General features: G+C 45.5%; 2 protein-coding genes across 6 annotated transcripts; one reads left to right on the top strand and one right to left on the bottom strand.

Annotated features, from left to right (window-relative positions):
- The first annotated feature begins 11,934 nt into the window (after window positions 1-11,934).
- On the top strand, window positions 11,935-35,256 carry LOC135108545 (mucin-2-like). 2 transcript variants are annotated; one of them, XM_064019675.1, is made up of 6 exons: window positions 11,935-12,135; window positions 28,332-28,544; window positions 28,943-29,078; window positions 29,212-29,474; window positions 29,667-29,768; window positions 31,237-35,256. In XM_064019675.1, the coding sequence occupies exons 2-6, from the start codon at window positions 28,368-28,370 to the stop codon at window positions 34,624-34,626; spliced, it is 4,068 nt and encodes a 1,355-aa protein (XP_063875745.1). In that variant the 5' UTR covers window positions 11,935-12,135; window positions 28,332-28,367; the 3' UTR covers window positions 34,627-35,256. The 2 variants fall into 2 exon arrangements, with proteins under 2 accessions (XP_063875745.1, XP_063875736.1); XM_064019666.1 differs by lacking the exon at window positions 11,935-12,135 and adding an exon at window positions 20,706-20,786.
- Window positions 30,501-51,758, bottom strand: LOC135108555 (uncharacterized). Of its 4 annotated transcripts, none has more exons than XR_010272346.1 (5): window positions 47,984-48,249; window positions 36,141-36,215; window positions 35,828-36,056; window positions 35,283-35,437; window positions 30,501-31,103 (listed from the first exon to the last, which is right to left on the bottom strand). XR_010272346.1 is itself a non-coding variant. In XM_064019685.1 (5 exons), exons 1-4 carry the CDS (start codon window positions 42,093-42,095, stop codon window positions 35,342-35,344), a joined length of 453 nt encoding a protein of 150 aa, XP_063875755.1. In that variant the 5' UTR covers window positions 42,096-42,269; the 3' UTR covers window positions 30,501-31,103; window positions 35,283-35,341. The 4 variants fall into 4 exon arrangements, 1 of the variants encoding a protein (XP_063875755.1); XM_064019685.1 differs by lacking the exon at window positions 47,984-48,249 and adding an exon at window positions 42,043-42,269; XR_010272345.1 differs by lacking the exon at window positions 47,984-48,249 and adding an exon at window positions 51,556-51,758 and having other exon boundaries at window positions 35,828-36,215.
- Between the last annotated feature and the right edge of the window lie 10,742 nt (window positions 51,759-62,500).

The raw sequence follows: 62,500 nt of genomic DNA, 5'->3' as shown, positions 1-62,500 counted from the left end.
TAAATAAATAATCGCCGCATCTCCAAACAACAGTAACATTTAGAATGATAGTAGTAACTGTGGTCGGCTCAGTGCATGAAGTACCTTTATACACTCGTAAACTATTTTCTTCGAAAAGGGAAAATGGCTGCCCAATAATGTCAGTGGAAAGGAAAAAGGATTGATGGTGGTATTTAATCTTCATGTTAGTAAGGCAGCAAGAATAGTGAAGACGTGTAACGAGGGTAAAGGGGAAAGGTGTAGAGGAAAAACTTATATATGAATTATTTCAGAAGAGCAGTAATCATTAAAACAACGAGAGACATCGTGGGCTGGTATTGAGGTCGTCGGGCAATGCTGTTTTACAAGTATTGAAAGTGGTGCAAATTAATGATATACGAAAAAGTTGCTATTTAGGAAGTGGTGTAGTATAATATTCGCATCTTGTTAATGCCAACCAGACCACAGTGGTCGTCGTTTTTTTATTTTTTTTTTAATCTCCGGTTACACAGCAGGTTCCTTACCTCGGAACACGAGGAAGAGAACCACAGCATCTCCGGTTACTCTCTACACACCCAGTCATTATGGCCAGTGTGCCGTACGCTCGGCAAAGTGCGCTACTGCATCACCCCCAACGCTAACCATTTCCACACCGGCTGCCGATAAGAAAGCTTTCACTGATCTATAACAGCGTCACATTATCTTCAAACCACAGCATGATTATGATTACTATACGCGAAAAAAAAAAAATATGAATATGATTATCTTAATTAATTAATTTTTTTTTTCGGGGGTGGTTAATGATAATAGGATTAGTAATAATTGTAATGCTCAATTTTAATAATGATAATTTGCTACATATAAATTTTATTAAGCATGAAATATTACAGGTATTATGAGTAGATTGTTCGCAGAATGCACCAATATAATAAACAAATAAAAAATCGGGGCCACAAAAGTCTATACATACAGAGCGCGCAGCCGAGCACATGTGGATGTGCGCGAGAGCGGGTTTGCGGTGTAGCGTACTGATGCTGAGGTGAGTTTTCTGTCTGAGGCTCTCAATAAGAGAAAGAGACAATACATAACGCAATACTGTATTATATTATGAAAATCAAGACCAGTTTCCTAATGCCGAGCAGTAACGACAGTGATAAGTGTGTCGCAGAAGTAAAAGAGACGCTCGGCGTGGCTGGCGGACACCCGATCAGCCTCTAGATGTGCCGGGCAGGCGAATGAGGCGCCCTCTGTGCCCTCCTGCTACTGTTGCTCCGCCCCCTTTGACCTGCCCATTAGGCGCGACTGGACCTCATGATGTCACAGCCCGCGCGGTAATTAGCCAATCAGGAGAGGGACGGTACCGCCTGGGCCGCTGACTGGGCGGAGCGAGGAGGGCGGGAGTAGTGGGTCAGTGGCGGTCCTCCAACACCCCCTTTGCCCGTCCGCGCTACCCCCGCCCGACCGCTGGTCACTGCCGTAACCCGTCCTACACATCAGAAAATTGTAATTACGGGAAAATAAGTCAGTATGAGAGCATAAGTAAAGGAGGGACAACCAATCATGGTAGAAACTTGAGAAGTGAAGTATCTCTTGAAGAAATATTGCATAATCTGTGTGCAGTCTTCCTTCAGTCAAGCATTAATGTAGCAATTATCAAACAATAATTTACAGCGATCCAAATGGTAGATTGACATAATCACATGAATACTGTGTGTGTGTGTGTGTGTGTGTGTGTGTGTGTTACAAAGAAGCCTTGTATATATTTTTGAAATATAAATAAACAAATAAGTGACAGCACTTAATTTCACTCACGATCATTATACATACATGATTGCTTGTTTGTATTCCAGTCTCGTATCTAATGAGATTCGTAGTTTCATGAGCGGTGTGTCAAGTTACAATGGTCTGTTCATGCTAAGTTTCTGTGTTATAATGATAAAACCCTATGCTTCACAATAATGGCCTCTCTCTCTCTCTCTCTCTCTCTCTCTCTCTCTCTCTCTCTCTCTCTCTCTCTCTCAGTGTAATTGCGAGTAGTGGAATCACGTAAACAATACAAATCTTTCGCACATTATGTCTATGTAGCCCATGTGTTGTTAACTATTTCAGTACGAAATGAGTAGCACAAATGTGCAAAGGTAGGTCGGGATGCATGACCTCTGTGCCCGTGTGATGTGTGGTAGGATAAGCGAGTCCGCCATGCTCGGTGGCATTCGGCGGAGTGGCGATGATTTTCCCGCCAATAGATGGCGCGCCTAGTCTCATAACCCACCTCGTTGCCACCGCACTCGCTCTCCTGCCCACCGTGTACCGTCGGCCACCGCCGCTCCTGTCTCGCCCCGCCCCGCCCCGCCACTTTCCATCACCACCTTCTTACATCCAATACGACCGCCTCATTCACGCCATCCACCACCACCCCACCTGTCAGGACATACGCCGCCGGCATCCCGCCCTCACCACGGGCCACCGCCGTCGACCCGCTGCCCCGCCGCCACCTTCGCTCCTCCTGCTACAAATTACGTTCCCGTGGCGAAAATCAGTGACTATATCCCAAACATCACTCACAGTTGGACATAATAGGATAGACTGTCAACAGACTCTTCAATTTATCGACGTCTGTTTTAAATATAACAAAGCCACTAATATGCCTACACTGCAAGATAACAAAACGATTCACTCCACTTTAATTAAAAGTAGCTCGTGAAAAAAAGTCTCCTTGTTTCTGTTTGGGTTCCCGATAAGAAACGGATCACGAAGAATCATGCATAGAGACACAGATCTGCCTGTCACAAGGTCCTTCTAAAGAATGAACGCCCTGGCCGGCTTGTTTCACACATCATATCAAACCTATCGCTTACGTCACTAAATAATTCAGTCAAAAGAATATATGAAGATAAGAAAGGGTAACATCCATTATATATATATATATATATATATATATATATATATATATATATATATATATATATATATATATATATATATATATATATAAATAGATGTTACTCATCCTCATCTTCAGCCAGGTTAAATCTACCAAAAAAAAAGTACTTGTAACCACAGTCAGTCTTTCTAAATAGTCAGCGGGTGGGCTCACTATTGTCCAAAGGACATCACTCTCCGTCTCGTGTGCTGATGATGTGCTTACGGTTGAGGGAAACAGCCACACCAGTCTATTTTTACTATTATTTACCAGTTATTGTTATTGACATTTCTTTTTTATAATGGCAGTGCGCCGTGCACGCATGCGTTACATTGTGTGCTAATGAGTAATTTATACAATACATCTTATCCGGATTGCTCACAAGCAACTGCAGGTGCACGTGCGACCGCACACACACACACACACACACACACACACACACACACACACACACACACACACACACACACACACACATACACACACACACACACACACACGACACGTACGCACGCACGCACGCACACGCGCACACGCGCGCACTCATGCAAATCACAAAGCAGCACTGTAAACTTTCCGAGTTGGCAGTGCATGGGTCTGCGTAATGAAGAGGACACAGGAATAGGGAGCAAGAAAGTGTGACGTCACGCTGGGCTGTAAACATTCATCACACTTGTAGTTTTTTGTCGTGCAAGTTATGATAAAATTTATTTGTAATTTAATATGTATACTTTGTTACATATTGCAGTTTATTTATTTGCTTATTTATTTTATATTTTATTTATGTCTTACTAACGTTACAAGTTTTAAGTTCTTTATGGTTTAGATATATATACGTATTATTCATATCTAAGTTATACTGATATTATATGGACGGTGTATTTTCTTCGTCACTAAAAGAAGATCCACAGGGTCAGTTTCGGAAAATCTACGCAATAGGGTCGCGCGCAATTAAAGAATAGTTTTCACATCAATGCACAAAGCTATTAATATATGTAAATAAGAGAAAAAATTGCCAAAAGCAACAGCAAAATTTAAAAAAAATGAAAAGATCTCATCACATCTGCACGACCGCTCAGAAGCTGTCCACTAGCCAGTAGCTGTCACGTTCCTGAGGTTCCTGAGGTTGTATGATTTCGTCAGCAGTAAAAGTGTTTCAGTCGAAAGGCAGCATTTTGTTTAAGAGCGACACAGTCCTATTATCTATGATTAACCCACTTCCTTTTAATGCCAAGATGAATCACTAGTGTGGCTCCTAAAATCATGCAGTATTGCCGATATCCTCGTCGACATTATCGGTGTTGTTTTCTCCTTCTGTCCTCCATTTCTTTTCATCCTCAGCTTTACTGGCGGTAACATTCTTCTTTCAGGATTGAAGAATGAAAAAAAAAATCATAGGGTCATACTCACTGATGTAAACGCAATTGTGATTTTCAAAAGTTTATATACTCGCATCGCATCGTTCATTCTTTGTTGTCTTTCCTTTTTTATTTTGAATATAAAACAGCTACGTCTATAAACAAAGAGCATTAGGTCTCTCTGTCTATCTGTCTGCCTGTCTCAAGTTATCACAACAATGAGAATCAATGTTCGAATCCATCCATCTCCAATTAGGGTGGAATGATTGATAGTCTAACCATTTTTTTTTTCGCTCTAACAATATATATATATATATATATATATATATATATATATATATATATATATATATATATATATATATATATATATATATATATATATATATATATATATATATATATATATACACACACACACACACGCACACACACACACACACACACACACACACACACACACACACACACACACACACACATTCGCGTTGGGCGTAGCTGTACAGGTATTTTGGGACAGTGCTCGTGTTATTCTGAACTATACGTTTTCTGTGAGCAGCGCAATCTCTTACTTTGCTGCTGCTACAACACACCTTATGAAGCATTTTTGCAAAGTATTTCCTAGTATTGATTTACGTTAATTGAGATGAAGCAATGAGTCGGTGGTACTGGTTCAATTTTCTCCCGAATTATGGTGTCAGACATTGGAAAAAAGTACTCGAGAAACCGAGGTCTGCCGACGGCGACCCCTCCCGTGCCAAGGGACATGCATGTGAAACATCATCAAGATACTCCTGTGAATCCGGGGAAAATCCATGAAACGTGGCTGTTTGCTTTTAAAGATTTTGCTTGGCAAGAAGACCGTCAGAATTCAAGAATTGCTTAGTAAATATTTGAAGATTAAAGGTATGTTATCATTAACTCTGTCAAATTTAAGAAATATTCACACTCTTTTCCAGTTTATTATATATTTAGGATAGTCGAGCTACTTTACCTTCTCTTACTTACATGCGTGAGATTTTTTGCTTCTGTTCGTAACAAATGTGTGTTCGTAACTTTATTACCGGCCGTCAATGTGCATGAGAGAGAGATGAGCGGAGAAAAGCCTACCTGCTCGTTGTATTGTACCTTTCTTTTCTTTTCTCATGCTAGTGTTATAGTGAATTTGATCAGAGCATTGTATTACAGCAGTGAACATCGGTATGTATAGGTTCCTTTCTCTTTCTCTTCCTCCTCCTCCTCCTCTTCTTCTTGCTCCCTTTAGTTTTACTTTAGAATTAGTTCCCAAACTGCCATTCAAGGACCTCATGGTTGTCTTATGTAATCTTCTTCTTCTTCTTCTTCTTCTTCTTCTTCTTCTTCTTCTTCTTTTGTTTCTTCTTTTTTTCCTCCTTCTCCTTCTCCTCCTCCTCCTCCTCCTCCTTTTCTTTTTGTTCTTGTTCTTGTTCTTCTTGTTCCTCCTCTTTCTTCTTGTTCTTCTTGTTCTTCCTCTTTCTTCTTGTTCTTCTTGTTCTTCTTCTTGTTCTTCTCTCATACTCTTCCTTCTCTTCCTCTTCTTTCTCCTTCTCCTCCTTCCAGAAACCTTTATTAGTAAAGTAAAAGCTCACGGTATGGGCGGCAACAGGCTGAAATGGTTGGGAGACCGAAGACAAAAAAAAAAGCGTCTTGCAATGGAAGAGAGTCAAGTCGGCATAATATAAATAGCGGCGTTCCTCGAGGCTCTGTACTAGGACCAGTACTTTTTATAATATACATTAATGATGTCGAGATTGAAATAAGTTGTGAAATACTTAAATTCGCAGACGACACCAAAATAACAACAAACAAAATAAAGTCAACGTTACAATGGCAGAAATTACAGAGTGGCCTGAAGTACATAAGAAGCTGAACAAAAAAGAAAAAAGAAGAGAGAGAGAGAGAGAGAGAGAGAGAGAGAGAGAGAGAGAGAGAGAGAGAGAGAGAGAGAGAGAGAGAGAGAGAGATGAAATTCAATATATAAGTGTAAAGTTCTCCATATAGGAAACAACAATGTTCACGCATGATAGAAACTTACTGATATTCCACTGTCAAGCACAGACATAGGACATAATAAAAAAATTATATTGTGACACCATTATCTTGGTGTCACAATATCTAAGGATTTAAAAGCGAGTGAACACTGTACAGAAACAGTAAAGACAGCAAATAAATTAGTTAGGTCCATCGAAAGAACTTTTGAGTAATATATATATATATATATATATATATATATATATATATATATATATATATATATATATATATATATATATATATATATATATATATATATATATATATATATATACACACACACACACACTTGCTTCGTACAGCTCATTCGTGCAGCCTCATCCTGAATACCGTGTGGAGTTCTGGTCACTGTATTACAAAAAACGATATTGAAAAGATACAGCGTAGAATTATTTCAAGATTACGCAATAAACCGTGTGAAGAACGACTGTAAGAATTTAACCTATTTAGCCTAATAAAACGCAGGATAAGAGGAGCCCTTATTGAAGTATTCATTATTTTAAAGGATAACATAACAACCTTGAAGCTAATAAATACTTTACCGTTGATCACTCCAATCTGAAAAAAAAAGTAAGCGTTATATAAACCACTCGAGGCGAAACACTTCTTTCTAACCGCGTCGTTGATATCTGAAATAAACTTCACTCTGAAATCGTGAACAATAATTCAGTTGAATCCTTGGAAAATGGAATAGGCAAGTACTTACAAGCTAATCCCCAATAAGCTCTTCTTGTCCGAATAACATGTGAAATTACTACACCTACATGTATTAAACTTGAATATTTCTATTTTATAGACAGCGTTATATTACATGCACCCAAAATGGGAGTGTGGGTGCACTCATTACTATTATTAGTGTGTCCATTTTCAGATAGGCACATAGAATTCACCATAATAGAACTTCTTCTCATGCTTTCCTATGAAAATTATCAGTTTTTTTTTTTTTTTCATACTGCTTGGTACTTTTCCCAACCATTCTCATGCTAGCGCAAGATAGAGGGAGTGGTGGGTGGGGAGGAGCCTTTCGCTTTACTGTCCTGTCTCTACCCTGTCGCTAGTTAAAAGTAGTTACCAAACAGTCTTGCAAAGACCTAAAAATCTGTTGTTGTTTGGCTTTCCTTTGTATTCCTTTGTATTATTCCTCCTCCTTCTGCTCCTCCTCTTCCTAGCTCTTTTTCTTTATTGTCGTCATCGTCGTTGTCGCCGGCGACGCAGCCACGTCGTCGTCATCTTTGTTTTTATCCTGAGTCTCTTAGTTTAGATTAGATCAGTGGTTCTTAACCAGGGGGGAGCACCCAAAGAGGGGGGCGCCAGCCCTTGGGAAAAAAAACAAATTTCTCTAATCATATTTGCTACTCTCTTAACGAGAGCATGATCTGATATTGAAAAGTTTATGAAAAAATGCAAAAGTATCGCTTTATGACTTTAGTTTTTCATAGTCTATACTCTGCGTAGTCTTATGGTCGCTTACCATTAGCTGTACTTACGAGTATTGACGCCTCTCCATATCCCTCGATAGTCGATACCTACGGGAGGGAGGGTTGTAACTTGTCTTGAACCTGTGTGCTTACTGCTCGTCGGTGACTGGTGAACACCTTTCTCTTCCAGTCTTTTGTACACACCCGTAACAATCTCACATTTATTGGGTTAAGGTTCTTGACGTTTGCTTTATCTCAGCTGTTATTTTTACCTAGAAACAGTAAACAGCCAAAAAATTATTGTTGTATTGTAAACACCCATGTATTGCTCTGTTTGTTATTCCCAAGTTTTAATGCTATTTTGCTGTGAAGTAGCTGATGTTTGAGATCAGTGTAGGTTCTCAAAAAATTGGATCTTGCCACTTTCTGAGTTAAGCACTTCCTGTTTACCTTCTGATCTCACATCGGGGTCCTCGACTTCTATGTTCGGATCCGCATATCTTTGTGAAGCTGCCTTGGCCACGATCGTTGCTGTCAGGACCAAATAGATGAAAAGGAAGATCACTCACGCTGTGCACTCTGGCATGCATTCAACCACGCAATCAAGATATACATAGTGACTGAGCAGTGTCAGTCATCTTACCAGTGCTTAATTTATACACCTTAAAAAATTAAAAACACATTTTCTTTATTTTTTTTCTAAAAAAAAAAAAAAAAAATGGAAAAGTGACGGACGATCCCTCACGTGCGGATATTTTTTTTTTTCATGGCCGGCAAATAGAAAGTGGTTTGCGTGTGGGATTAAAACACACACACACACACACACACACACACACACACACACACGTTTATTTTCTTGGGGTGACTGGTGCATGGCTGGCTGCTTTTGAAAATGGTGTGCGCGAGGGCCCAAGTCTACGGCAGTGAAATTATACAACACGTACTATATTACGTGACAGCTACTCTCATCATCATTTGTCAAACAATACATTATATATACTTCTTTTGGAACTAGGCGTCATGACACACCGACCATTGATTTAGAAAAGAAATAAAATAAAATAAAATAAATGTCTGACATCCGTGAATTTTTATGCCAAACACTCAGTACATAGATCTGAAGTGCTATCTGGCGTCACGCAGACATGTTTGTCATAAGCAGGCAGAAGGTGAGCTGTGCACTTCATTCGTCATTTTGAAGCAGACAGGCAGAACGTGTTGATGATGTGAACGATTGCGGCTAATGACTATCAATAATAACTAGTTTAATTTTATACTTGTAGGAGGAAGGTATTTGTAGTATTAAAGGAAAAAAAAGAGAAAAATATATATATCTGGACAAAATTAAATTGAAACGTATGAAAATCTACTGAAACAACAAAAGAAGAAGAGGAGGAGGAGGAAAAGGAAGGAAAGAAGGAAGGAAAGAAGAAGAAGAAGAAGAAGAAGAAGGCTTGGCTAGCATATTTCAAAATCTACACAAAAGTTCAGATTTAGAATTCGTGAGATGACAAATTTCACTGACGCTTCTCACATCCACACTTGCCACAATCTTTCCTTTGTCTTGGGCAGTGACACATGTAACACAGAATGGAGTCTCGCAACTACATTGGTACAGCAGCAACACAGCAACGCGCACGATGAGCAAGTATTTCCTTATCTGACGTGTGTGAAATGAAAGAGAGGAGTGAAGGAGTGAAGAGGTCATATAAGAAATGGCCGTCCATCATTGTAGCCTTGTGTCAGCACCAGCACTACTTGTCTATCTGAGAACCCGCAGCATACTAATGACAATACTGGCCGGAGTCCGATCACAGTAAAGAGTTCTCTGTGATTGATAGTTAGATCACTTTTTGCTGTTATGTGTGACGGTATAATGCAGGTATCAAATATAAAACTGTATATTCTCTCAGAAGCACAAGAGATAAAAGCTTCAGTCATCCGCATAAGTTCATTGTACACTGTTCAGGTTTTCTTCGGGATGTGAAGCGTATTGATATTTTTTTTCTTCATTCTTCTTTTATAATGTGATATCATCCTCGCGTTCTACACTGACGCTGCTCTTAAGCCAGTCATAGACGTCTGCATCCACTGATTTGCCAGGCAGACGGTCTCAGTAGAGTTACATAGTTTAAGGCTGTACGTGTATAGGCTGGAAATTCAAACTACCATTGGATTGAGCTAGAAAAGCCAAAACGCCAAACACACACACAAAAAAAAGATATATGCCAAAAAAGAAAGAGAGAGAGGAAAAAAAAAAAAAAGGATCCACTTCAACCACATCAGTTTTTCCTCGGCATTGTTCCCGCGCCGCGTGACTCAGGCAGGCGGCGCCCCCACCGAGGCCAGTAGGTCGCACAGGGTTGCCGCCCCCTCCTCCTCTTAGCTCTCCCTCCGCTCCATCAGCATTAGGCGGGACGGGGTGTTCAATGTGTGTGTGTGTGTGTGTGTGTGTGTGTTACAGCTCAGAACCACGTAAAGGAAACCAGCCGCCAGCCGGTGAGTGTGCTACGCTACCAGTGTCTCCCGCCGCTCGTCAAGCCAGCTCAGCACCCCGGGGTCCAAACAGTCCCCCATATCGGCCGCCCGGGGGTGGGGCTTTCCTAGCGGGACCAGAGAAAGAGGGAAAGGGAGGAGTAGGAGAGAAAGGGGGAGCCGCCCGACCTCCCGTGGATACATCTCCTCTCCTCCCCCCACGCTCACCCCAGGCCAGAGTAATAAATCTTCCCTCGCAGTGAATTTCTCCATAGACTTGAAACCAACGAACCATTATGAAAAGTTCTTCCATCAGGACACACACACACACACACACACACACACACACACACACACACTCTCTCTCTCTCTCTCTCTCTCTCTCTCTCTCTCTCTCTCTCTCAGTTGCCTGTTGTTTAATTTGTAGAATAATAAAGAAAGAATAAGTTTCCATCTCCCATTGTTTGTTTTATCCCACTGTTCATATTACTCATCCCCATGTGCATACATTTGTTTCATTATAATGGATGGAACAATTAAAATACTATAAATGGCAGCAGACCTTCCATCCGCCACTTAACTCTGTCGCTCGGCTGCGAGGTGCCTGCTACCTAATATTTCACTTCTGTTTTACGTCAATACGAAGTCATTTCTTTCATTCCATGCCCATCTACTGCACGATAAGAATATTAAGGCAGAAATAACATCTATAAAACAAGAGCGTATCGTATACAAAAGTTTAGTGTCCACGCAGAAGTATTTTTTTTTTCTTGATTTGGGGAGAAGTTTGCTCATAATTTATTCCCAGGGATGCCAACAAAACTGTCGCATCTGATCTATACAAAAACTTTCAAAATACATCGTGTATGCCATGCGCAAGCTATTATACGATTAATATGTTGTATCAATAATCCAAATTAACGGCAGAACACCTACGGAAATTGGATAATGCAAAATAGTAAAGTTTATTTTTTTACTTAATATCATCCGAGGTTTGCAGCCCTGAGTCTACACAAGAGGAGGGCGCGCTAGCCTCGCACGGGGTCCCGGTAACCTGTGGGAACCAAGCCTATAGTACACCAGCTGAGTTTTAGTTTACGAAATATATAGCACATTAAATATATAAATCCCCCTTCTAAGAAATAAAGGAATTACATCTAGACACATCTCTCAATCCCATAACATTTGTACGATACTCAACAACAATACGCAGTTTGACAATTTGGCGCGTGAAAACTAAGTATTATCGTGCACTACTTGCAAGGTGACCTGGCAACTGTCCCCGTGAAGCCAGTCGTGGGACATGTGAATGCTGAACGTACATTAGATCTATAACTTCACTAGGTCAGTATATTAGAAGACTGGCATGGTGTTACAAGCAAAATCCTAACCATACTAAGTAGGGAGGTGAGCAGCAGCCTGGAGCACAGCGAGGGGGCCAGCACACCCCGCGCTGCTATGGATTTCTCCTGCACCAATACCAGCCGCTCTCCCTGCCTCCCTATCTCCCTTCACCATGAAACTTTGCCTTCGTGTTCCTTAACCAAAGCACTCTCTGTCCGTGTCGTCAATATGGAATACACTTTATTACATGTAGAAACGAGAACCGTAGATCATCTTGAACTGGCAACATATGGTTCTGTGTTATATGTTAGGACTGAACAGCTTTGTCAGGAACTAGATTGCTCAGAGCAGGAAGTTTTCGTATGGAACAGAGAGCTAAAGACGGAAAAGTAGGGAAGGCAATATCGGAAAAGCGGTGCGTAAAAGTCTCCACTTGATATTCGGGAGCAGCGAGCAGGGCTGTCGTGGGCCGCGGCTCGGAGGCTCGGAGCTCGCGCGCCGCTCAGTGTTGCTCGAGCAAGTGGTGGGGGAGATATATCGTGCCTGGATTACGCTTAGGATTACAGTGTGCTCATTCAACTGTCAGGTGAGAACTAACACGGCTAAAGATAAAGGTAATTTTCTTTCAGAGTCCTTACTGTTCGCTGCGGCGCCTCGTGGCTTTACTTTGTATGTAATGTGAAATCTGTCAAAAGTACAGTTCCCACTCATCGTGACCTCTGCAGGAAGAAAATGGCGGACGGCGCTCTGTTGACTTCCTCGGCTTCGACTTGCCATTGATTTTTCGGCTACAGCGTGAGACTGAAGAAGTGTAGCAGTGTTCTGAGCCCAGAACTCTGAGGCGCTGTGCCCCTGCTGCTTGCCCAGGGGGCGGCTAGCCCGGCGGGGAGGTGTGGGAGGGCAGGAAGTGACCAGATATACCGCGGCGGGCCAGGCAGCCGCGGCCACCCGCCGCCACGCCGCACTTTCAGTCCCTTTTGCTGTCTCCTGCCGCCCCTCGCACGCCTTTACAGAGCGTGGGCGCCTTGCTCACACCCAAGCGATGGTGGCTGTGGGTGGGTGAGGGATAAGGCGGCTGTGGCAGACCAGTGGCGAGCGAATCCTGCGTGGCCTGCACGAGCAGCGTGCGAGCAGGAAGGGCATCTACTGCCGCCGGGTGTTGGCGCCCGACCCGGGTGACGGGGAGGGGGAGGCCCGCACTACCCTCACCCCACCTCCCCTACTACCCCCCATATCTCTCTCTCTCTCTCTCTCTCTCTCTCTCTCTCTCTCTCTCTCTCTCTCTCTCTCTCTCTCTCTCTCTCTCTCTCCCCGCTCGGCAACCCGCCTCCTTTCCTTCCCTCCCTGCCCCACCTCCCCGCACCACATGGCATCCCTGCCCCTCCCCGCTCACGCTTCCGCTGAGTTATTGTCCTTCCCTCCCCGCGTGTTATCACCGCCGCCGCGATGAGTCAGCATTTGGGATTAGGACATGCTTGCCGCCCCCTTCCCTCCCCCTCACTGCCTTTCACTCCCCTCCCTATCCTCTCCCCCATCCTCATCTGACTCCCTCCTCCCCATCCTGCCTTCTCGCATATCCACAACCGACACAGCCCCCTCCCCCCTTCCCGTCCTCCTTCCACTGGTCCAGACAACCCCCTCCTATCTTTTTCCGGCTCCTAACCACTTACCCCCGTTACCTCACTCATCCTCCCTCCCCCATTCACCCCACTCCCCCCCCTCTATCTCGCGCTCCATCCTCTCCCTCTCACCTTCGCTCGTCTCCAGCGTACAGCCCGCTCCCTCCTCTCCCCATCTCTACGTCGCTCGCTTCTCCCGCGCTCCTCTGCCCTCCTCCCCTCTCCCAACACCATGAACCGTCCCCCCTCGCGTCTCACATTTATGCCGCTGTGGAAGTCTCTCTCTCTCTCTCTCTCTCTCTCTCTCTCTCTCTCTCTCTCTCTCTCTCTCTCTCTCTCTCTCTCTCTCTCTCTCTCAACCACCAGCCTTCCAACAGGTGTCAGTGGGAACGGTCGGGGAGGAGGCGGAGGAGGTGCTCATGCGTTCATGTGAAGGCTGGTGGTTCATTAGTCTCTCTCTCTCTCTCTCTCTCTCTCTCTCTCTCTCTCTCTCTCTCTCTCTCTCTCTCTCTCTCTCTCTCTCTCTCTCTCTCTCGTCGGTATGGAGCCCACGCCCCTCTAATTCTCATTTCCTGCTTCCTCTTTCCAGCCTTTCGTGTCTTCTTTCCCCTTCCCTTCCCTTCTCCCCCCTTCCCTAACTTTTCGCACCCCATCCTCCCCTCTTCCATCACCTCACCCCAACCTTTATTTATACCAAGGTTCCTCTTCCCTCCCTCTCTTTCTTTTCACCCCCTTTTCTCCCTCCTTCAATTCTTTCATCCTCATATCCAACTTTTTTTTCCCTTCCCTAGCTCCGTCTGTACCCACCCTCTGCTCTTTCTCTCCTCCATCCCCACACTTCCTTTCTCATCCCCTCCCCTTCATTTCACCCCACGCACCCTTTACAACACACCCTTTCCTTTTGCCTTGTGAGGAATGGCGGTTTGGTGACTTGGGTGAGAGAGAGAGAGAGAGAGAGAGAGAGAGAGAGAGAGAGAGAGAGAGAGAGAGAGATTGTGCTATGGTTTGTGAATGAAGCAACGTCTGTATATTTACTCTATAAAGGTTCTTAGACATTTTGCTGTCGTTCTTGTTGTTGTTTTTGTTTTATGTTGTTATCATACCTCTAGTTCTGCTTTACACATTACACTCCTTACTGTATTAATTTATTCCTATTCTTTTACTAAATTTTTCATCCCCTCAGCTCGCGTCATAAGTACATCAGCTTCTCGCAGAAATATAGACTCTTGTTCACTTCGCCCACGGGAGGAATGGCCACACTGCTGCCTTGCCATGGATATCTTGTCAGTTGCCCCATAGTGAACGAGGCAGGAGGCGAGGCTGGCTCCACTCTTTGCTCCTCACCAGATGTAGCGGAAACTGGAGCGAGAAGCATGTGTATGGGGGGATTGAGACGATTGAGGGGCGGGGGGAGAGGGGGAGGGGTGAAAGCATGGTTAAAATTACGACTTGGTAACTCTCTCTCTCTCTCTCTCTCTCTCTCTCTCTCTCTCTCTCTCTCTCTCTCTCTCTCTCTCTCTCTCTCTCTCTCTCTCTCTCTCTGAATTACGGGATGTATTTTTGAATGAAGGATATGAAAGGAATCCTGAGAACTGAACTCGTCTGGGGAAGAAAACCAAGGGGGAAAAGGGGGCGTCTTTTTAAATCCCTGGGAACTATTGTTGTGCTGATCCTGTGAGGTGTTCCCCGACCCCTCGTGTGGGACAGACACTTCCAGCCTCTCCCCAGGTGACAGAGCTGTGCGTCTCGCCCCCATTCCGTCCTTTCCCGTAGTGTAGTACCACCTCCCTCCCTCCCTCCCTTCCTCCCTCCTTCCTTCCGCACCCTTCTTCTGTATAGGAATGCTGTAATGATCGCGCCTCCTCCTCCTCCTCCTCCTCCTCCTCCTCCTTCTTCTTCTTCTTCTTCTTCTTCTCTTCGGAAGTTTAAACTGTTAAATCTCTCTCTCTCTCTCTCTCTCTCTCTCTCTCTCTCTCTCTCTCTCTCTCTCTCTCTCTCTCTCTCTCTCTCTCTCTCTCTCTCTCTCTCTCTCTCCCCCTAAGGAATGTGTGTGTGTGTGTGTGTGTGTGTGTAAAGGCAGAATAGGTGATATTGAAACAGAAGGTGTAGTATGTAGATGACATATGAATGCTTGGAGTCAGTCTACACACACACACACACACACACACACACACACACACACACACACACACACACACACACCTTCCTCCAGCTGGCGGCCATCGTCCAGCATTACAACCCCGCCACGACAACGGTGACTACAAACTGGCCTGCCTCTCCCTTCCCTCTCCCTTCCCTCCCTCCCTCCCTCTCCTCACCACCCTCCCCTTCCTTCCTTTACTGCATCCTCCTCCCATCCTTTGAAGGACCGCTTAACCCCCGCCCCCGTTCTCCCCTTCACTCCCCGCTCCCACCAACACCGTGCTCGCCATACGGTTCCTGCACAGCTACACCCAACACCACACACGCTCCTTCCCTTCTAGAGGTGTATGGAGCATGTCAGCACCCACAGCAGGTTCAGGAAGAGCGTCGTGGTGGCGTGTCACTAATTGTTACCATCTTGAGTGAAGTTTCCTGAGGTCTCTGTACTACCGTCTGCTTGTGTCACGCTGAGTCCTCACGTCGCGGCTCGCCCTTCGTGTCCTTTAGTTCATTGCCGTCTTCCCCGTTTTCTGAGGCAGTGTGGAGATTTGTCTCTCCTCTAGGATGTGATTGAATGGTTGAATGAAGTTGTTAGTCTTTACATATGGGTTTGTCATGTCTGATCATCACGTAACTTCATCCATCACGTGACGCTTCCATTCCCGCATCACATCACGACACGTTCACATCACATCAGTTGTCACATTTAACCACCATCACATCCCACTACATCACAACATGACGTCACCACTACTTCAGCATGCCACACTCCTTCACCACTGACACTTCCACTAACACATCACAACATCACGTCACCACCACAACATCAGCACGTATCATACTCCATCACGTAGGTAAGACTCTCACTTCCTCTTCACGCCACCACGTCACATCAGCACGCGTCACACCCCTGCACCTCCGTCATATCACATTACCGCCTCAGTATTGTATTTTGGTCAGGTCCCTTTCCCCCTTCTGTTTGCAAGAGTTTATATAGAGCCTAAATGAATTATCTTCTTCCCTGTACGGTATTCTGTTAGTCTTGTCATGTAATCTCCTCTCCCCGCTCCCCCTTCCACTGTACCTCTGACCCTTTTTTGTTCTAGTGGGGAAAAAAAATTGACCTTATTGTATTTTTGTGGCTTGTGTTTAGGAAGATGTATAATTTTATCACTATATTTGCTGCTTGTTTGTTTTATTTATTTTTTACTGCTAATGACATTGTTACTTTTGCTTAACAATTCCTTACGATGTTACTGAAAAAAAAGGGAAGAAATGCAGCCACTGAAAGGTATGAAATATTATTATTATTATTATTATTATTATTATTATTATTATTATTATTATTATTATTAAAAGAAAGATTAGTATTGCTTCATATGCTTACATCGAATCCATTGATAATTTATTGATATACTTATCTTTTTAACATTTTATTTATTTGTTTTTGTTTATTTTAATGCGTTTTCACATTGGGTAGGTTTTCAACATCTTCAAAGAACTAGATGGGGAAACAGTTTCATGCATTCCCTTATGTGATTCAGCTGAAGGACCTGCTGTTAGTGCTATTAGTATTTAGTCTACGAAACCTGATTGGTGTTCGTGCTGATACCTGGGGAACGCCACTCAGGGAAAATAGCAAACAGCAGCAGACATGTTGGCGCTTAGGGGGCTGTTTGTGGTAAGCTACACTCATCACACATCCCAGTTTAAACAATTCTTTATACTGCCGTCATTCATTACCCTCTGTTAGTAACTCTTTAATAGTATGACACTGATAGACTTGAGTTAACTTTCCTAAACAACTTCACTAATAAAAAAAAATACAGCCACTAAAAGAAATGAACTACCTAATTACACCTGTTATTAGTGAAATCTTTTTGAAGACACCCAATAGCCACATAGCATATCTAACTCCATAAAGCCATAACACTTGAAAAATTATGACACTTTACCTATGCAATTGAGTCTCTTATTCGCCTTTCTTTCTTTCCTTTTTTTCTAGATTACTTTTATAATATGGCGTACGTGGTTCAAAGGTTCCTGGAGCTGTTGTAGGTTCAGTAGACAGGCAGCAGTCAACCCACTAATCTCGTCATTCTTGTAATAGTGCAAAGGAAGCTCTCGTTAAGACGTGGTAGGTAGGTAGCTAAGTTTTGAACTCCTAATTAACTGGTGTTTTGATGCGAGTATGTTTTTATTTTGAAGTTCAGGATTGTGCGGGTGTGAGCGAGATAAGCCTCTCTCTCTCTCTCTCTCTCTCTCTCTCTCTCTCTCTCTCTCTCTCTCTCTCTCTCTCTCTCTCTCTCTCTCTCTCTCTCTCTCTCTCTCTCTCTCTCTCTCTCTCTCTCTCTCTCTCTCTCTCCCCATTCACCCCGTTTCCTCCTCTCCCTTGTAGTGCCTCTCTGTCCCTCAACCAATCGCCAACAGGGCAAGAATGAAGCCCTCACTGAGCTTTATACAGTAACTCCTCTGTGGGTTGGCTTTTCATGTTCCCTATGTGCCTTTCCCTGCTGCGCCCGCCACTGCAGTAATGTGACTGGCTGTATCGTTGACCTGTGTGTGTTACCTCTTCAGTTGTAGGTAAGTATTGTGGTGGTACAAGTAGTAGTAGTAGTCCTTGTATTTAGTGAATTATGATGTCTTTTTCGTTCACTTCAGATTCTTACTAATTTGCATCGTAAATTTAACAAGAAACGGCTTGGTTGTGCTTGTGCATCAGTTGAAGCTGGGTTAGGCCACGCAGTCATGCAAAGAAAAGAAAGAGTTTATGAAGTATTTAAAGTGTGGGCGTGCTGCGTTTCTCTTGAGTGATTAGTGAGGCATCGAGATTTGTGTGCGTGTGCGGAAGGGGAGGGGGTGGAGGGACGAGGGCTTACTGGGAGGGGGTGCTGTTGACCCCTGGACTGGTAAGGCTTCTCAAGCATAATAAAATAGAATGCTGCAAGTGTTGATAACAATTGAGTGAGACGTTGCCATCAAAGGGAGTGGTTAACTGTTCAAGCCTCTGTGGTTGTAGTGTTTCTGCTCTGTAAAATTGTGCGATGCCACCACTAAATTAAGGAGTCAGTATGAAAGCTACTCGGTATTCACTCAACTAAACTTAATTGTTATCACTACGCCACCTAATTTGTATAGGTATAAACTGATAACACGTACGGTTCTCTATTTACTGTAGTGATTCACCCACCAGGCATCGAAGGGGGCACCGGGAAGCTGTATATGGCAACACCGGCTATGGTAATCACGTTGACTGTAGTAAACGTAGAGAATAGCCTTGGAATCACGTTGTATAGACTATGATGCTGATAACTGATGCTATTTGGGCTCGTCTCCTCCCACGCTGCACTCCACACAGGAACACTTCAAGTCAGCCGCTCTTAGTAGGTTGCCTCGCCCGTCCCTTTCCTGGCCACTCTGGGAGCCTTTTGTCTGGCAGGGTGCTGTATGGTCCTGCTGTTACTGAACACACCTGCAGGAGAAAGTTACGTAGGCAAAGTGTGATGAAGGGAAAGGTGTAATTTACGAAAAGTGTTGTTTGTGGGGCTTTTATTTTGATGTCCTTTAATGGATTGTAGCGATTATGGTTTTCGAGAGCGTTTCCATGATTCTAGTGATAGTTTAATAAATATACTTTATTATAAAGAAAAAAATCAAGATCTGACAAATAAATTCATAATAGGAAAGCAACGAGTCTAGAGTACGAATTGTAAATATCTGCTGGCAAAGTTGTGTTGTACTGACAGTGTGGGTTGTACAGCACGGTGCGGATGTACAGTCGTGGTCACAAGTCAAGTAACCTGCTGCTCTCACTCCTGCAATACTGTGTGCTCCGTCACTCTTACGTCCTCTGATCTGATGAATCTCCTTACAAAACCTAACGCCCAGTACATTGTTGGATCAGGGACATGTAGCTAGCGAACAGTAAGTCACCTGCTGTGCTCACTCCGGCAGTGTGTTTCCCCAGTCTTAAATCCTTTCGTGTGTTGACTGTCTTACAAAACCTGACAGCCGACACATTCTTGGTTCAGGAAACATATGCCTGAGGACTGAACACAGGGCGAGAGTGCGGCATGATAGTGGACATGTATCTAACCACTTGTAACCACGCCTATACCAGCATAGGGGTGTTTGCCGAGAGACACGTGTGCGGAGAAGTACTGGGTCCCAAACGCCCAAACACTAATCCTCAAGGCCGCTGACCAGCATACCCAGAGAAGAATACCCTTACCTGTGATTAACTTAGCGCCAGGTGTCACTCCCCGAGAGGACCACTGGCCGGTTGGGGGACGTAATTACCAATGTGCTGTGCGGCGGAGAGGGATACGGCGAGTGAGCGAGGGGGAAGCCCTTCTAACGGCACCGACTGAGTGAGGACCTGAAGTGAAGGGTCAGGGGGTATAGCAAGGACGCTGACCATTGCTAGGTAACACAGGTAAACCGCCACCTGGGTGTGTGTGTGTGTGTGTGTGTGTGTGTGTGTGTGTGTGTGTGTGTGTGTGTGTGTGTGTGTGTGTGTGTGTGTGTGTGTGTGTGTGTGTGTGTGTGTGTGTTTTATAATTTCTTAGGATAAACTATGTACCATGAATTTCAAAGTTTGCGTGTGTACGAGAGAGAGAGAGAGAGAGAGAGAGAGAGAGAGAGAGAGAGAGAGAGAGAGAGAGAGAGAGAGAGAGAGAGAGAACACACTGAATATTCTTACTGTTGTATCCTTACGTGACAATAATTTAAAAAGGACAAGAAGGGAGCATTTAGTACCTAGGCAATAGCAGTAAATTTACAAGGATCGCCTCGTGGTGGTGCTCCCTCTCTCCCCACTGCCCTGAACGTGTCTGTGTTCATGTCCGTGGTGGCGGCCATCAACACATGCGGCCGGCGCTGTCATGTTCGGTAGAGGCGTTTGCATGTATTGAAAACGAATGTATTGAATTACGTATCGGTGAGGAGTCGTGGTGTGCTGGCTGGCTGGCTGGCTGGCTGGCTGGCTGGGGCGGCGCGGCAGACCCTGTAGTGTTGTGGTGGTGGTGCCCCTCCAGCGTGGAATGATCAAGGCTTGTGGGTCCTGTCGGGTGCGAGTTGCCTGAGAAGTGTGGTGGTGGTGGTGGTGGTGGTGGTATTGTGTAGGTTATTGTTGATTCTTGTACGGCAGTCACTAGTTATCACTGGATTTCGTTAAGTAAAATACGTAACTCTCTCTCTCTCTCTCTCTCTCTCTCTCTCTCTCTCTCTCTCTCTCTCTCTCTCTCTCTCTCTCTCTCTCTCTCTCAGACCAGCAGAATCGTCAGGGTGGAAGTGGAAGTGGAAGTGGTGGTGGTGGTGGTGGTGGTGGTAGCAGCAGCAGCAGCAGGGTATAGGCTCCGTGGCCGGTGGTGAGGGGAGGACTAGGGCTGGGCTGGGCTGGGCTGGGCTGGGGCTGGCTGGCTGGCTGGCTGGCGGTCGCGGAGGCCAGGTGTCGGCAGCGGCTGGTATAGTAATGGTGATTGATGGTTCTTTTTTGTGTATGTGTATGTTGGTGCTCACTCTCGCACGTGCACGCCAGACATTTAACCTTCCATAATGCAGTCTAGCTCTGAGTTATCAAGTTGATTCATTAAGTACCCAACCACTTCTTGTTTCCACCCCTCACCACCCGTTTTTTATTTATTTATTTATTTATTTATTTTTTTTTTATACTCGCGTGTCATTGCTTGTCTTTCTGTCGCCAGTGTCCTCGCCGTACCTGCTCTGGTCTTCCCATCGTCTGCCTTCGTCCTTGTTTGCTTCCGCACCTTTTTTTTTTTTTCGGTGTAATCCTGTTTATTTATGCATGGGGTAATTTCTTCTCGTCATCGCACTCTTCTTACCTCAGTGCTTTTTTCAGGTTTTCTCATCGTCTCCCTCTGTCGTTATTTGCTTCCCCCACTTACCTTTTCCCTTTACTTGTTTTTTTCTTTTATTTATTATGCATGCGGCTATTCCCTCGTCATCATACTCTTAATAGTGTTCCGTATCGTCTGCTTTCGTTTTTATGTTCCTCTTCACTTGAGTTTTTCTTTTCTTGTATTCATTATGTATGGAATAATGCCTTCCTTTTGTCATTACCCTGTTCTTATCAACATTTCCCATCGTCTGCTTCTTTCTGCTTGCCTTTCTACCCGTCTTTGTTTTTTCTTTATTTTTTTCTTTCCTTATTTTTTTCTTTATCAAGCGCTGTAGACTCGGGTAGCTCTCTCAGGCAGGCACGATGTAGACTGTAGATATTCTCCAGACAGTGGTTGCTACTTGATGTCACACAGGGGCCAGTGGTGTAGTAGTGAGGTGTGTGTGTGTGTGTGTGTGTGTGTGTGTGTGTGTGTGTGCTGGCTCTTTTATTCCTCGTCAGTGTCGACATCACCCTGGCAGCACACACACACACACACACACACACACACACACACACACACACACACACACACACACACACACACACACACACACACACACAGCATATTCCACTTAACTTTCTGGTGCACTTTAAATATTTTTTTTTTCATGGTGGTGTTTTATATATTAGTCTTTCCTATGTAAAGAAATAGAAAAAGAACATGAGGATGAAGAGAGAAAAGTCGGAAATCATGGCATTATTATCCTTAGTAAACATTGAATGCCTCGTGTGTAGCTGTAATTCATCACTACCTCTGCTTTTGATCTCCACGTGAATTCCAGGGCTGCACGATGACAGGTAATTATACACACGCAAGCATATCAATATTACCTGGCTATGAGCGGGGCACGTGTATGCATACCTTACCTGTAGGGGTGGTGGGCGGCACGTAAATGGCTGCAGGAGTGGGTGTGTTGGGTTGTATAGGCAGCGTGTGATAACGTGTTGACATGGGCGCCTGTTTTCTACTGGTTATGAAAATTAGCGTAAGATTTTTTCGTGGTTTCATTTATTTATTTATTCATTTTATTTAATCATGTATTTTACGCATGAGTGACTCTCTCTCTCTCTCTCTCTCTCTCTCTCTCTCTCTCTCTCTCTCTCTCTCTCTCTCTCTCTCTCTCTCTCTCTACAGCGTATTTTAATCTTATTCTATTGATTATGACAAATTAGGGATGAATATAGTAATTTCTTTGTCTTTCTTCTCTTTAAATGGTCTATAATGGGGCATGATTTGTGTGTTCTGACAGTTGTTTGTGTTGAGCGGCCGGGGGAGTGTGTTGTGTTGTGTTGTGTTGTGTTGTGTTGAGTGGCTGGGGCAGTGTGTTGTGTTGTGTGGCCGGGGGAGTGTGTTGCGTTGTGTGGCTGGGGAGTGTTGTGTTGTGGTGAGGGGTCAGAGGAGTGTTGTGTTGTGTTGAGGGGCTGGGGGAGTAGTGTGTTGAGAGAGAGAGAGAGAGAGAGAGAGAGAGAGAGAGAGAGAGAGAGAGAGAGAGAGAGAGAGAGAGAGAGAGAGAGCAATTTAATCACCCCATAAGTGAATATTAGCGCGAACCACACACCTGTCGCATTGCAATATTCAATAAATTTGCCAGTTCACTTATATTACATTGGCATCAGAACACCTGTCTTTCCTTGGCTTAGTTGTTCTCTCTCAACTTCCTTCCTTCCTTCCTTCCTTCCTTCCTTCCTTCCTTCTCTTTTCCCTCCATTCTTTGTTATTCCTCTCTTCCTTGCCTTTTCCTTTCAACATTTTATTATTTACTCGTTCATTTTTCTCATTTTCTCCTTTCTTTTTCCTTCTTTCTGTTATTTCCTCTCCCTTTAACCATCATAATTATTTTCTCATCGCCCCCCTTCCCCTAATCTCTCTCTCTCTCTCTCTCTCTCTCTCTCTCTCTCTCTCTCTCTCTCTCTCTCTCTCTCTCTCTCTCTCTCTCTCTCTCTCTCTCTCTCTCTCTCTCTCTCTCTCTCTCTCTCTCTCTCTCTCTCTCTCTCTCTCTCTCTCGCCTCCCCTTCGACTCCATACATAAAAAAGAGAGTTCCCACGCATTGTTCGCGGGGCGCTTGCCGGAGGTGCGAGAGGCATGGAATGTCGCTCCGAGCCGAGGGATGGAGGGAGGGAGGGAGGGAGGGATGGGCAACACGCGGCGAGAGAGAGAGAGAGGAGAGAGAGAGAGAGAGAGAGAGAGAGAGGAGAGAGAGAGAGAGGAGAGAGAGAGAGAGAGAGAGTGTGCTGTCGTGGTAAACATTCAACCAAAACACTCCCATATTTTCTGATGGGGGTAAATTCTGAACTAGAAAAAAAAGCAACTTCATAATTTTGTAGTACGTAGAAAACACGAGTTAATTTCTTGTTTATACTTGATTTGGATCGTTCAGTCAACCAACGCAATCTCATATTTATTTAACCATTTTATGCTTTAACTGGTTAGCTCATTCACTGTGGTTCGGATGCGTCATTGGGGGGAAGTATGTACGTATGTACGAGTATTCTTGTGGATGACTTGGACTGATGTGATAGTATTGGTAGTGTTAATTTATTATTATTTAAACCTATTTAAACCTAACCCTTATAGCTGGCGTCCATTCCACTCGTACCTATCCTGCAACGCCCCCCACTCCACCATCTTTCACGAGGGTACTGCCATATTCTCCCATGACATTTTTCCCTTGTGCATTTATTCACCCTGTAAACATTTTCCCTCCATTGGTGATATTAATAACAATGTCTCTCCCTTAGGTGCTGGGTTCTTGTTAAATGTCTCTCTTCCTTAGGCGCTAGATTCTTGTCAAACTATTATTAGAACCATGGAAATATTTATAAAAAAAAAAAAAACCCTATAACTTCTACTACAACGACTACAACCTGATATTAATGAAGTACGGCAAGTCTAAGAATGTAAATATCCATCCCCAGTAACCATTTAAACGCCAGTCTCTCCCTGAAGCATCATCAGGTGCAAGAGTCAGTAAGGTGTTAACCCTTTCACTGCCATGGTCAACACACTAACATCCAAAAGTGTGAAAAAAAAAACAAAAAACAAACTTGCAAGAACAGAAAGAGAGAAACGAAAGAATACAAAAAAAAAAAAAAAAAAAATACTTGCAAGAACAGAAAGAGAGAAACGAAAGAATACCAAGTTAATTTTGTTTCCTCGAGGCTGGGGAACTATTGAAGGGACAAGTACAAAAGTAAAGGGTTGATAAATTTACATATATAATCATGGGAAAAAATAGTCTAATAGTGAAAGGGTTAAGAAAGACGGGGTAGAGAAGCACTAGCACTATTACCTCCCCTTACACCAGAATGAGGAAGACCGTAGTAAGGGAACGTAAGGCACAACATACCCTTTATATACTTCATCAGCTTAATTGAAAGTTCCATTAGCACCTTTCCCCCTTCATCACCAGGTGCACCAGGTGAGTTCCGCCACACGCCAACACATAAGAAGTTACGGGTCATTTACCTCATGATCCTCCACGTAGCCCAACACTCGGCCATGCTCTTGGCTTAGTGTAGGGGTGTTCAGAGAGCGTGGGTTGGTAATACTGTATGGATCCCGAGTGGTGGTGATGGTGGTTGCAGTTCGTAGATTAAGTGTCGTATATCGGGTCATCGGAGGGTTGTCGGATGGGTTGCTAAAGGGTCGTGGGGTGCAGGTCGTACTGCCACGTGCTGACTTGACTACTTTAGGGTCGTTCATTGTAATAAAAGGCTTTGTTGCTTTGTTCAGTGAAAGGCTTGTTGCTGCGGTTGAAATTTTTTATAGGCAGTGAATACAACTATTGACGAGTATTCTTTTTTTTCATATGTACAAGAGAGAGAGAGAGGAGAGAGAGAGAGAGAGAGGAGAGAGGAGAGAGAGAGAGAGAGAGAGAGAGAGAGGAGAGAGAGAGGAGAGAGAGAGAGAGACTGGAAATTAATATGCATGTTAATATTATCATCATTCAAACTCCAAACCTTTGACATTTAAGACCCTTTGACTGCTTGCAGCTTTTCAAAATGAATAACATGATGTGGTGCACGTTTACAGGCTTCAAAAGAGCACAGACAGTAAAAGACGTGAGAGATCGAGTCAAGCAAACCTCTTAGTGTCTGGAGGTATGTATCTGTGCTGGGTATTATTGTCTGGGGCCACTCAAGTCATAAGCATCGTATTATTATTAGCAGTGAATGAGGTTGGTGACTTGTGCTGGGTTCTTGGGTGTGTGTGTGTGTGTGTGTGTGTGTGTGTGTGTTGTGTGTGTTTGTGTGCTGGCGCCACTCTGGATTTAGTCTCTGCTAGCGTGACCAGACAGCGTCGAGGAAAGAGCTGGCAGTGTGAGTGAGTGAGTGAGTCCTGCAGCTTCCCACAATGCATCACAGGTTGAGTCTTTTTTGGTAAGGTAAAAAATTTGGTAATGTAAACGTGAAACTTATTATTTACTTTCAACTTTTCTTTTTAATACGATTTTTTTTTCCCAGTATACCAACATTTTCCTTTACTTTCCATAGTTTCTTAAGCAAATCTGCGAATGAATAAATTGCAAGGGAAAATTAAACAAATGCCTTTTAATATTGAGAGAAAAAAAAAAAAAGCTGGACTGCAAGGGAGGGGGGGGAAGCGAAGATGGGGGGGATGGGGGTCACAACTAAAGTGGACGTGCCGCGACCAATGGAAAGGAGAGAGGAGGAAGGGAAGGGAGGACAAGCCGTCGGTGTAGAGAGGAGTCGTAATGCAGGGAGAGGCAGCGAGCATGAGTTGTGGGGAGGGGCGGTCCACACAAGCTGGCAGGGGTGCGGGGAGAGGGGCGTGAGATGGAGACTGGACTACAACACATGATAGGACGGGAGGGGAGGGTGTGTGCATAGATGGTTGTAGAGGGGGCAGCCATCCCTACTTACTGAGAGGGGGGGCGGGAGGAAAGTCACTTCTTTAACCCCCAAGACCTTCCTTTCCTCCCTCTGCGCCACCTTTCTACCGTACTCAGTGTTATGGTATATACTGTAGATACGAGCCGACACTCACACGCCACGCCCGGCACAGGCTGGCTAGGTAGGGTTGGTGCAGTCAGCTGTGTTCACGGGCAGTTGACATTTAAAACTGATGGCAGGGCGTGAGGCAAATAACAAGTGTGTGTATTCGCTGGGGAAATGCAGCGAGTTGTGTGCCTCTGTAACACCTGGCTTGTCGCGGCCCGGTGGTGAATACGTTTATGAACATTTCAGTCTTCCTTGTGTGTGTGTGCGTGCGTGCGATTATATGACCCTCTTTATAGGGCACCATATGTCAATCAGTGTACACTTTACGTAGCTGCAAATACCTGCTATACCTTACTAACGCAGCAGGATGGGAGTAGAGGACAAAAGAGAAAGAATTAAAGCTAAACATCACTGACTTAGGAACTGAGTCACGTATGGTAGGGAGCGGGTTAGTCAGGATGCATTACAAGGTGTTACTTCGCCAAGATCACACACAAAGGTCGCTCTCATGCTTTGTTACTCTTATATTATTTACTCCTGTGTTTGTCTGTGGTTGTGATAAGCCACTCGTATCTCTGTGTTTGATTGTGCGTAAGTATATTATGTTCTTTTTGTCATGGTAGCTGCCTCTAAGTAAATTCCATCCCTCGAACGTTTCTGATGAAAATATCACCCCAAACAATTTCGTCTCCCCTCTCCCCCAGTCTAATCTAATCTAATTCTTTATGGGATGGATACTTTTTTGGGGAGTGTGGGGGTGCGAGTGGGGAGGGATTGAAATGTGTGGGTGGAATGTTTGTGGTGTATAATTTAACTTGGGGTGGAACTTATTGCATGTGGGTGGATGCGTTTTCTGTATACATAGGTGGTTGATAGTGCTTCGCTGTCCTATACTTCGTTGTGACTCGCAGGGCAGTACAAAAGTCTTTAGCCAGGTAGAAAGTTTGACCGTAGCGTGGCCCGTCTAATCAGATTTCTTCTGCAACACAACCGCGTCATGTCTCCACTCCATTCAGAGAGCATGTAGTTGAAATGAGGCGGGTAACAGGAGAAACACTTTTGAGAACCGGACTAGTCTATGTGGATTTTCAAAATAGTGGTGAGTGAGCAAAGCGTCTCAGAATATATATAGGCCTTTTTGCGACACTGAGAAACATGGCAAGGCTGTGTGACGCGTGCACAGTTCAAGCGGCGGGGACGGCCTCCAGCCAACAGGTGCACGAGTAAGCTGCTGTGGGCGTCAGGCGGGATGGTGAAGGGGGTCGGATCTGTGTACATCATTTGCATATACGGTATAATGTTTTACTGGAGGAGTCAGCTGTGGACGGTGACTGAGGGTACCATCTAGAAAGCGTTGTCAAATTTGTTTCGATTCCCTCATGAGTCACTGAGGCCAAGGGCGTTCGCTGTCCACCCACTTGACTCTGCTCTCCCTCCCCCCATTCCTCCCCAGTAACCCACCCACCCACCCACCCAGACGGCCTCTCGTGTGTGTGTGTGTGTGTGTGTGTGTGTGTGTGTGTGTGGCCTGGTCCTTGGGCGCGACAGTTGTTAGCGAGGCAGGGACGCCGCCAGCAACACAGCAGCTGTATGTTACCGTTATTGTTTTGAATATCTGTGTACACAAGGTTTTGTTTGTCTCGGTAATCCGGCGGTGTCTCCGTTAGCGCTGCCGAGGCTTCGTGTGGGTGAGCTGCGAAGTTTGTCCCCTCTTGATGAATAGTGTATGATCCGCCTTCCTCCCTCCCTCCCTCCCCCCCTTGGAGGCGCGCGCGCACACTGCATACAGTCTCGTGTTGTGGTTTTGGTGTCGCCTCTGCCTGGAAGGAAAACGAAGTCGGTACTGCCAGGAGTGAGCGGAGGAGGCTGACAGTGGCTGGCGGACAGGGGACGGCTGTTTGAAGACCCCGTCACGATACGTCGTGGCTTTTAGACACTGAATGCCATTTTGATATCCGTTCATTTGTGCATGGTTTGATTATAGTTGCATTATTTTACTTTGAAAATCTATTCACGACAGAAGGTATAGACGGTCACACCTGCTACATTAAAAGTCTTCGTGATGTGCCTATGAGCTGTGTTGTGCGTGGGGCAATACTTGTGCATCGCGGGAACACGCAGGTTAGGTCTAATGATTTGTTTTTGTGTTGTTGCAGGTTCTTCGCCTTGTTGATGGGGCGGGCGAGGCAGACATGGGGCCTCTACGCCGCGTGAAGCTGACGCAACTCAACGCCCACCTGGTGTGTGTGCTCTGCTCCGGCTACTTTGTGGACGCCACCACCATCATCGAGTGCCTGCACACCTTCTGCAAGACTTGCATTGTTCGCTACCTGCAGACCTCGTCTTTCTGCCCCATTTGTGATGTTCAGGTAAGACGCCTCTGCCTTAATGAGTGCAAGGAACCTTTCTGTGTGGGGATTATAACAGGAGCATCTGTCAGCTTAAGCCAAATCCACCTCACCTATAAAGGAAGCGTACACAAATCAGGGACACGCAGGTGTTTGCTTCTCTCTCCTTGGTAAACAACAAAACAATAAAACATTGAACTTTTTTTGTCAAGAGTTGTTTGTTGTTAATGTTTTATTATAAGGCATGCAATCTAATGACAAGGAGGACTCAAAAGAGTTTGATGTGTTTAGCTTCAATCAAAATTTATACGAAAAAAAAGAGAATGAAATTTGACAGTACAGAGCGAGATAAATGTCGTGTCATTAAGTTTGATTCAAGTGTTGTGATGTACTCAGCGGTGGCGGTCCTTTGTCCTCAGGTGCACAAGACGAAACCCTTGTTGTCCCTTCGCGAGGACCGCACGCTGCAGGACGTGGTGTTCAAACTGGTTCCTGGCCTTTTCCACTCTGAAATGAAGAGGCGCTACTACTTCTACAAGGAGCACCCGGAAGGAGGTAAGAATAGCCGGGCTGAGTGTGTTGTCGGGCCCACGTCACGACTAATTAAATTATCATATCATGGGGCAGGGAAGGGGAACGAGCCTTGGGTGGTTTGGGGAAGTAACAGGTGGTCGTTGCGTCGTTACAGGTGGAGACAAGACCGAGCAGAGCCTGAGGGAAAGACGTCATTTCTTCCACGTGGACGACCAGATTTCCCTGTCACTGGAGCACGTCTCAGCGCCGCCATGCCCCGTGCAGAGCCTCGTGCACCCCCACCTGGTCAAGCCTCTCAAGGTTAGCAATGGCCAGCAGGAGAAGCAGCACAAGTCTTCTGTGCAAGAGGAGAAGAGCGAACCTGTGTCTGTGAAGGAGGAGGAGGGCGAGGGTCGTGATGGCGGCGGCGACTCCAAGGTGAGGCGATGAGGAACTTGTCACTCATGCTTTTTTATCATGCAAATATTTACTACGTAAGGAGCGGAGGAAGATACCACTCCGTTATCTACCGTTGCGCCCTGACACTCATTACCTGACTGTCTCGTGGTGTTCATGTGATCAGCAGTTTTATCAAATTGTTCATAGCTATTCTCTCGTTATCCTCCCCAGCTGGCCCACAAGCGGTACTTGAGGTGTCCTGCCGCGGTCCAGGTGTCCCATTTAGAGAAATTCGTCCGCCTGAAGTACAACTTGTCCCCGAAGACACACAAGGTGAGTAATATCTTCATCTCTTGTTTGTACTGTAATGTGCTGTTGATTCTCTCTCTCTCTCTCTCTCTCTCTCTCTCTCTCTCTCTCTCTCTCTCTCTCTCTCTCTCTCTCTCTCTCTCTCTCTCTCTCTCTCTCTCTCTCTCTCTCGTTTTGTGTCTTCGTTTTGTCTCTCCTGAGTTCCAACCATTTCCTTCCCGTCCAGTCTTGTCTTCGTCGTCCTAGCGGAGTGGATTGCTTGACTTTCCGCCTCACAATATCTGGGCATATGGCGCTGTGTTCTTGAAAATGCTCCATACTCACTGGATTTATCTTAATTTGTCCTGAGATGTGAGAAGAAATCGTCCGTTAATGGTCGTGGTTTTAAGTGGAATTACGCGCCACTAGATTGAATTAGGAGTACTTCACTTTCTAGTACAACAATTACCGAAGTAGTTAATCAGAATTCCCAAGTAATCACGTAAAAAACGTTGTCGGGCTTCTTGTTACCGAGTCAGGAAGGGACGGAAGGATGATGTCAGAGAAAGAGAGGGTACCTGTAAACTAGTAGGGTTATTTCATGATCCCTTTATAAACGAACCTCTCAATTGAACCTTAAAAAGTTTAGATAGTTGTTCGTTCTCATTCGATATATAGATAGTTTTTTGTTCTCAGAGAGAGAGAGAGAGAGAGAGAGAGAGAGAGAGAGAGAGAGAGAGAGAGAGAGAGAGAGAGAGAGAGAGAGACTGTCTGCTTAGTAGTACACCACGTGCACAAGCGAGTTGTCAGGAAAGCTGCCACCCTTTCTTGTCAGTGGATGATCACACGCTCTGTGTGCTTCATTCACTAGCTAAAAAAATATTTGATTAATGACCTATGACAGTTTGTAGCGCTTCATTATTTTTGTTTTTATTTATTTAGTTGGAAATCGAGATGCGTGTTAACGATCGACCGGGAAGGTGAGATCACCGAGTGGGGAGAGCAGAGACCGGGACGTTGTCTCTCTCAGCCCCGGCCCTTGTTCTCCACTAGATCGTTTCCCCTTTCCAGCCCAGTGTTTCTTAGCATCTGTATTTCAACTGCAAAAGATGCGCTACAAACTGCTGCTAATGATGAACCATGAATAAATAATAGAGCGCTTGTAGGGGGGGTCCGATCATGAACTCGGTTTTACTTGCAAGCAAAAACCAGCGTAGCAATCTAGCCAGGAAAAAGACGTCTTCTCTTTTCTCCTCTCCTCTCTCCTCTTCTGTTATTTCTTTCGTCTCTTGTCTTCTCTTTCTTTTCTCCTCTCCTATGTAGCTTGTCTTTTTCTTGTATCCATCCACCTCTCCTTTTTATCATTATTCGCTTCTGTCGCTGGAAGTGAAAGAGAATGAAAGGATGTTACTTTATGTACATATGTTTTCTTCTGTACCTTTTGTAGTTGGCTTTACACATTGAGTAAGTACTTCAGTCAGGATCATGACAGTTTTTTTCATGTCTCCCACAGGTGGAAATCATGCACGGTGGAGACTGTCTGATGGGGGAGTGGACGCTGCTGGACGTGGTGTACATGTACAAGTGGACGGAGGATGCTCCTCTGCGCCTCATGTACACTGTCTCGGTTCTGCCTCAGACTCGAAAAAGAGTTAAGCCATCCGGTAACAAAGCTGTGGTTAAAACAGAGCCCGGTGCCCCACCTTGCAAGGTGCCGAAGCTCCAGCCTTCCGCGCCGGACAACAAAGTAGCACCTTCGGCAGTAAGTACGCCGTGGCAGGATTCAACGAAAGGGGACGTAGTTGTCAGAGGGGACTGTAAGGATGAAAAGCCACAGGATGCCGGAAAAGTCTTGCCTCCCCAGACGTTTGTGGTTGACAAACCTAACATCGTGACAAGCACTGTGTCGGTGAGTGCTTCTCTGTGCACCGAGACGAAACCCAGTTCATCCTTTGCGCAGACCAGCATCATGAGCTGCGGTAACGGAGCCGTGCAGCTTCCCAGTGCCAGAGGGCGGCCGGCCCTCACAACTACCACACCTGCCACTACCACCCCGCGCGTGGCCCTCACCCACATGTCCCCGCAGACCCCGCCCACCACAGTTCCTTTGTCAGTTGTGGGATCCAGTGCCCCAGTTGCCATAGCGCCAGTCTTCACCAAGCCTCCCGTCAGTCCGGGGATGACATCAACTGCACCTGTTATGATTCAGACGTCACAGCCGGTGATCAATGGTCTGAATGACGTCGGACTGAAGCAGATCCGTGGTACTGTTCCCAGTCTACAAGGGAACAAAATGTCACAGCCAATCATTCCTACACGTCCGCGCCTGGGCAGGCCTCCGAATCCGTCGCGAATAAATGCGGCCAAAATGAGACCTCCGGCACCCAGGATGTCAATTCCTAACGTAGCCCGACCACAGGGTAAAAAGGTGTACCCTGGAGGCATGGCCGTCCGCCCCAACCCTATGGTGTCTGCCAGCCTGAATGTGCAAAATCGCTTGAGCAGCATCAGTGGGCCGCCAGCCAAGCTAGTGGCGTCCAAAGTGTCTGTCAAGAGGACGAGCGATGGTTTATTTCAAGATGGTGGCACGTCTCCCCTCCAGACTCCACCTGTCTCCGCCATCAACTCACCCACTCCCTCCACTAACAACACTAACACTCCTGCGTCCTCGCCCATCTTGCCCAATGCAACACACAGTCCATGCACCACTCAGTCACCCTCGCCATCACAAGTCAGTACTAGTAAGGATTCAACCAACATCACGTCCACTGTGACAACCACCAAGACCACTGCTTCACCTCAGCAGGCAACGTTAGCCATGGACAGGCAGACGCAGAAAAAGTGTTTCCCTCAGAGCCAGGGAGTACCGGCTGGCCAAAGGACGAACCAACAGTCACCACGGCTACCAATGAACCATAGCTTGAGACCTACCGGCTCCCAAATGCCGCGCCACCCAGGGCCTCAAATGGGTCAGCGGCAGCCGCCGCCACAGAACAGTCAACGAACTCCCGCCCCGCCCAGTCACCAGCGGCATCCCATGCAGGCCAACCAGCGACCTACATTAGCACAACAAACCCAGGGAAATCAGCAGCCTTCCAGTCCTCAACAGCCTTCCAGTCCTCAAGTGATGCAGCATCACGCCTCCCTAGAAGGCTCTCAGCCTCCAACGGGGCATCCTCGTGCTGGGTCTCCAGCGGGGCACGGTGTACAGAAACTCCCACTTTCCTCCACTAACCAGCGTCTTTCAAGCCTTGGTGCCCAGCGGCCTCACTTGGGCCCAAGTCCCCAGCGGCCAGCCACCCCCGCCAACACTCGGCCATCCAGTAGCCCTGCTCCTCATCGACCTCACAACAGCCCAGCCCCTCATCGACCCCCAAGCAGTCCTGCCCCGCACCGTACCCCCTGCAGCCCCGCTCCCCACCGTCCCCCCAGCAGTCCCGCTCCCCACCGTCCCCCCAGCAGCCCCGCTCCCCACCGTCAGCCTGGAAGTACAACACCCCGCCCGCACAGCACCCCAACACCCCCCTCCAGCCTTCCCTCACACTCCCCCAGGTCAACTCCCTCACCCAGATGTGTATCATCGCCTTCCCCAGTACCAGTGTCCACCCCAGCCTCGGTGAGGGATGCGCTTCCTCCCCTGACTATTTCCTCTCCCGCCAGTAGCGTCGCCCCGCCAAACGTTACAAATACTACAAATGGGACTCCACAGGGATCAAAGCCCAGTGAGACGAATAATCACGGTCGAGTAGTGCCCTCTACAGGCAGTGGCACCACCCAGACACAACCCACAAAGACTGTGTCACCCGGCGGAGGGAAGACTGCACCAAAATCTCCTGGGCGAGGTCGAGGGCCCTTCAGTTCCCCAAGTATACTGAGCATTGCGCAGTCGCTTGCCAACAGACAGCTGCAGCAGCGCACTACCACCACCACAGCTGTCAGCCAAACAAATAATACCGCCATGAATTCAATAAGTATCGGCACGAGCCAGATAAACGCTCACCAAGCATACACCACAGCAAACACCACGCCAGTGTACCCAAGCCCCGTGGCGGGCAGTCTGGTGCCGCTGGCTGCTGCCTACATGGCTTCCACGTACGGGGATGCCACTCCAGACGTTACCGCCATGAGAAATCTCATTACTCTTAGTCAAACGGCGGCTTGCATACGAGAGTTTAACCTGGCGGCCATGGTGAATAATCTTCCAAGACCAAATGACCCGGCCCCCATTGACCTGTCACCTACTAGTAAAGCAGCGCCCCAGACGCCGCTCACTAATGGCAGAATGTCCGTTCCTTCATCCTCCTCCACGACGGCTACCAAGACTACTAATTCAAAGTCTCCCACAAAGACTTGCCGGCCGTCAGCAACAGCAAATGCACCCACTATTTCGCCGCCCACTCCCGAGGTGACTATAACAAAGTTGCCCAATACCCCAGCCTCCACCACCTCCAGCACTACCCCCACCTCCAGCACAACCAAGACCACTTTCGGGTCGGCCAAGCTCGGCTCGTCCAACACCAATACCGTATCTATCACCAAGCGCCCCGCCTCCAGCAAGATAGCGATAGCCAAGTCTCCTGCCAATGCCTCAGTGAGACAAATACCAAATCCTTCCTTCGTCAGGCACCAGTCAGAAGCGCGGAACAATAACAATGTTTCCAAACCGCCTTCCTCCACCACTTCCTCGGCCCCTGCCACCACCACCAATACCACCAAGAATGTATCCAATAAACAATCTGGTGGAGGGGGTCGGACGGCGGGTAACTCTCCCCTAAAGGAAACTGGTCCCCTTCCTAAGACTTCCTCGATTCTGGAGATTGAAAACCTCACTAGGTCTCTTCCCGCCCCTGCGGCTGCGGCTGCCGCCGCTACACACGGGCTTAACTTTTTTGATAACAGATAGGGAATAGCAGACATAGAATTTTCTAGTTGTGGTGAAGAATGATGCGGAACGAACACTAATTTAATTAATTTGTGGTCGTGATCTCCCAACGAGTGCCGCAACCCAGTGCCTTGTAACGTGTGTAAGCATCGGGACCCACCAGATGATGTGTCCCGGGTGTGACGTGTTTTGTAACGCGTGTGAGCATCGGTACACGCCCGACGTTGTGTCCTGGGTGTGACGTGTGTGTGTGTGCTGCGGTGATACACTGATACCTTAGTGATCTTTCCTTCTCAACATTTTATTTAGTATTCTGTAAAAAGGCCTGTGTAGGGAACCACTCCTTTGCCATACATATCACGTGTAAGCTCATGAAGGTAGTGAATGGATGCAGTGTGTTAAGGAACGCTCCAGGACTGCGGGAGCCTCGACTTGTCCGCCAGCGATGTCACGAGTGACCCTCACGTTTGGTTCTTTAAAAAAAACTAAAAGTACTTTGCTTTTTTATAAACACATCCACCATGTAGATTTGTATATGACTAAACATATTATATAAGGCTTGTGATTGTTTTATCTTCACGTGTATAGACCAAATATTACTCTGTATATCCAGCAAATGTAGATTTTAAAAGTACACAAAGATTTTTAAAATGCTTGTTTATATTAATTATCCTTACCTGGGAGTGTCGGCGAGTCGCCGTGTGGAGCGTCTCATTACGGTAATGCAGGAGCAGCCTCACCCCGCGCCACCCAAACATCTCCCCCCGGTGACGCAGCCACGCCGAGGCATAACAAAAAGGCCGCGCTCCTGCTGCACCTTCTCACTTGTTGTCTTCAAGGAAAATAACTTTAATGAACGATACTATGATCCATACACACAACTGTCCATGCACGCCACCTCCATCCAATGGCAGTACGAAATTTACACACCACTCTCTCATCCACCAGAGTACACGCTCAACAAACAACGCAAAATGTGTGCTCCTATAAACACTAGTGCCAAAATGTAAGCGTGTAGTGCTTGCAATAAATAAATAACTTAGCAAGTCTTCATCATACGTAACAGTACAAGCACTCCATCACACGCTGTAAGGAAGTGATCACGTACTATCACACCCTGTAATGAAGTGATCACGTAAGGGAGTCCGGGAGGTAAAACCGGGACAGCCAAGTCGGGAAGGGGTTTGGAGTTCAGTAGGAGGGGGGGGGGAAGTCCACTTGCCTGAGTTAGGAGAGAACACCGCCCATCCCGCCAGTTAATAGCAGGGTGAGGAGCGGCGCCTCCCATACACTGCCCGGCGGCCTCCACGGAGCCTCTCACTACCTCCCTCACCCGCTCCTCCGCTACTTCTCCTTTACAGCACGAGTCTCCGCCATGTGAACGCAAACGCGTCCACGCGGTTCCCAGCACGCCAAGTCGAGGGCAGCACGCACGGGGCATCCCAGGCCACCTGTGAACAAACACAAGCCTCACCTCCCGCCTACTACAGTTGCACCCAACAAAGTCTGGTCGGATCAATACCATCGCTTCTTACTCTCGGAGAACCACGTGCGGCGGTGGGCGGAGCGGCTCGCCTGTCACACCTGCGTCACTCATTACAGCTGCACCACTGAAATAAGAGAATATTATTCAGTCGTACATTTACATGTCTATGAAATATCTAGGTGTGTACGCAACCTAGAAAAGAGCGTATTGAATAACCCCATTGTTATGTACTGGTGATGCAAGTTAGTGAATTAACTCCCCTGTCTTATGCACAATTCATTTTAAACACTCCAGTAGTTTAGCAGGTGAGCGCAATTCATCACCGTCACCAGTGTATGGGAGGTATTGCTTAAAGTCGCTCCATATCTTGTCCCTACCGTGTCCGTCCCCCTCGCCTGGCCCGCCGGGTGTTAAAGGTGACCTGGTGCACAATGTGGGGCGACGCCGCCACCGTGCACCTGAGCCGGCCAGCCGACCCCGCGCCTCCTGAATTATGCACAAGTGTTGCCTCGCCATGCACACTACACGCCTCCACGGGGCACAAGCTGAGGAGGAACACACAAACGCACACACACACACGAGAGAGAGAGAGAGAGAGAGAGAGAGAGAGAGAGAGAGAGAGAGAGAGAGAGAGAGAGAGAGAGAGAGAGAGAGAGAGAGAGAGATAGTACAATTACTAATAAGGACACCAGCAATACACAACCACCATATCACACAACTAACCACATACTCTCGACTAATACTGTTTTCTTACATCGTCTTGAGTGATTATCCATTCTAAGAGATTAACCTCTACCCCAGCCAAATCTTTTCCTTCACCTTTTTTCCTGTCGCCGGGTCACCTGCCACCTTCATCCCCTCCTCTGCACCACAAAGTTCCAGCGTGTGTCACGTGGACGAACTAACACACTAAACCTTGAAGCCTCAATGCCCGTGTCTCGGTTATTTTGAGGAAAGTGAATGATAGATGTCTTTATTATTCTAGGGATTCATTACCATAGCTGGTGCAGTCATTCCTCGGAACCGTGGTACGAGTCAGGGCTGCCGAGAGCTTCTTGGGGAGGAACTTGGAATGGCAAAGTTGTGTGAAGAATATATCATCATGAAGACTGAACTGCTCACTAGCACAGTGGTGGAGCCCTTGCCTTCACTCGGCAGGTACATTCGCCGCTCTGGTTGTGAAGGATTTTCACTGATGAGCGAGCAGTTATTATCCTCAACTAGGAGAATGGTGTGTGTGTGTGTGTGTGTGTGTGTGTGTGTGTGTGTGTGTGTGTGTGTCCACCCCCTCAGCGAGCATGAAGTTCTCTCCAGAAGACAATGAATTCATCACGCGATGTAAATGAAGTTTTTGAAGTAAATTTATTACTTCAAAAACACCTTTAGTATATTATATATATACTACAAATCTCATGTTTTGATTATTAAGATCCTCGTTCATGCATTGACAACTTCATAAGACAAAGCGTTGATTCTTAAGAATGAGAGTAACATTCACGGTACGCCAATAAGCTGGAAGACTGCCTTTAATAAGTCTACTTTGAGTTCATTAAAAATCGCCAACGAGTAGCACTTCCCTTTAGTAATAAGGGTGAAACTCATTGGCTACAGACTGACAGTTTTGACCTTCGGACACTCACGAACTTTGAGTTTTTTTTGGTTTGTAGTCATTTTCCTCAGAATGGACGTGAAAATCTGAATGTACCTTTAGTGGGAAGAATGAATATACACAAGTCGAACATCCAATGAAAGCAGGAGGAAGCCAGTAGCAGAAGGTACTTCATTAATTAGCATTTCTTTTCTTCTACTTCCGCCCATTCTTTCCCGTCCCGTCCCTAATAACTGCGACCTGTCAGATTTTAAGGATGTTTCAGTCCATTAATTCCATGCTGCCCAGCTGGATGACAACTGCGGAGAGCAGAGACCGGACACAGGAGGGATGGGAGACGGGGTCCAGTGAGGCCCCAACTTCTTCATTCTCGTGGTCATCAGCCGCCACGCGTGTGTCTGTCTGTCCGGTGTACGACACGAGTCCATCCGGTTACAACCAGCCAGCAATCCATCCCCACGCCCGCCACACACGGCCCATATTCTCCATTACTCGGCTCAACGTGGCAGCACAACCTGCCAGGGACCCCAGAAGGCTGCCTCCATTACTCGTCCGTAACCTCCATCTAACAAACTGGTGTAAGAAAAAATGTTGGAGTTGATTCCAACGCCACGCCGAGGACGATAGCGAGGCATAGTGTTGGTGATGGTGACGGTGACGACAGTTCTTTCATTTAGAGAACATTTCCTACTCTGCCGAGTAACTTCCTGACCCCATGAAGCAGCGGCAGCAATGACGCTCCTGTTGGACGTCAGCCACACCAGTGGAGGCATTGGCTAATAAATAGAGGTGAAGTAACGCATAGGAAACTCAACGACCAAGACGCTGGACACTTGTGTTTCCAGTGACGAGAGGCCGTGGCTTCTGTCACATAATCAGCACCTTGGCGGTCCCAAGTGTCAAATACTCACAGTGACTCCATATACAGAGCGTCTCTTTCCCCAGGTACCTCGCACCTCCACCCATCACTCCTCAGAGCGTCCCCACCGGGGAGGGGTCGGAGGGGCGGCGAGTCTCAGCGTGGTGAGGAGCAACCGGACACGGTGGACGAGCAGCAAGGGAAAAACAGTAAAAAATAAAAGGCAACAATAGAAACAAGAACAATAATTGCGAGGCCTTTCTTCCCCCAGCCAGGGTGAGCGAGGGACGGCCCAGGGTCGGGGTGCAGTTTCGCTTCGCTGCCTCTCTCGACCATCTCGCCCCATCCCTTGTGTCCCTTTAGCCTGTACCTAAATGTCGGCCTCGGCTCGCCTCCCTTACCACCCTCACCCGCACAATTACTCTCTTGTTTATTGCCTTCTGAATTGAACTCTCGAGGGACAATTACCGGTGGGCCGCGGCAGCCTGAGGAACACTTTCCCTGGGCTACCCCGCTCCTCCAAGGACTGACTCGGTGCTCCACATGTCAGCAACACCGTCCAGTCTTATCTCTTGAGGTATCAGGCGCGCCTACTGCCACAACTACCCACCTCCACCACCACTTCCTCGACAGACGCCTCCTGTAGCACGCACCACCACAACAAAGAAATTGTTCTTGGTGTCCAGAGCTCACGTTGTACACTCACTACTGTCGCTATTCACGATTATAATAGATAATGAGGTGAAACTGAGTGTCAACTGAACACTTGTCCAAATACTCTACAAATGCATTACATATTATTAGTCTTCCTGAATACTTTCATGTAAAATGAACTTTGTGGGGTCAGTTATTAAAAGAAGCTATCAATATTTTCTGTGCATTTACATTCCTGAGTTTACGATAATAAGGGAAAGCAATGACATCATTATCATCTAGAGAATCAAAATTACATACACAACTCCCACTGCCTCAATTAAATACATGCCTTCAGACTTCTTGATTCCTACTGATCAGTTCTGCGAATGCTGCTCCCCTCGCTGATGACAGCACAACACACACGTACACTAATTCCTAGAATCTGAAACGACCACTGGGGTGCCTGGATAATTGGCAAGATGATGGCGGGACACTAGAGTGGCGGAACCGGACAATGGGTACTAGCGGGGAGATACCGGGGGAGGGGCAGGGGCACTTTCTAGTTACTAGGGGAGGCAGGCAAGACGACGAGTAATGGGAGAGCGCCACAAGACACTAGTTACTCGAGAGGACCGGACAATAACGAGTGTTGAGGGGAGGGAGAGAATACTGGTTTCTCAATTGAAGGCAACCATAGTGAGTACTGGGGAAGGGGATGATACCTGGTACTAGAGAAGGGGAGATGAAAACTGAATATTGAGGGAGGGAGGGGTAATACTGGTACTGCGGAAGGGGAATGAAGCACAGGAGGGAAAGGAGTTATAAGCAATTAGGATACTGGGTACTGGGTAGAATACGGAAAAGTTCGGGGAAAAAGAGACACTGGTAGGAAATTCTGGTTAATGTGGTGAACCAGACAAAATAGCAGACACCGGATGGGCGAGGAGCAGGCTGGAGTACTGGTTAGTGGTAGGGGAAGGACAATATTGTTTACTATGAAGAGAGAGGGAGACAAATGAACGCTAGAGAGGAGGAGGGGGAAGCTGAGCACTGGGATGCAGCGGCCAGAATTACATACATTTCGGGAGAGGATGTTATCGGAGTATTGCCAGGTGTGCCTCTCTCTCAGGCAAGACGAGTTGGGTCGGAGAGGCGAACAGTGGTGTGGCTAGATGCTCAAAACGTGAAGCGAAACAGACTTTGAAATTATTAAACTTATTAGATGATTCTGAAGGGCCATATTAGTAATGGGAACACCTTACGTTATTATAATCCTTACCTTATTATAATGCAAGCTATGTACAGTCCCCTCCTCTTCCATGTTCATCACTCAGCGTTGCCAATGTGTGAACCGCCTGCTTCGAATCGTATCTGAAACAATCCTGCCAATCCCTCCATCACCCTCCCACTCATTCGAACTGACTGAGATGTGTCTGGTCGAATTAGGCAGGGAGGTTCACAGCAGGCGATTCGCAAATTTGCAACGCTAAGTGATGAACGTGGAAGTGAAAGGGACTGTAGTGCATTAATACGGCGCCCGCTCAAGGTCCTCAGCCTCCCCTAGAACTGAAATACTTATGTCGAGAACGCTCCTGCACGGGGAGAGGGGAGCCGATGATTGGAGTGAATGATAGATTGATTTATTGAATGCGCCGCGACGACATTGGGGTCACACGGCGTCGATTACTGTAGGGGAAAACCTCCAGTACCTTGCTACTCCATGCGGTTGGTTAGTCCCGCTATATTTTCATGGGCCAGTGATGTTCTCAGCCGCCCACACCACTCTTATAAAAGGCGTGCACAATCGATCGACTATCATCGCTATGTCTTGGCTGTACATTGGAACGCTTTGTATGGTGTCTGTACTTACAAGGCCAAAAGACAGATTCAGTTGTCAAAAATATTCACAGTGCATCATTGTTGCTGACATGTTAACCTTATTTCAATGGAGGATAAATAAAACCGCCTTTATTAGATTATTTTCTCGCTCGTTTCATCTACTCAAACTGAAAAAAAGCATTTGGGGAACTCTAAAGAACTAAGAGTCCAATATTAATTTTTTTTTTAAATGTAGGTAAACCTATTTTAACCTATTTATGCATAAAAAAGGACGCTACAACCTATTCAATGAAGTCCAGAAGGTTATAAAGCGAGGTTGCTCAAAGTAGTCACATCTACGTTATATGTTAGGTGATGTTACCAGCAGCCTCCTAACAGTGAGGCTTGGAAACCTTCACTACTCGTACGTGGACTTTTTGTAAAGTTTAAAACTAATTTCAAGTAATATCAAGGCACATTAGACATGATCGGGGAGGAATAGAACGACTCTTTCGTTTCCAAGCTAATGCAGGAATTCGACATACAAGTGTGACCTGCAAATACTAAATTCTAACCTGTGGTAAGACGTCAACAAGCTCAGATAACCGGCCTGATGTCTGCATATCAGACAATCATCGTGAACCAGACCGCTGCCTGGTGATGAGGACACGTGAGAAACAATGGTTGTGCTTCCAATCTATCCAATAATATACCTCATCCGCACCTCATATCCTTCCCCTCTCCCCAACAAGCCCCTAGGGATTATTAACCAAACCTCACGTAATCCTCCCTAAAGGATTATTACCCGGCGTAATAACTTCCTAGCTGGGGGCGGGGCAAGACCCCCACCCCCACGAGGGGCTTATTACCATGGCGTCACCCAACAACCCCCTGCAGCCATACAAACATTCTCTCCTAGAATTACCTACAACTCTGGGAAGCCCATCCTACATGCTGCTACTCATGCAAGTTTTGTCACAGTACGTAAAATAAAAAAAATAGAAAAGAGCAAACAGTCCTGACGCTCACCTGCGCCACATCTGCTTGCAGTTGTTAACTTCTCCAGGCAGTGCAGGGGACATTGAACTAAAATTTAATTCTTCTATTGAACACCGCACACTTAAAGCAATGAGATTCGTCTCACTGCGGGAGTTTCGTCACAAAATTCAGCACAAATTCCTCTCCTGCGTCACACACCCGCCGCAGCTGGGAGTCGGCCTCTTCTCACATTCGCGACACGAGAGCCCTCTGCTGCCTGACTTCTCAACCCACCTGTTCCATGAATGAGCGATTATTTGACGTAAAAATCAATAAATAAAACTGGTATATTTGTAAATGAAATAATAATAATGATAACTTAAAATAAGTTTCCTCATACGTAAAAGTATACACATGTGAATTACAACACAAAGGAAAAAACTGGAACTCTTGACGTTATAGTTTACGAGGCAGCGATGCTTTGAACACAAGTCTCGGGTTTTCACATTACGGCAAAGCCTTGTCTTTATAATATTGAGTCCGTTGCTAATACTCGTATGTATCTACGTGTCGAGGTAAATATCACGCTTATTACACAGCAACCACTTATCGTGTACCAGTCCAAGAGCAAAAAGCTTTCATGGAGTGGTGTGGCATTGCTCGTGGTGTTCAGTAGCGTCCTAAACACTGCATCTGATTGACTCACCTGACGCGAAAACCACTTAAAAAAAATAACTGTACATCAGTACACACACACACACACACACACACACATATTAATAAATAGAAAAAAAATATATAACTACACTTTACAATCGTGGCGGGCGCGAACACAAACTCCCTCTCGATGAACGACTTGTCAGCTGAAGCGACCACTGCTTGTATGACGTGTGCATGAGTGTCTTGGTATGCCAAGCCCTCACTGTAGTAGTCAGTAGACGTGAGGCCCACGCTCCTACGAGGGCTATCTCAAACAGCAGCAGCAACAACAACGAACACCAGTACGCTGTGACAGTCAGTGTTGGTCAGTATTGAACCCTAATAATATGTCAGTCCTATGAACGGATAACACCTAACAAATCACAATAAATCCATCAACCACTGTGAAGGCTAAGACGTTATTGCGTGGTGCCATTGTTTAGGTCAGAAATACCTTCACTTGTGGGTGTTTCCATTTATTTGTCCACGTATCTATTACCCGCGCCAAGTGAGAACTCATGCCTATCAAAGGGTTCCCAGGCGGCCTGTAGGGGTCTACACACCTGCCGTCACGCCCTCACGAGGAAAGGTAAAGGTGCCTCGCGCGCGTCGCCGGAACCAAGGAAGTTGACCGGAACTCATTCCCTCCCCCTCCTCACCTTCCCTTCACCCTCCTCTCCCCCTTCTCCTCCTCCGTCCCCTCCAGAAACGTGCGTCTATGAATAACGTTTCTTTTGTTTTTCCTTCTTTTTTTTTCGTACGTGAATTGTTTTTTCTTTTATATAAACCTTACTTGTGTCATTTTCTGTATTTTGGGCAATTTTGCGTCATTACACGCGTGTACAGCACTGGTACTTACATAATTTAGGTCTACCGTTCCTTCCTTCCCTACACCAGTGAATACGAGAGGGAGGAGGAGGATGGGAAGGAGGAACCAAGTCAACAAATGATACTAAGTTTAACGGTATATAGAAGTGTGTGTGAACGTCACGTGTGGTATTACCGGACAGACGAATAACTATTGAGAAAAGTTAAAGGAAAGTTTCGTGCGTGGTTTTAGCCTCCAGTTATTATTTCAAGATACAGGTTTATGCTATTCATGAGAACACTTGCTGGAAACACACACACACACACACACACACACACACACACACACACACACACTAAAAAAGGGAAGGAGAAAAAAAAAAAAACGAGAAGGAAGAATAAAGAGAGAAGATAAAAAAAAGAAAAGGTAAAGTTAACGAAAGACAAAGAAAAACCACAACCATCTCTAAACATTTACCGCCAGCAAATCTACACACGACACACGACATCGTATATAAACAATGACCGGCAGAGAGAGAGAGAGAGAGAGAGAGAGAGAGAGAGAGAGAGAGAGAGAGAGAGAGAGAGAGAGAGAGAGAGAGAGAGAGAGAGAGAGAGAGAGACTGACTCCCTCCTTCAATCATCACTAGACTAACACACACACATACCAAAAAAAAAAAAAAAAAAAAAAAAAAAAAAAAAAAAAAAAAAAAAAACCCTCTGAAACGACACAACAACCAGTACTCGTGATTCTAAACCCTTCCGACAGCGTGTATAACTATCACTGCCTCTATCTCTCCCTTTTCTCCCTTCATCTCTTATCCCTGTTTAGTATCATTACAACTCTCCCTCCCCTTCCCTTCTATGAGTTCTATGAGTACCTTCTCCCCCTCATATCTCGGCTTTTCTCTTATCCCTCTCCTCCTTCCCCTCCTTTCCTCTTCACCCTGGCGAGGAGAAGCGAGCGGCAGCAACCTGAGGCCTTCTTTTCTACGTCACCTCGCCCTGTCTCCCTCTCTCCCCCTTCCACAGGCCCCGACCCCGATCCCGCAGCTCTCTCTCCGCTTCACGGGTCGTGCCTCAATCGCCCGCCCGCCCGCCCGTCCGCCTCCCTTTCACGCTTCAAGGCCACGCGAACTCCATCTAGCCTGGGCCCATCCAGTGAATCAGTGTGTGTGTGTGTGTGTGTGTGTGTGTGTGTATGATAACTTTTCTAAGCTCACCATCAGTATAAAAAAAAAAAGAATCATAAACCAGAAGTAAGCGACTCAACTTGTGAAGAAGAAGAAGAAGAAAAAGAAGGATAATAATAATAATAATAATAATAATAATAATAATAATAATAATAATAATAATAATAATAATAAGCAGTATAAGAAGAAGAGGAAGAAAAGAAGAAAAGAAGAGAAGAAGCACGAACAAGATGAAAAAGAAGCAGAACAACAACAAGAACAAGAAAAGAGGAAAAAGGACAAGAAGAACAAGAAAAGCCATGTTTTTATGGATTTATCAATAGACTCAGACTTATTTTATCACCCTCACAAGAATCAAACTTTTGGTCAGACTGTTAAGTAAGCCTTCTCCCCCCACTTACAGATCTGCAAGGAGTCATCATCCCCTACAAGTTTCTGAACAGGTGCTTCGATTTTCTATTTGACTTTTTTTTTTTTTTTCACGAAACGGTCTGTTAAATAATATGGGCCAGGGACTTTTCGTTCCAGATCCACAAACGCACACCGCACCGCCATCGCTTTCTTCAACGCCTCGTACTGTTCCTTTCCTGGTCTTCAAATCGTAATAAGTACAGTCGCGGTCATAAGTTGCGTCCTGCTTCGTCGCCATGATGAATCGTAGTCAGCACAGGTTTGAAGGTTTGAACAGCGGCGCGTCGTGAGGAGAGGAGCTGGCTACGACGCATCATGGCGACGAAGCAGACTGTACATCTCTTCCTCTATCTTCCTTAACTCAACCGCACTCTGCACTCTTGTCTCCGTCTTCACAAAACGGTAGTGAACCAATACCTCCCTCTTTGAACGAATTACGTGAAGAGGGGAGCATAAGGTGGTCTCTGAAGATTACAAAAGGTAAGCAGAATAGGGTCTTTTAAACTACCACTTTTTTGTATAGCTCCTCACCGCAGGCCTTTTTTTTTTTTCTCTCTCTCTCTCTCTCTCTCTCTCTCTCTCTCTCTCTCTCTCTCTCTCTCTCTCTCTCTCTCTCTCTCTCTCTCGCTATTTTTTTAACCCTCGGCCTGCCTTGCCTGCCCCCATTTTCTCCCGTGAGGAGCCGGGTACACTCCGTTAGGATAATACGAGTAAGCACGGTTAATGCAGTCACTCACTCAGTCCCTGCTTGCGCCGACAGATGTTACGTTTACAAAGCCGTCAATTTTTTTTTTTTTTTCTTATTTATGCTTCCCAACTCCACCCGTTTCTCCCTTTTCGGCACATGATGTGTGAAGTAACTGAAGCATACTAGTGGGAATGGATCATAAGGATGAACCAAAGGCGATATTCGAGTAAGACCCTTGAAGTTAGTAATCTGAATGGGACAAACAAAAAACTCCAGCTTTCTCCACGTAATTTTGGATATTCTTTTTGACAGTTTTCGTTTGGGACTGGCACATTAAGTGTGATTTTCTTTTTTCTTTTCTCTTTTTTTTTCCTTCTAATATAATTAAAGCTTAATAGTAAAAAAAAAAAAAAAAAAAAAACAATAATGGAAAAACAATTAGTTCTCACGTACAAAGGCAAATAACAGACTTAAACTTAATCATCTGGCAGTTAGTGCAGAATCAATAAGAAGATTTAAAAGGTTAGATAAATTTATAGATAGAGATGACTGGTAAACTTGGATAGATACACGTAAATATATAGGCGGCTCCCTACTTGATGAAAGCAGCCATTTTCATCTTATTTTTAGCTACAGTGACATATCAACTCGAAGAATTTTAATACGTAAATATCACGGGCCAGAAGTTGTGACGTGTAAATCAAGCCACACCTTGTTTCTCAACCCTACTCCACGTCTGCCCCCCCATCTCCACTCCCTCCTTGTTTCTTGTTCTCATATCTCCGCCCTATCACCTCATTCTAACCACCACCACCCTCTCTCTCTCTCTCTCTCTCTCTCTCTCTCTCTCTCTCTCTCAGGACAGTATATACAGTGTTAAACACGCGCGCGCGCGCGCGCACACACACACACACACACACACACACACACACACACACACACACACACACACAAGTGCGTTTATTTTTTTCCCAAACTCCTGTAACTGCAGCCGGTCTTATCATCGAAACATTCTCAGTAGACATAAGTGTGATCATTCATATTTTTGGGGGTTATTTGTCTGTTTTCGTGGTTAATTCTGGCTGTCCTTCACGTCTCAGTCTGAAAACGCACGGAGATTTAACTAGATATTGATATTCAGGCAGGGAGGGAGCCAGGAAAAATGTCCGTCTCGGCTCTTATTTGTATGTACGGCACTTCATTTTGAAACTCGCGAGAAGATTCCCAGACTGGACTGCACTATATATATTCTGACCTGCCATATACTTCAACTAGCACACTGAACATGGGACGGAGAGAGACTGGAATGGAGGGACGTTCCAGGTCTCGGTAACCATGATGACGTCACTGATGACGTCACACCTTAATTTACGTCCGTTAATCCATTTTGAAATCGACCCCCTCGAAAAAACGGAGCTAGACTGGAATGCCTTATATATTCTGACTTGTTAAAATACTTTAATAAATATCTGGAATATAAAAACATTTCCAGCCTCAATAATAATAAAGAAAAAATAAAGAAAACGATCTGTAAATTTTACGAACGGGGCCACAAAAACCTTATAATATCGAGATGAAAAACACAGCCAGACTAGATTATATTACATATTCTGAATGCAAAAAATCTATACTTTCCAGATAAAATAAAGAAGACGCAAATTTTCTCTGTCGTATAAAGAAAATAATTTTTCAAATCTAGCAACGGTCTTACATTAAATTTCGAAAATGCGAAATAGTTGGACTAGATTTTAATTGAATATTATTACTTGGAATACGTTTCTTATATTTTTTAAATCTTAAATCAAATATTAAAACAGTCCTAGGAGTGCTGATCAAAAAAATGAGAATTTATAAAATGACGAAACTGTTATTTTAACGAGAAACAAAAATACAACTAGACAAGATTATATTACATATTATAACTTGTTTTACTTTTCTATCAATAAAATAAATATTAAAACAATGCAAACTCCACTAATAAAAGAGAAAAAATCGTGATATAGAGCCGAAGTAGTTTTTTTCCACCAATCCCTCCGTACCTCCTATTCCTCTTCCGTCCCCCCTCACACTCCCCTCCTCCCCCCTTCCACTTCTCACCTCCTCCACCAACTCCTACACAGCGAGCCTTTAAATCACCGGAAAACACCTGCAAAACCCTCAAAATTACGCTAAATATGTTACGGGAAATTGTTACCTGACGCGGCAGGACGGGAAGGGGGGTCGTAGGGGCTTGGTAGGGCTTGGCGGAGCTGGGTCAGGTCGGAGGGGCTTGGTAGGGATTGGCGGGGCTGGACAGATCGGAGCTCCAAGGATACCGTGGTGTGGTGTGGTGTTGTATGGTGTGTAGCGGTGGTGGTGGTGGTGGTGTAGTGGTGTCTGGTGATGGTGGTGATGGTGGTGTAGTGGTGTCTGGCGGTGGTGTGGTGTGGTGTGGTAAGGTATGATATGGTATAGTATGGTGTGGTGTGGTGTGTTAACACTACACTACCACATAGCTTAACTGCCCTGTGTGTGTGTGTGTGTGTGTGTTGTGTGTTTGGCGCCGATCAGAGACAACTCATAAAGCTATATAATTGGGGTTTAACCGTTAAACTGCCACTTGATGTGTGTGTGTGTGTGTGTGTGTGTGTGTGTGTGTGTGTACAAATCAGAACTTCATCAACGTATTTGTTCGTATATCTCTTTGTTTGCTTGTGATCCTGTGTGTTGTGTGTGTGTGTGTGTGTGGTGTGTGTGTGGTGTGTGTGGTGTGTGTGTGTGTGTGAAGATAAATAATTAGTCCCTGCTTGAGGAAAGAAATGGCTTTTATCATTCTACGCTGCTGACTTGTAACACACACACACACACACACACACACACACTCTCTCTCTCTCTCTCTCTCTCTCTCTCTCTCTCTCTCTCTCTCTCTCTCTCTCTCTCTCTCGTTTCTTTTTTGTTGCCTCACTTCAGTGTCCCTCTTAAATAAAAAACACACAAATATGATATAGTATATATATATATATATGTATATATATATATATATATATATATATATATATATATATATATATATATATATATATATATTTTTTTTTTTTTTTTCTTTTTAAGTATTCTGCAGTTAATAACAAATATCATAACTAAAAATAAATTTTTGTACCAGGAGACCTCAGGAGCATCAGGTTGACGACTCCTGACCTACAAAGTTGCCACATGTGGGAGCGTCAGGGCGCGGTGCTGCAGCTCGGCGTCCCATTAGCGTGAACACACCACTGAATATTCCCAGACTAAGGAAAGTACACGTGAATATTTACGGTGAGCGTCACGATATTCACGGAGAGAAAAAGAACCGCAATAAAAAAATAAATAAATAAATTATATATATATATATATATATATATATATATATATATATATATATATATATATATATATATATATATATATATATATATATATATATATATATATATATATATATATATATATATATATATATATATATATATATATATATATAAATAAATAGAAAATAAAATAAAATAAAAACATACACGGGAGCCAATAATGAACGCCAGGCAGGATGAACCAACTATCTTTTTATCTTTCTTCTGGAAATAGATTTGAAACGTACGTACAAAATAATCACAACAGCGCGCAAAACATTAATGATGTGCTGTGTTATAACATACCTTGAAATATATGGTTCTCAAGACACAAGCCAACAATGAACTGTGGCATAATTATAAAACATGGATAATCTTAACACTTTTCCTGCGATTTGGTAAGGTCTTCCCTGATAACTAACCATTATGTGATCCTCTTGTTCCACAGCCACCTCTAAGCATCACACTGATAAAAAAAAAAATGCTAAATCTATTATGTTCATTCCCCCCTTTTTTTTTTTTCGTTCTTGTCGATACTTATTAAGACTGCGTTGCTTCTAGTGTTGTGTGTGTTACCTATCGCAGTGAAAGAGTTGAACTTCGAAACAATGCAAAACGAAACATGACATAACGCTGAGCAACAGGTATAAAAGTGATGAAGAAACGCATGAATCACCAACAGGAACCACACTCCACACAAGCAGGGAGGAGGCGTCAGCTAACAGGACGCTGCTCACTCGGTTTCATTTATGGCAGTTGATTCAAGACGAAAGCCGCAATACCGCCTCCGCCACAAAAAGCAGTCCGGTGCCCCGCGGAGGGTGTGCTGGAGATCTGGCTCGCGCTCCTTCATCACAAGTATTGCTGTACATCCACCACTTCACCTGGCAGGGCATCGCTCAGCACAGGCTCTCCGTTTTAACACTGCCTGCCAAGACTTTCGCTCATCGTGTCTAGTTATCAAGGTTTTGTGGAAATGTACGTGATTGTATTTCTTAGTTTATTTGTCTATTTCTTTATTTTCATATATGCACAGTTTCCCTTTCTATCTTCTTTTGTGTTTATATATATTCGTAGTGTCATTTCTAGTTATGCGATGTGTTTGTGCTTCCTTTTTTCCTTTTTTTCAATGTGGATAAATTCGCACTTTCGTTTCCTCCCCCTTTCTTTTATGTGAATATTCCGTCACTTTTTTTTTTTTTTCTTATATTTATGTGGATATGTTCCTTCTTCCTTTCCTCCCTTTTGTGGTTTATCATAAGTCTCTCTCTCTCTCTCTCTCTCTCTCTCTCTCTCTCTCTCTCTCTCTCTCTCTCTCTCTCTCTCTCTCTCTCTCTCCAGTATTAGGATGTATTCTTACGTCCACTTTTTGTGTGTGTGAATATACTGTTCTTTTTTAAGTCTCTGCGAGGAAAGTTTTACCCAAATACAAGTAACACTCGTTAATAGAATGAGAGCGTTGAAGCAGAAGAAGAAGAAGAAGAAGAAGAAGAAGAAGAAGAAGAAGAAGAACAACAACAAAAAAAGAAGAAGAAGAAGAAGAAGAAGAAGAAAAATAAACCTAAGTCAAGGCGGATAGACAATTTCCACGTCATTTGAATTCCTAAGAAAGAGAGAGAGAGAGAGAGAGAGAGAGAGAGAGAGAGAGAGAGAGAGAGAGAGAGAGAGAGAGAGAGAGAGAGAGAGAGAGAGAGGAACGGTAAAGAAAATAAAACGCTCATTCTTTTCTTTACCAGCGACATTTCAAGACTACGAATGCTTAAAAATAAATCAATAAATCAATAAATAAACAGGTAGATAAATATATATAAACAAACAAAAAACCGACACCTGGATGCAATCGTTACCTGTCATTCTGTTAACTATTGGTACTTCATAAATCTATCTAACGTGTGACTCAAATTTAGGTCTGAATCTGTAAGTAACTGAACATAATCATATAACCCAAAACAATTAACATAAGTAAGAGCATCACGTAAGGGAAGCTGCAAGAAGACAGGAAGCCTACATGTGGCAGTCTCTTTATAATGATTACGTGTGTCATTTTGTTCACCTGTTATTCCTAGCCATAAATGTGTCAGAGAGAGAGAGAGAGAGAGAGAGAGAGAGAGAGAGAGAGAGAGAGAGAGAGAGAGAGAGAGAGAGAGAGAGAGAGAGGACTTGGTATTAAGACTAACATATAATTCAATTTGTAGTTAAGAAGTAAATAACCCTAAATAGCAAATAATCTAATACATTCGTGATACAGAAATGGCCATAACACAACGTTGAAATATCAGTTCAAATCTCAAAGTTAGTGAAGTAATCCTGAGACACCACTTCACGCCAAACTACAGCAAATAAGACTAACATTCACTTGCTCGTTTACCTGCTTGACATGGTCCCTCAATTTACCGCTTACCTGCTTGACGTGTTCTCTCAGTTTGCCGAGGAACGACACACATCAGAGTTGTTGCCCCAATCACGCCTCATCCATGCAGCGCCTCACGGAATCCACCATGAAGCAACCCAGCAACCTTCCGCTGCTGCACTCCTCGCCCACCCCGCTGCGTCTCCTCATCCCGGCCACTCTGATGGCCTCTGGCGCTGGGCTTCGCAACGCACCCACACTGGAATATTAATGGGTCTCATTTAAGAGTTATTGCTAGATGGTCAAACTAAAGTTACTGGTTGTAGTAGTAGTAGTAGTAGTAGTAGTAGTAGTAGTAGTATAGTAGTGGTAGTAGTGATGACGGTAATAGTAGTGGCAGTAGTAGTAGCAGCAGCAGTAGCAGTAGTAGTAGTAGTAGTAGTAGTAGTAGTAGTAGTAATAGTAGTAGTAGTAGTAACAGCAGTAGCAGTATTGGTAATGATAGTAGTAGTGGAAGAAGTGGTGGTGGTACTAAGAAGAATAATGGTAATCGGGTCAGTAGTGGGTGAGCACGTATGGTGAAAGTAGGAATCATATCATGACTATTTTATGAGCAGCAGGTCTGTCGCATGGTGTGGTCCTGTAGTTAGTGTACATTTTGTCATACAGCTAAAGTAATCCCTGCATCAGTCAGTCCCGTTCCGTATTCATCACCGTCAGCCTTGAAAGACAAACATGATGCAGCAAACTCATCACGCGCTTAACGAGTAATACTCATAGACGCAACCTTGCCTTTTCACCACTCTCCCCACTCCACCAGATAGTCTCCCGTGCAGGGGTCAGGAGGCGGCGCGGCGCGGGCATATTAAGTCGGGGATGAGAGCTGAGGCAAGGACTGTCATCTCTCTTATCGTTGTGATTATGGCTAACAACCCGCAGGTCAGGGAGCAACACTGGACGCCGCTCTTCCTCCCCGTGCCTCTTTCCCTCGCCATTCCAAAATTCACTCACGAGTCCCTCATAGGCGAAGGAAAAATGGCGTCACGCATCAGGCCGCCACTGCTACAGCCGGGGGAAGGGAGGGGAAGGGAGAGGAGAGGGAAGGAGAAGAGGGAGAGGCGAGGGGTGGGGAGGGAGGGAGGAAGGGCTGCAGTGGTGTCCCGCAACAACAATCAATACTAATCGCACAAATCGAGCGTATGGAGGAGACGTTGGGTGGTCAGCGTACGACAAATGGATTATTCATAAGGAACTTCCCTCCAGGCTCCGGAATATGGCAGCGGCAGAGCCTCTCCCCGCTGCCTCTCCTTTTGACACCATCAGGATATGCACGAACGACAGTCACACTGGCAGCCATTGTCTCCCTGGGCGACAGGTGAGCAGCTGCACCGCCCTCACGCTCTGGTTCCAAGGGATTTTGATGAGGGAGGGGGAGGCATTGGGCTATGGGTGAATTGTCCGCCTGAAGCAAAGAAGCTGTCTCCTTCCACGAACATCCTCGATAATTGCAGTAAAAAACTTGCCTTTCACCACAAACCTGACCCTCCTTGGATTGCCCTCATCCCTCGCCGCTGTCTCCATGGTTGATCAGAAAGGCTGGACAGAAGCAGTGAGATCTTCATAATAAAAACAGAAAACAAGACAACGATATTCTAAGAACTTTTTTGTAAATTAATTGCGTCACGATAGTGAAAGAAAGACTGCAAACATACAATAAAGAGATCCTGTACGTACTACAACATATATTTGTTTTCCTGGGAGTGTCTCTTGTCTGGTCGCCAAGGATAACTTGAGATTGCCTTCCAATGCCACTGCTGGCAGGGAGACTCTTCCTGGGTGACCACTTTGATAGACGCTGGTCTTCACAGCCTTGGTGACGTCCTTATTAATGTATGATTGAGGCCACGATGTTCTTTCAGAGGATGGATGATCATAAAAGCCATCAAAGGAACGGAGTAAGACACTGGGATCTCCCCTGTGTGCTTGTTACTATGAGGAGACAACAGGTAAAGGTGAAGAAGCGCTTCACTTCTCCCCGAATCCTGAAGGAGAGAGAGAGAGAGAGAGAGAGAGAGAGAGAGAGAGAGAGAGAGAGAGAGAGAGAGAGAGAGAGAGAGAGAGAGAGAGAGAGAGAGAGAGAGAGAGAGTGCTGCTACTGGAGAACTTTTCTCCGTTTATGAACCACATTAAAGACAGCCCTTCTCTCACTTCGGACGAAGATTGCAACTCTTACAGCTAGGTGGAGGACAGGTGCCTCGTCCCCTGGTATTGTCCCCGTCAGGAGGAAGCGCCATTTCATTGTCATCAAAAGGAGCTTCTCGTCATTGTATGTTCTTTCCATTTGACAAGGTCGTGTACGTACCAACTCTTTTCTTTCGTAAAATCAATATTGAACCTCTCTTAGCATTTTCCAGGATACAACATGAAATTTTTGTTTATTTATTTATCTATTCACTTATTTATCTATCTATAATTTTCATTTTATGAAAACGCCAGTCCTTTCCACACGGTATGAGAATGTTTGCTTTTAGATTTTATTTCCATCTTTTAATTCTTTGCTCTTTTAGTATATTCATTCAATTTATTATTTCTTTTAGCGTTTAATGCATTTGATAGTTAAATTTTACTATTCTTTCTATTCACTGCAGTTCCTCAATACGGTGCAATTTAACCAGTCCAGCCTTCCTCAAATTTGAATATCTCTTACTTTCCTGCATGTGATGTCTTAAGTATAATTGACGATGTTTCACGCAAGATCCTTGAATGCCGTGAAGGAATCAAAGTGTTGCTATATCTTCACCTTCACCATTCCATGTCACCAAGTAGCGCTCTCGTCCCTCCTTCACACATACTTTATCCGAAGTCTAAGCTCCTTGCAAGACACGCCAAGAGGTGTTCTCTAAATCGAAGACAAGGAAGAAGTGTGCAGTCAGAGGTAATATAGATAAGTTTTTGTTAACACTTTCTCGAGCTAAGTATCAGGAAGGCGATACAACTCCGGTACAATCTTGACAAAGTCTGAACAAAAACCAGCCGATTCAACAGGTTCAGTGTGCCTCGCCGCGATGAAGTGCGCAGTCATGCCCAGTATGGAGGAGACCGGGCGCGGAGGTGATGTGAGTTGTGATAATGCTGTAACTGTTGCAATGTGGATACCAAGGAAGGTGTTGCTGTTGTTGTCGTAGCGGTATGTGTGTGTGTGTGTGTGTGTGTGTGTGTGTGTGTGTGTGTGTGTGTGTGTGTGTGTGTGTGTGTGTGTGTTCATTATACCTGTAAAGTGCTGTAACAAATAATGCTTATCTACTTCTCTGCAATTGCATCAGTGTTGGTCCACGCGTGTCTGTCTGTCTGTCTGTCCTGGCGTGTGTTCCTGCCTGTCCCTGTGACTGTGCATGTCCGTGTCCTCGAAGTCAGTTTCGTTCATTAGCTTCAGTACTCACTCGTCTCTATGTTTGCCTACCTCTGTATATTTACGGATCACATGCGCGCGTCACTCACCCACATCCACACCCAGACACGCACAACACCTTCAACATAATGCCCCGTGCTTAACACCAGGAAAGTCCGTGATTTATGGCTCCCCTGCCACAGCAACACAGCCACACAGGTAGACAGAACTTTATCAGAGTCACGTCACCGCGCCGCGTTCTCACAATTTTATGATTGCTAACTCGGAGCTGTCATGAGAACGGCAGAAACGGCTGCGCTCCATCTACGAAATGTGCTCAGTGCTTCCAACAATCTGTATTTGGAAAGAATCTATCAAAACCTTCACAGCCAATTCCAGACCTCCAGCCAAGCCACGGCATAACATGGCCTCACTGATACAGCGCCAAAATGCTGACCAATCAACCAGTCCGATCGAAATCAACCATTACTTCACAGTCTGCAAGCTGCTTTATTGATCTCTTGAAACGATATTGATTAAGAATATTTCGCTCTTAATGATTCTGGAATTTAAATCTAATTAATTAATCTATTTATTCTTGTACTACATATGTGGACCTGTTCATGTGCGTGAAAAATACCACGAACTGCAAAACTCGTGTCTTAATTTTCGAATACAGGCATCTAAGTATGATATTTATCACCCATAATCACACCCCCTTTTTTTTTTCTTTTCAATAACAAATCAAATTGGTGTTGGCGGAGGCTACTGAAACCTCACAGACAGAACAACAAATGAACGAGACGTGCTGCAGAAGAGAGATCAACGACGATAAGACAAGACAAATGTGGTTTTTATGACACGTGATGAGGCAAGACGGACTGGAGAACGTGAGCTTGATGGGAAGGACTGGAAATAGAGCAAGAGGCAAGCAAAGTCAGAAGCGGACGGATAGAAGTGGCTCATGGAAGTCATTAAACTAGACGTCTGGCGCAAATTATATTCTGAAACGTTTCGGAGCTTTGTCTCGATTACTTTTAGTTGGCTGTGGTAGAAATTACTGGGGGTTTTCAAGTTTTTTCTTTTCTTTTTATGATTGTAGAGACTTAACAAGGATCATACGCCATGAATGTGTGTGTGTGTGTGTGTGTGTGTGTGTGTGTGTGTGTGTGTGTGTGTGTGTGTGTGTGTGTGTGTGTGTGAGAGAGAGAGAGAGAGAGAGAGAGAGAGAGAGAGAGAGAGAGAGAGAGAGAGAGAGAGAGAGAGAGAGAGAGAGAGAGAGAGAGAGACCAATGAATATTTGGCTAATCATCTCTGTTGCCTTTGAAAACCGTCTTTATGAGAGAACAAAGCGTTTAAGAATACAGGAGAGAGAGAGAGAGAGAGAGAGAGAGAGAGAGAGAGAGAGAGAGAGAGAGAGAGAGAGAGAGAGAGAGAGAGAGAGAGAGAGAGACTTTCCATGATCGTCAACGTTATTACAGCCACACAACACTCAAGTAAGATGAGGCAATATATGAAGAAGTTTGGATCCACAATAAAACCCACTGATTAACTGTAACCTGACGCAGTGTCATGACAGTGACCAATCCAAAGCTGCCTGACATGACCGACATTAGATTTAATAGTATTTGAAAAAGTCCCTAACAACCCAAACTCACCACTTGTCCCTTTCTTCACGGGACACATAACTGCACCCCACCATCTTCTGATAGACAAGTGACTTCACTGCACGACGAAAATCTCTCCATTTTTTTTTTTTTTTACTAATTTTTCCAGCCTGCGCGTCTATTCCACTGCATCCAAGTGAAGCTTCAGTAAGTGGCTATAGAATCGGTGACTTCTCCGATATGACGAATCTGCGGTTGGGTAATAAGTAACGGATGATAATGGAACCTCCCGAGGCCAAACCACACAAGCACGCGCCTGAGTCTGCTGCACAAACCAAGCAAGACTTCCGCTGCTATACGACGCAGACAACTGATAAACAACTCATGCAGCCATTATGTCATTATTTTTGCATAATACATGTTGATGACAATAACATAAAAAATAAAAAAGATCATACAGCCACACATTCTCCGTCGCGGTAGAGACAAACAAGACGCAAAAAAGCGACATTCAGGGCATCACTTCCTGCCACTGATTGCGATCGTCTAAACGCACTACATTCAAATCCCAGCCTGGTTGATTTGTCGGTCATTCTCTTATATTTGAACTATATCTTATTTTTTTTATTACTTTTACCCTTTATTTTTAACATTACTAGCATTTGTATACAATTTTATATTTCGGCGGCATATGACCTTAGTTGTCGTGCCACCACGCGAGACATTTTTTAATCCCCTCATTTCACTTCACCTAGACACACTCTTATGAAGGGCAATTTCCCCCCTCATAACAAGTAGTTCTTTTCCTTCCTACCACGGAACCACTTGATCCCAATGCTGCGGCGCCCTAACCCAATCAGTCAAGCAAGCAAGCGATCATGAAAACTTGAACCTAAAACGCATGAGGAAACCATACATACGAGTACTGGGAAAGGAGGACAGTGAGTGGCTGGCTGTGATCGCGACGGTCCACGCTAAACATCACTGCCCTGAGGCGCCTCGTATAATTATATGCAAATGTATTACCAGTAAGCCTATATCAAGTTTCTCACGGGATGTATTGTTATTGTTACTCATTTTTTTTCCCTCCCTCTCTCCCCAGACATAATTGAGTAGCATGAATGTCAGCCATCTGCTCAGCGCTTCTCTGCTTGCGTTACTTGTAGGCGTGCGTTACTTCACTTCTCATCGCTAAGTTTGCCACGGGGATACGAACAGACAAAGGCTCATATTCTTAGACGTTTTGCTCTTTCATCATAACTGAAATGATTAGTTGAATCTTCATGTGCTTTATTTTTTCTCTAATGATGTAGAGTCCGTGTTAAATTATCACTACACTCAGAAAAAAAAAGTAACATTGACAACTCAAATGACAAGCACTGCAGCCCACCGTGTAAGTCTTTAACTGGTATGGTCGTCCTTTGTTGACTTTTCTAGCACTGTAAAAATTATTTGCATGGAGACGCTGGAGAGAAAGAAAGAAAAAAATATAAAAAAAGAGCAAATAGGAGGTTGATTTTGTCTTTTTACACTGCAGAAATACTTACAAAAACTCAGCACAAGAGTAGTGTCTCAGAGTCATGGATATTAAAGGGAAAAATATATGCCTAGAAGTGAAAGGGTTAATGTACAGTCGAGGTGAAGCACTGTTGACGTTTAAATGAAGATATGGACGAGAGGAGCATGTCATCGTGGCAATCTCCAAATGTCAAGAGCATAAAGGAAAAAGATACGTCCTTTATACCCTTCCCGCCAACACTCTCCCAAATGAAAAGAACAAAACATGTGCAGTTGCTTTATTTCCTCGCTCTACATTCATCCGACTCACGCGTCAAAAGGCTGTTGTTGTTGTTGTTGTTGTTGTTGTTGTTGTTGATGTTGTTTCATCGCCACCACAGCATTACTATTTTCGTTTCTTATCACTAATTTACGTGGCTTGATTGAAGTTGAAGGATATGGTCACTACATATCAGTATTGTATGAGGAGGAGGAGGAGGAGGAGGAGGAGGAGGAGGAGGAGGAGGAGGAGGAGGAGGAGGAGGAGGAGGAGGAGGAGGAGGAGAAGAAGAAGAAGAAGAAGAAGAAGAAGAAGAAGAAGAAGAAGAAGAAGAAGAAAATGATGATGATGATGATGAAGACTACAAAATATCAATAATAACAATAGAAGAATAATGAGAAGAAGAATACAAATACTAATAAAGATAAAAAGAAAACCCAGCATCTTGACACATTCATGACACCACTTCTTCAAAACAAGGTCAAAACACGCGGCCGAAGTGTTATGTAACGAGGCTCGCTAATCATTTATTGTCTTGGGGCGCGGAGATCAAACTAGCTGCCTGCAGTGTCTCTCCTCTGCATGTCGTGTGTTGCAGGGGCGGGTGGTGAAGACTGCTTAATGTGTTTAGTGTTCTGATGCAGGTTTATTGGTGATTCATTCATTAACCCTCTAACCGCGAATGGCGATATGACACTTGTTGCTTCACGAGTATTTGAGTAGTCCTCGATAACTCTACTAGAAAAAAAAAAAAAATAAATAAATAAATAAATAAAAAAAAAAAAAAAAAAATAAACTTGTAAGCAGCATAAATTATGAACTACACTTAATCAGTCCATTTGTTATTGTCATGGTTTTACTTTCACCTTTAAGAGTTTACGTTTACTGTCTCTTGAAATGACACCAAAGCTTGCACCAAACTTTATTACGCTTGAAGGGAAGCTATAGGCGTTAAAGGCTTAAATTTAAGGTCTTGAAGAAAAATTAAACGTTTCATCTCTTTATTAAAATTATCATTACTCCCACAACATTTTTTTTTTCAGGACTGAATAAGCGCGCACTCTGAGCCACAATAACGCACATCAGCTTTGTTCATCCAGGTTGTGTTGGATGACAATGGCGAGTGTGTGTGGAGTTACGAGTGTCGGGGGAGAGGGCGAAGAGTAGTGGAGGGGGTAGGGAGGGTGAAGAGATAGGGGGTGCCAAGCGGAGGAAGGGAGACGGGGAGGAACGCTGATGCTGGGTACGGGGGAAGAGGAAGGGAGAGGCTGGGACGGTTTGGACTGGGCTGGGGTGGGAGTAGGGGTGGGAAGCGAGGGGTGACGACGGGGTGACGAGAAGGGGAGGGACTGGTGGTACTGGAGAGGTAAAGGGAGAAGTAAAGGACACTCGGAGGGAGGGGGAGGGATAGGGAGGGGAGAGGAAGAGGCGGGTGGTGCGGATGTGGGAGGGGAGGGAAAGACAGGAGTGTTGGACCACGGGAGGGAGAGGAGACGGGTGGTGTTTTGCAGGGGTGAGGGAAAGAGCCTGGGAGGGAAGGAGGGACGTTAGCACAGGGTGAAAAACAGAGACGGGTGAGGATGGGGAAGGAGAGGGACAGACAGGAGAGTGATGGGGAGAGGGGAGGGTGAGGGGCGGTCAGTTTCGAAGTAAATGGAGTGAGTGTAAGGGAGTGAGGTGTAGAGGCATGCATGGGTGAGGGCACAGCTGACAGGAGGGTTGCTTCTATACTTTTCAGATGACCTCTCTTCTTAAAATCAGGCGGGCGTGGAAGAAGTTCATCTGTCTTCGCCCCTCAAGCAGCGGCTGCCTCGCCTCGTGCAGCGTGGCGCCTACTGGTGGCTGAGACAGCTACGACAACATTAGCCCTCCACCCGCCGCAGCCCCACAGCAGCCCCTCACAGACCACCTGGGTGTCACAAGCCCTCGCAGCCACCGGGGACAACTTGTGACGTATGGGGACGTTATACGCAAACCTGCCAAGGCGCCCATCCTCACCCCCACGACCCCCACCAGCCAATGAGATCGATGAACAGAGGAGCGGCGATGCGTATTGGCTCCGAGTGAACGCTGTGCTGTGGTAATCTTGGCGGGAAGCTCCTCGGCACGTCTCGACCTAATGCCATGAGGGAAGTATGACCTGGTGCACGCCTGCACACGACGCCCTTGCCTAAACACTCGTGGATTTCCTGCAGCGTTCCCCGGTAGAGAAGACCCATGACGCGCGCCGCCACTCCTTACGTTACATTGTGAACCGGACGAAGAATTGAGGGACGCAGACATTCTCGCGGACCATGTGGCGGCTGCTGCGTTAATTATGACGCGCTCATTTCTTTCTATCGTGTTGGAGGAGGTGGAGGTGGTGCTGGCGGGCTGCATGATGTGATGTCCACCCAAACACACACACAGGTCTTCCACTCCTCCCCCACCACTCAACCATCCATCATCATTAGCCGGCCGAAACTCAACCTTACGCTCTTCCCTTCCTGCTACAAAGCCCCAACCGCCAGACAGCCGGGCCGGGGCGGGCGACAAGCAGCCACGAGGATCAGGCGCGGGACAGAGGCGGCGGCTGGAGTTCTGATCGCAGCTGGGGAGGCCTAGGACTATGAGGGAGGATTCGGGGACACTGAGAGGAGGGGGAGCAAGGGAGAGGGGGAACGGTAATTCTGGAAGCCCCATGTAGGGTGACGCCACCACTCTTGGGACACTGGGAGGTGAAGGGAAGGGGAGAGAGAGAGAGGCAGAGTGGAGAGGGTGAGGAAAGACAGAGAAGGGAGAGACTAGAGAGGGGGGTGATAATGGCATGTTGGGCTGCGAGAGAGAGAGAGAGAGAGAGAGAGAGAGAGAGAGAGAGAGAGAGAGAGAGAGAGAGAGAGAGAGAGAGAATTATACTACAGGGAGGAAGGAGGGACAAAAGAGTAGGCCGGGAGGACTGGGAAAAGAGGCAGGGAGGGAGGAGGGAGGGGAAGAGAGAGAGAGAGAGAGAGAGAGAGAGAGAGAGAGAGAGAGAGAGAGAGAGAGAGAGAGAGAGAGAGAGAGAGAGAGAGAGAGAAAGGAGGGGGAGGGGGCAGAAGGGTATAACACAAAAGAAGGGCAAAGGAGTCACCCTCAAAGAAGAGAAAAAAATGGAGGGTAGGACATTAGTAAATACAGAGAGAGAGAGAGAGAGAGAGAGAGAGAGAGAGAGAGAGAGAGAGAGAGAGAGAGAGAGAGAGAGAGAGAGAGAAACTCCACGTGGGTGGCGAGTGGCGATATTTGGCAACGTAATCAAATGGGAAAGGAAAAAAAAAGTGCGTGAAAGGAGGAGAGGTGGAAGTAGTGGTTGCGGAGTAATAATGGGGAGGGAGGCGCGAGGAGTGGAGGGGGACATCACTTGGGAGGAAGGGAGGTAGGGAGGGAGGGAGGGAGTGACTGAGAGAGGGGACGCAAAAGGAAATAGGAGGGTTGAAGGAATGGGGATGAGTGGGAGGGAGGGCAGTGAGAGAGAGAGAGAGAGAGAGAGAGAGAGAGAGAGAGAGAGAGAGAGAGAGAGAGAGAGAGAGAGAGAGAGAGAGAGAGAGAGAGATGGAGCGGTTCATTCTGAAGGGAGGGAGGGAGGGAGGGAGGAGAGAAGGGATGGAGGGAGGCAGGGAGGGACAAAGACCCCTTACTGAAAATGGAGGGGCGGAGGACCGGGAAGAGCGAGGAGGGAGGTAGAGGGGGAGGGGAGAAGGGCTGCAAGGGGCGAGGGTGCTTGGTGGGTCCGTCCTTCTCTCTCTCTCTCTCTCTCTCTCTCTCTCTCTCTCTCTCTCGCAGTTTCCTCACCCGACCTGCTGTCATTACCTTATCGTGTTGTCATTATCTGTAAGAGGCTGAAAGTGAACCTTGATACAGATAACAAAAGCCGTGACGGAGACTACTGTTGCTACCACCACTATCACCACCACCACTAGAACAACTACAACAATAACAACAACAACAACAACTACTACTACTACTACTACTACACAAGGAAACAAAGACAAGAATTTCTAAAGCAGTATAGAAAGATTTAGTAGGATTAGAGGGGGTCTGCGCTCCCTCGCTGACTAAAAACCGGCAGCAGAGCGGAGGGAGGGCAGGGGAGGAGGGTTCTTGAGAGGCACGGCCCGGGGAGGTGGTCAGGAAGCAGGAACACCGCCTTTGCTCCACCACGCCCAGTCACCCCACCCAGCTGACGCCCGCCCTCCCAGTCTCCAGTCC

This window comes from Scylla paramamosain, chromosome 2 (genome assembly GCF_035594125.1).
Source record: "Scylla paramamosain isolate STU-SP2022 chromosome 2, ASM3559412v1, whole genome shotgun sequence".
In the NCBI taxonomy this organism is placed as follows: Eukaryota; Metazoa; Arthropoda; class Malacostraca; order Decapoda; family Portunidae; genus Scylla; species Scylla paramamosain.
The sequence above is the reverse complement of the archived record's forward strand: the minus strand, read 5'-3'. Positions and strand labels throughout refer to the sequence as shown.

What these genes read in the sequence shown, in the direction of transcription:
- LOC135108555 (XM_064019685.1), bottom strand. Translation starts at nt 42,095, where the DNA reads ATGTCCCCTGCACTGCCTGGAGAAGTTAACAACTGCAAGCAGATGTGG. An exon ending in TGCAAGCAGATGTGGCGCAG is followed by an intron (nt 36,216 to 42,042) that starts GTGAGCGTCAGG and finishes CTCTTATTTCAG; the next exon opens with TGGTGCAGCTGTAATGAGTG. An exon ending in CCGCACGTGGTTCTCCGAGA is followed by an intron (nt 36,057 to 36,140) that starts GTAAGAAGCGAT and finishes GTTTGTTCACAG; the next exon opens with GTGGCCTGGGATGCCCCGTG.
- LOC135108545 (XM_064019666.1), top strand. An exon ending in ATGGCGGCGGCGACTCCAAG is followed by an intron (nt 29,475 to 29,666) that starts GTGAGGCGATGA and finishes TATCCTCCCCAG; the next exon opens with CTGGCCCACAAGCGGTACTT. An exon ending in TGTCCCCGAAGACACACAAG is followed by an intron (nt 29,769 to 31,236) that starts GTGAGTAATATC and finishes TGTCTCCCACAG; the next exon opens with GTGGAAATCATGCACGGTGG.